Source organism: Culex pipiens, chromosome 1, assembly GCF_016801865.2.
Source record: "Culex pipiens pallens isolate TS chromosome 1, TS_CPP_V2, whole genome shotgun sequence".
NCBI classification, from domain to species: Eukaryota; Metazoa; Arthropoda; class Insecta; order Diptera; family Culicidae; genus Culex; species Culex pipiens.
In genome coordinates, this window is record NC_068937.1 from 1,471,047 (window position 1) to 1,543,135 (window position 72,089).

General features: G+C 34.5%; 1 protein-coding gene and 2 long non-coding RNA genes across 3 annotated transcripts; 2 read left to right on the forward strand and 1 right to left on the reverse strand.

Annotated features, from left to right (window-relative positions):
• The first annotated feature begins 15,122 nt into the window (after positions 1 to 15,122).
• LOC120415088 (cholecystokinin receptor type A-like) lies at positions 15,123 to 45,999 on the forward strand. The gene is made up of 5 exons (XM_039576504.2): positions 15,123 to 16,110; positions 23,954 to 24,151; positions 25,362 to 25,646; positions 28,809 to 29,175; positions 44,328 to 45,999. Exons 1-5 carry the CDS (start codon positions 15,678 to 15,680, stop codon positions 44,854 to 44,856), a joined length of 1,812 nt encoding a protein of 603 aa, XP_039432438.1. The 5' UTR covers positions 15,123 to 15,677; the 3' UTR covers positions 44,857 to 45,999.
• Positions 46,000 to 48,514: 2,515 nt separating this feature from the next.
• LOC120415085 (uncharacterized) lies at positions 48,515 to 51,468 on the reverse strand. The gene is made up of 3 exons (XR_005605167.2): positions 50,004 to 51,468; positions 49,837 to 49,944; positions 48,515 to 49,770 (listed from the first exon to the last, which is right to left on the reverse strand). It is a non-coding gene; the product is annotated as an uncharacterized LOC120415085 (long non-coding RNA).
• Positions 51,469 to 51,727: 259 nt separating this feature from the next.
• On the forward strand, positions 51,728 to 52,536 carry LOC120415079 (uncharacterized). Its single transcript, XR_005605166.2, has 2 exons — positions 51,728 to 52,127; positions 52,192 to 52,536. It is a non-coding gene; the product is annotated as an uncharacterized LOC120415079 (long non-coding RNA).
• Positions 52,537 to 72,089: the final 19,553 nt, after the last annotated feature.

Here is a 72,089-nt window from a genome sequence, read left to right on the forward strand (position 1 = left end):
TACAAGTTAAAAAAGAGGCTCACTTTTGAGTTCAACCAGATGTTAAGTAAGAAAAAGTCGTTAAAATTTTCTTCAAAAAAGAAAAACACTTGGCGAAATGCCACACCAAGAAACCGCCATCAAGAAGTGTGTATTATGAATTGTTAATACTGAGAAATGGGGGCGTACTTTTGTGTAATTGTTATGGGTTTATTTTTCCCTGAGGGTGGACTCTGAAAAAAGAGAAAAGAAAGGTTTTGTCACACGTGGCAGCAGTTAAAGCAGTCCCCCTGTTGATTTACACACCAGCGGTTAAAATTTCACCATTTTGACATCAATTTGAAAGAATTTCTACCTAATTGTTTATTTTTCTAAATATGATTAATAGTAACAGCATGCCATGACATAAGGGATCCTCCACAAATCACGGTGCCCTCAAATTAAAATGTTGAACCATAATCCTCAAAAATCCAGAAAATATGTAGGGTGGGGGGGACAAATATCGAAAAATGTGCTCGCATTTTTATTCCCTTTCTAGTTGTCTTGCGTTCGCCAAGGTAACACCAAAAAAACAGTAAGAGGAGGGCTGTAAAACAAACAATTTGTCAAAGTATATTCCAGGTGGAAGCTTCTTGGGAATAAAACACTCGCACAGGATTTCAATCGAAGCAACCAGTGTCTTTCGTAGTCGCAGTTGCCATAACAACACCGAAGAGAGATTGAAGCTTGGAGCTACACTTCTTTGCTACGATTACTTGGATTGATTCGTAGCTTCTTGTGAAAAAGATTCTAAGAATCCCTCTTTTTTACTTGTGACAGCCGAGAGCTAGCAAGAGATTACGACTGTATGACCTGACCATGCAGCAGCAAAGCTAATATCCGCTGTTTCGCTTCAGAAAATTAATTAAAAGTTGGATCAACAAAAGTAAATCATTGCAGGTGGTGTCCCGTCACATTCTTCGTAATCCGGATGTGTGTGTGTGTGTGTGTTTCGAAGGGAGAAATCCTCGAACGAATTTAGGCCAAAGCAGCACATTCCAGGTAAAATAGCACCTTTCCTTCCAGGAACTGGTCGTGCAATCAACAATCGAACACATTCCAAGGACTATTATCGTAACATTCCATCGCCGTTGGCCACGCCATTCTGGAATGACGCGCCATGGCCAACTACGACGATTCATTAATTCCGTCGCATTACCATTCATGTTTGGCCTGCTTTGACCGCAAATTAGAGATAATTTCGATGCCAATCGCAGCAAGCGTTTAAGGCTAAATTTCCCAGATGAAAGTTAAGCGAAAAGGTACGAGAAAATCATGGCCGCCCTTTTTGTGGAATAGTGACCCCCGGAGACAAGAAAAAAAAGCGAGTCAATTAGCACAAGTTGTTCGTCCAGGAATGATAATCACGTTCGACGAAGGATGGCCAACAAAATGGCACGTTCATTTGCTCATTAGTATTATTTCACTTCACGCTGTCTGCGACATTAGGTTAAATTTTTGTGTGAATATTTCATTCAAAAAAAGAGCAAATTCTAAAATTCTAAAATTCTAAAATTCTAAAATTCTAAAATTCTAAAATTCTAAAATTCTAAAATTCTAAAATTCTAAAATTCTAAAATTCTAAAATTCTAAAATTCTAAAATTCTAAAATTCTAAAATTCTAAAATTCTAAAATTCTAAAATTCTAAAATTCTAAAATTCTAAAATTCTAAAATTCTAAAATTCTAAAATTCTAAAATTCTAAAATTCTAAAATTCTAAAATTCTAAAATTCTAAAATTCTAAAATTCTAAAATTCTAAAATTCTAAAATTCTAAAATTCTAAAATTCTAAAATTCTAAAATTCTAAAATTCTAAAATTCTAAAATTCTAAAATTCTAAAATTCTAAAATTCTAAAATTCTAAAATTCTAAAATTCTAAAATTCTAAAATTCTAAAATTCTAAAATTCTAAAATTCTAAAATTCTAAAATTCTAAAATTCTAAAATTCTAAAATTCTAAAATTCTAAAATTCTAAAATTCTAAAATTCTAAAATTCTAAAATTCTAAAATTCTAAAATTCTAAAATTCTAAAATTCTAAAATTCTAAAATTCTAAAATTCTAAAATTCTAAAATTCTAAAATTCTAAAATTCTAAAATTCTAAAATTCTAAAATTCTAAAATTCTAAAATTCTAAAATTCTAAAATTCTAAAATTCTAAAATTCTAAAATTCTAAAATTCTAAAATTCTAAAATTCTAAAATTCTAAAATTCTAAAATTCTAAAATTCTAAAATTCTAAAATTCTAAAATTCTAAAATTCTAAAATTCTAAAATTCTAAAATTCTAAAATTCTAAAATTCTAAAATTCTAAAATTCTAAAATTCTAAAATTCTAAAATTCTAAAATTCTAAAATTCTAAAATTCTAAAATTCTAAAATTCTAAAATTATAAAATTCTAAAATTCTAAAATTCTAAAATTCTAAAATTCTAAAATTCTAAAATTCTAAAATTCTAAAATTCTAAAATTCTAAAATTCTAAAATTCTAAAATTCTAAAACTCTAAAACTCTAAAATTCTGAAATTCTAAAATTCTAAAATTCTAAAATTCTAAAATTCTAAAATTCTAAAATTCTAAAATTCTAAAATTCTAAAATTCTAAAATTCTAAAATTCTAAAATTCTAAAATTCTAAAATTCTAAAATTCTAAAATTCTAAAATTCTAAAATTCTAAAATTCTAAAATTCTAAAATTCTAAAATTCTAAAATTCTAAAATTCTAAAATTCTAAAATTCCAAAATTCTAAAATTAGAAAAATGGTTGGTTCCATTTAGCCGCTTCTGCGTCGGCAGACAAACTTTCAAGGTCAAGGGGTTCGACACGTGGAGTGTTTGCTTTCTTCAGAAGTCAACCGAATTAGACGTTAAAAGTTGCCATCGAAGAAATCGTGAAAGGAAACAAAATATTGAACCTGTATTTTATTTTATGCTGGAAAAAGGGGAATAAAAACTTTTCCATTTTCTTCGAAGAAGACGAATCGGAGGAGCAAACTTTATTGATACGCTCTGAATAGCTCGTTTCATGAAAGAAAAACGATAAATTGCAATTGAAACTCGATTTTAACTTTTGTGGTAGATAATACAATCACAGTAATGTGAACAACCGTTGAAATTCTTGTGTAAATTGTCAAACGAAAAAAAACGTCCGAAAATTTTGACACATCCCCTCAGTCTTGCCTACTACGATTCCTGCTCAGACGCTCAACCCGAAAAATCCATCACTCAGAAATTTGCGTTCATCGCAGTAACCGTTGTCTTTAAATGAAAAAAGTGGATGTTTGCTTTGATTAATGACCGTTGGTTCCGCGGATTTCGTTTTTTTTTCGTAATCAATGGGTTGGGTTTCAGGTTGGAATCACTGATTTTGCACACGAACTTCAGAGAAATGATGCATTTCCAGGTCATAAATATCGTCCTTTCCAGTTAGAATCGGGTTTCCTAACGCCAAATTGCACTTTTTCCCACTGTCTGTGGTTGAGCTCAGAATACACAGTAAATCCGGTAGCGGTTGAGGATACACACTTCCGGTTTCCGAAAATACGACATCGTTTTACGGCTTCAACGATATTTTGAATTTCACAACTTTTCCCCCCTCCCAATGACCCACTTTGTCATACGAGCGCCCTGCCTAGATTACACCAGATCTAGTAACCCGATAAACGGTCGAGCTTCGACGAATTTCAGTTCAGTGGCCACCGGTTTCGTAGTAAGGCCTGCTGCGGTGTAGTGGGTTGGGAAATTTCGTATGAAAAGCCACCCTAAGTTGAATTTTTGCCTTCCAGGGAAAAAAATTCTGACCGCGTGGGTGGCAGGATTTCCGATATTTTTCCACTTTTCAAGTTGAGTTTTTTTTTTGCGATATTTGGCGCAATCATGGGAGTTTGAAAATGGAATTGATGAAATTAATTAAGTGTTCATAAAACGAATCAAGTGCACCCTCGAGCATTCTGTAAACAATTAGTAGAACCGCGATAAGCGGCGGTAAATTCTACACACTTTCAGTCAATGGAGAGGCAATTTGCGTTTTATGATACTTCGGTGCGGCTAATTGCGTGCCACTTCTTGTTTAATTAGTGGAGATCGTAGTTGGCCGCGGCCTACACCAGATGATGTGGCATCCTAGATTGATTTATTAAATTCATGTTTCCCGATTTGCTCACTACAACCTTTAATTGTGTCTGTCGTAGCAAGCGTGGTCGGAAATGGCATCTAGATTGGAATGTCCGGGATGTCACCATAAAGTTTTGACAAGTCTTGTTGCTGATTGATGACTTTGCGTGGAAATTGTACATTTCCAGGATCAACTTGTGGTATTTTCAAATCATGCAAGAGAGCCTTATCTACGTATTCCGAGCAAGGAGCTTTTAAAATTGAAATATTTATAAGGGTTGGCTTGCATTTGATCTTGTGAAGTGACCACCAAGAGCCGGCAAATCATTGTTTATTAATTTAAATTATCCCAAGACAGAGCAAACATCTTCCACAGTAGACTATGGAAATCAGTTTATGCACGGCAATTGCTTCCAGCAGAGCTCAAATTATGGCATTAAATTATACCGCAACCGCAACGCAAATGTAATCCCTGCACAAAGTGGACTTTACAGAATGTAATTCATTAAAATTTCTCGGAAACGGGGCTGTAAAGGTCAATCCTTAATGATAGTGGCTGTTGCTTGGATACGTCCTAGCTCATGTCATGGCCAACTGAGCTGGACCTTTTTTGCTTCGATTGTGGTTTGCATAAAAAAAATTAAATGGGTTAAAATTGATGGTATCACTAGGAAAAGAGTAAATTGCATGCATTTTATCAGTTTGGGAAGCTGTGAGCTGAATTAATTAAAATACGGACTCGTTGAGTTTGGCGAAAAAAGTGGAAAGAACTCAGTGCGTATGTTGTGGACAGTTGAATACATTTGAATAAATTTTGGTTCTTCACATTGCCGGATGATGGCGAGGGCACATCATGGAAGCGGTAGCAAAAGCATAATATTTGAGGATGTTGCTCTTTTCACCCTTGTTGACAGATTCTGTGTGCAGTGGGATCGTAGCCATCCTTGCAAGAGTCTTACGTACCAACATCGGAGTTTCGAATTGCGTGTCAATCAACGATCAAGCTCCACAGGTCTCCATGGCAACACTCTCTAAGACTGACTGGGATGAGGTCAAAACGGAAGTAGAACGCCTGCTGTGATGCATGGGAACCAAATTAATCATGAGACGGTACAGGGATTATTGAATTTTGTTACACGTGACAGGAAAATTGTTGCCATTTTTTTAAACTTAAATATTTAAAATTTAAAATAGAAGAATTTAAATTTTCGTAGTCAAATAACAATATTCTTCCAAATAACACAACAGAAAGACGCAACAGGAAACAAAAATTTCACATTTCCTTCCTACCAAGTCATGACATGCTTTGACAGGATCACTTTGATGGAGGTTTTTGTCTAACTAGCTTTAATTAAGCGAGTCGATAGACTTTGATGTGGTATAATGAATGGGCCTTAAGATTCGTAAGCCGCTTCTGGTTCCACAACAAACAAATGCAAACTCAATTCATCAGTTTTCAATCCAAGTCGACGCCAACTACGTTTGCGACTCTAAAGCCGACTTGGTTCCAGGTAATCCTACCACGCACTTGTTTGACCAGCCTGCTTGGATAAATATTTTTCCACCCCCAATTGTCAAAATTGTCAAAATTGTCAAAATTGTCAAAATTGTCAAAATTGTCAAAATTGTCAAAATTGTCAAAATTGTCAAAATTGTCAAAATTGTCAAAATTGTCAAAATTGTCAAAATTGTTTAAATTGTCAAAATTGTCAAAATTGTCAAAATTGTCAAAATTGTCAAAATTGTCAAAATTGTCAAAATTGTCAAAATTGTCAAAATTGTTTAAATTGTTTAAATTGTCAAAATTGTTTAAATTGTCAAAATTGTCAAAATTGTCAAAATTGTCAAAATTGTCAAAATTGTCAAAATTGTCAAAATTGTCAAAATTGTCAAAATTGTCAAAATTGTCAAAATTGTCAAAATTGTCAAAATTGTCAAAATTGTCAAAATTGTCAAAATTGTCAATATTGTCAAAATTGTCAAAATTGACAAAATTGTCAAAATTGTCAAAATTGTCAAAATTGTCAAAATTGTCAAAATTGTCAAAATTGTCAAAATTGTCAAAATTGTCAAAATTGTCAAAATTGTCAAAATTGTCAAAATTGTCAAAATTGTCAAAATTGTCAAAATTGTCAAAATTGTCAAAATTGGCAAAATTGTCAAAATTGTCAAAATTGTCAAAATTGTCAAAATTGTCAAAATTGTCAAAATTGTCAAAATTGTCAAAATTGTCAAAATTGTCAAAATTGTCAAAATTGTCAAAATTGTCAAAATTGTCAAAATTGTCAAAATTGTCAAAATTGTCAAAATTGTCAAAATTGTCAAAATTGTCAAAATTGTCAAAATTGTCAAAATTGTCAAAATGTATATAACGCCAGAACATTTCTCGAAAAAAACAGATGCTAGTCGGAGTAGGCGTTCTGCAGATTTTATGTAAATGCACCCCCACAAAGGTTACTTTGACCGTTGCAAAATTCTCGCTAAATTGCGTTCAATAGATTCGCCCAGCAGGACCATGAAACTTCCCCGGAAATGCATAAATCTTACCCTTTTTTCAGCAAACGCTCTCAATTCATTGAAATGCAGTCTGATGTGCCCTTGCAAAAGTTTTTGCAACAGTTTGGAAAAAAATCCCTTCACTCGCGTGTACAATCGCAGTTGGCGGCGCTTTAAAACGATTCCGACTGTTCTCTTGCGTCCACCCAACTTTGAGTGCTCTTTTCGGAAAATCAAGTTTTCAAGAGCTTTTCGCAAACAAGGTGAGCGTGATGCAGATTATTTCTCCTCCTTTTTGAAAAGCTGCTTCCCAGAGAGACGGGAAGCAGGAGGAGTTGAACAAATTTACCGAGCAAACAGTTTGTGATTGACTTTGCGGATGCTCGTGGGAGTTGGTGCATTTCCATTATTAAAATGCATTAATTTTTGGTTGCTCTGGGAAACCGGGAGCAGCCAACTTGGACCTTATAGCACGTTATCCCAAGAAGCTTCGTGGAATCTTGCGGAGGAAACTTTTCCTTTTCGTAGACGTATAGCGCAGCAAGCGTTGCGTTGTACTTCATTCTATTTTATTGCATTTCAAATGACAGGTCATTATGGTGGGGAAAGTTTGCAATTACTTTATTTTCCTCTATTTACGTCTCATTTGAGTTGGCGGTAACAAGCAAGAAATTTATTTTTTCGCGTTTTTCAATACGAAGAAATATCATGGCTTGCTGTAATGACTCTTGAACCTAGACTTATTTCTTAATTTAAATTCACATTAAAATTCAAACCCCCTAACTGACAGCTCAAGGCCTACTGAGTTCAAGAGGGACCACTTGCTGGACGGTTTAAGCTTCTCTAAATTTATCCATAAGAGCATCTCCACTGCTAGGTGCAAACACGAAGCCAAACCAAATTTGCGCCGACAGCAAAAAAAAGCAAAATTTGTAAACTTTGTAAAATCTTCTTTTCCCTCCAGTGGTGGAGATGCCCTTAACAGTGCACTGGTGGTTTCCCGGGAGTAAACAATCCGCTCACAAAACTTGGGCAAAAGCTGAAGAACCTCCTCTTCGAGGAGAAGAGAAGGTGGATCAATATTTATCATCTAGCAGAGGAAATGTATTCCACCTCACGCCACCTCAGCGAACTAAAAAAATGAAGGATTTGTTATCTTTTCTTCTGCGTATTTTTGGCTTTCCTTTGAAATAAATGTACTGCAAAAGTTGGTTTTCCACTACGTCATTTGTGAATGGCACCTTTCTCTCATTCAACAAATATCAATCCTCTTGATGTACTCGAATCAGTAATTACTGTTACTTGAACGATTTCCTGCAAATCTTTCAAAAGGAGCTGAAGTTGAATTGCAATTTAGTGGAAGTAATTTCCCTTTTTTTTGCCGAAGACCGTCCAACTTGATTGCATCTGTTGTCTTTTGTTCGAAATTTCATCACTTTTCGAGCTTCCTTTTTCTACTTCAATTTTCACCATTTTTTGCTCGGGATGAGCTTTGCAAGAGCTGTCATTGTACCGTACCGATGATGCTGAAAAATTCGCCAATTTCATTTGCATCGTAGCAAACCATGGAATTTGGAGCAACCAAATTCTTCCTCTTCACACTCAGTGGGTGGGACTGTTTGTTTACATTCAAGCTTTCGCCCTTTTGAAAAGTTACTACGGAAATATCTGATGGATGATGACATTTCAACTCTTGACAGCTAATTCTGATCGGTCCCAGCAAAGCTCCTGCTAGCAGTGGCCGGAACGTCGACGAGCAAACTTTCTCTGACAAACCTAATTATTCTTTTCCGCCTACTCTGTTGTTTTCTGTTTTTGTTGTGCCGGGTGTCACAACAAGAGTGTCAACAAGCAAGGCGTTTCCGTCCCGTCGTCGTCGCTTGCTGTGGTGGAGCGAAAAGTTGCACAATGTAAAAGAAGTGATGAATTTTATGCGAGTGGGATGCACTGTTTGGTTACAATCATGCTCTGGTCGTTTTACACCGTTGGCGAATCGAAAGTCGACTTACAATTCGACTTGAAATAAAATTGAAAAAAAAATCCACTTAAAATTGGAAATATACTTTAATTTTAGTCTAAATTAAGATTTTCATAATTTGTACAAATTTTTGGTCAGGCTGGTGATGAACAATCGACCAGAAATTGAAAATGTACGCCGATTTTGACCTAAATTAATTATATTCCAACTTGTACGAATTTGTGCTCAGGCTGGAGATGCCCAAACGACTTGAAATTGAATATATATTTTGATTTTGACCTAAATTGTTGATTTTCCATCTTGTATGAATTTGTGCTCAGGCTGGTGATGACCAATCAACTTGAAATTGAAAATGTACTTTGATTTTGACCTTAATTGTTGATTTTGCAACTTGTATGAGTTTGTGCTCAGGCTGGTGATGACCAATCGACTTGAAATTGAAAATGTACTAAGATTTTGACCTAAATTGTTGATTTTCCAACTTGTATAAATTTGTGCTCAAGCTGGTGACGACCAATCGACCTGAAGCTGAAAATGTACTTTAATTTTGACCTAAATTAATGATTTCACAACTTGTATGAATTTGTGCTTAGGCTAGTGATGACCAATCGACTTGAAATTGAAAATGATTTCACAACTTGTACGAATTTGTGCTCAGGCTGGATATGTTCAATCGACTTGAAATTTAAAATGTGCTTTGATTTCGACCTAAAACAAAGATTTTACAACTTGAACGAATTTGTGCTACTGATAGAAAAGAGCAATTGACTTGAAATTGAAGATTCTTTTAGCTTTTTTAAATGTTAAAATTTGTCGATATTCCACCAAGTCTAAAAACGAACTTGCAATCACACCAATCCAGGCATGAAAATATTCACATGTCTGAAAATTTAAATGTTCCCCAGTTCACTGAGCAATCAAACGTTGTGTTATGCAAATCATTCGAAGCTCGGTGTGCAAGTGCATTTCGTTGTCGTACTTTCGACCAACCAAATCACAGCAGGCTTCGACCTGCCAAACTCAATTTTAGAGTGGCTTGCTTGGCTGGTGCGGTCCTAAATCTCGACTGCTGCCAGGTGCTTGGAATGACAATCACGTGCGCTCACTTTCACTATTATACGGCAATGGGGTGGTTAAGGGTGAATAAATTGTTAAGAGGGACCGAAATTCCGGAACTGTGATGCTTATTACGGTTTCCCGGACACGTTCCAACGGGGAGAAATTGAAAAAGTTTTGGTTTCCAGATTTGTTCAAAGTGGGGAGCAAAAGCCCCTCTCAACAATGTAGGTCAACCAATTTTGGGGTCGCTGCTCCCCTACCTTGAAGCTGAGTTACGCTGAATGGAGTTATTAAGTGAGAAGGAAGGTGAAATAAATGGCAGTTGCCGAAACTCGTGATATTTTAGCCGGAGCTTTGGGGATCAAAAGGATCCTTCTTTTTTGCAAAGGTAAAATGTATTCATCACAGTAGCCCGGGCGTGAGTGTCTGTGTCCGTGACAGATGCCCGGATGTCGACTTCATTTGTCATTTCTGTCTCGATTTTGGATCTTCATTTATTTGCAGGAAATTGCGCCACATTTCGCATCCTTTTCATTTCGCGTGGGTGCAATTTTTCACTGCTTTATTTGCGCGCGAGGAAAATGTCATTTTTCTCCGCTGTCAGTGCAAGTGTCACGTTAATCTGACGCGCGTTGGCCGGATATTCTGAAGAAAGCGCGCCCGATCGAGGATGCAAATGCGTCACACAGTAAGCCATGCTTTTGATCAACTGATAACAAATTAGGAGTTCATTTTACTGATTTTATTCAGAGCCAATTCTGTTTGTCGGGGGAATTTCAATGAACGTTTTTGACTAGCTACTTACACAGACAAGAAGACGTTATTTTTATTTTTATTTGAGTAAAATTAAAAAAAATCATACCTACGTTTATCTATGTTTGAGATCTTTCATCAAAAGTCAAACAGAATTCCGGTAGAGATTCTGAATTATGGGTGACCAGCAGGACAAACTCACACCCAACAGTGCCATGAAAGGAAGCTTGGCAATGCAAACAGCTTGCTGCTTCCGGCGAAGCTTTCCCAGAACCAATCCAATCAAAGTAGGCACCTCATTCCAGCACTGACAGCTCGTGGTTTGCCGTACGAATTTAAGTGTGTGTGGCTTTTCGAAATTTCCTGCTGCACAAATAAAAGGGGTTTGTGCGATTGACATATCCCCATTTCACAGTTCGACGCATGTCGAACAAAAGTTTTGTTTGACAGCGCTCGAAATGGACAGCGCACACGTGGAGCGTTTCCAATAAGTTTGAGTGCTGTGGCGAATGCCCTTTTATTGACCAATGGGAAAAAATAACCAAGTCACGAAAGTAGACCCAAAATAGGCACACATACCCTCTGTACAAATGGAAACAGCCAGCGGCAGCAGCCGCCACAGAGAAAATCTGACAGTTGTCGTCGTCACACAATTATTGGAGAGAACGCAAGAAGGTGCCAATCAAGCATGCCATGACTTCTGGCCTTTCACGTGCACGACGTGCTTTTGCGCTGAGAATTCCTGTACGTGAAAGGACCTATTTTAAGAGTTCAATGCGTGATTTTCAGCTTGACCTTTCGAAAAATTCTTGCTACATTTAATAATGATGCTTTATGAAAAAAAAAAACATTCTCTTCATCCTAAACCGTCAAATTTAGTCTGAAAGTAGAAAAAAATAGATTTTTCCCTCTACGCATGCTATGACCTGCGGATCAACATCGCCAACATTTGATCCGGTGCTGTCATTTGATGCCCCCGCAGCAGGTTCCATGGCTTGCTGTGGCTTGTTGATGAACTCTTGTGTGCGCTTCCGCGTTGCTTGCGGGCGTAACGTTTGATGAACTCGCATATCGTCATACTATGCCCTTTTGATCTGCTGATAACAAAAACTTTGTTTTATGTTTTCTGGGAGGCATGATTTTGTAGTTGGATACGCCCTGCTGCAGCCACGTTTCTTTAAAATGACACAACAAAATTTAGTTTTAGAATTTATACAAAATTTTAGGACCAAAAAAATCGTCTTAAAATTCATAAAATTCTAAAAATTAAAAAAAAGTCATGAAATTCTACAATTTTTCATTTTTTAATGAACAAATCTCATGAATTCGTGAAACTACCCCAGAGAGTTTCTGATCTGACCCTGACACTAAACGTCAACCAAGCTTGAGCGGAAGACTTGGCGGAAGAGGTGTCCAACGACCGCCAAGCGCTTGCCTGCTTTGTTGGTACGTGATTGGAAGTTTAAATTTTCTGAAAAGGCCCGGCACGAGCTGCCAAAGCACTGAATAGACCGAAATTGAGCGGCACAAAGGACAGTGTTTACACCGCTAGGGTTGGTCGGATGTAATAGAGTGTCGAGATTGAGATTGTTTTTTCACACGATGGTGACGAAAATGATTGAATTGTGTGTGTGTTTTTGTTTGACAATGACAGAATAAAAAACCAAACCTTAAAATTGAAAATTTCATCTCAGTAGGCGCTGTTTTTTGAATGACAGTCACGTGCTCGTGGAAACCACCAATCGAATTCGAGAGACATCAGTCTCAAATTGCCGTGGGAAATAAATGGTGGAAATTACTTTTCCAGCACGTTCCGAAATTTTTCGACTGTAGTGCCACAGACAATCGGACAGGAGAATTTTAACAATTTTCGTAAAATAAGTGACGTGCTTACACTCAGCGAAGGTGGCGCCATCAATGTTTGGTGTGGTTGGATTTGGAACTACAATTCATGTTAGTTTTGCTCGATCGAGCGAAAAAAAATGGCAGATTTCATTTTTTTGTCACAATTCCGTCCGATTAGAGTTGTTACCCTGGCGCAAGCATTTTTTCTACAAGGTAAAATTTCTCAACACTCTACGGTGCAATTTGGCAGTATTGAATTCTTCGGAATGTTTAAAATTTGATAATGAAAAAGTTTGTTGAGCACAGTTGTTCGCACATAGCAGCAAATTCATTATGTAGTTATAATAAGTGGGAAAAAAATGTAACCATTTAGGTTAGGATATGAGAATAACTTTGAGCACACGGCCTACGCCATAAAATTGGTTAAATTTTCCAATTACCTCTCGAAACGGAAGAGCTCATCCAAAACCCACTTGAAAAACCCTTAAAACTTAGTTCAAAATTTTCCCCACTCAGTACACAAGCCGCAAAATTATCCTCACCACAAAACCATAACTAAATAACAAGTTCATAAAGAGGAGAGGTGAACATGCTGAACCTATTTCGCTCGTTGAACACCATCGTGACTTTTTCCTCTTCAAGGTAAAATAACACCGAACAGCTGTCGAAAATTTGGCAAACTTTTTTTTATTCCTTTGTCCCACCTGCCAATAAACGAACGAACAAACGAGTTTTTGGTCTGGCAATCGAGGCAGGCTGAGAAATTTTCCCATTCCGGATTACCCCCAGACAACATCTGTGATGACGATTCGAAGTAGGCTATGCTCTGTTAGCTAAAATTCTTAAAATTCTTAAAATTCTTAAAATTCATAAAATTCTTAAAATTCATAAAATTCTTAAAATTCTTAAAATTCTTAAAATTCTTAAAATTCTTAAAATTCTTAAAATTCTTAAAATTCTTAAAATTCTTAAAATTCTTAAAATTCTTAAAATTCTTAAAATTCTTAAAATTCTTAAAATTCTTAAAATTCTTAAAATTCTTAAAATTCTTAAAATTCTTAAAATTCTTAAAATTCTTAAAATTCTTAAAATTCTTAAAATTCTTAAATTTCTTAAAATTCTTAAAATTCTTAAAATTCTTAAAATTCTTAAAATTCTTAAAATTCTTAAAATTCTTAAAATTCTTAAAATTCTTAAAATTCTTAAAATTCTTAAAATTCTTAAAATTCTTAAAATTCTTAAAATTCTTAAAATTCTTAAAATTCTTAAAATTCTTAAAATTCTTGAAATTCTTGAAATTCTTAAAATTCTTAAAATTCTTAAAATTCTTAAAATTCTTAAAATTCTTAAAATTCTTAAAATTCTTAAAATTCTTAAAATTCTTAAAATTCTTAAAATTCTTAAAATTCTTAAAATTCTTAAAATTCTTAAAATTCTTAAAATTCTTAAAATTCTTAAAATTCTTGAAATTCTTAAAATTCTTAAAATTCTTAAAATTCTTAAAATTCTTAAAATTCTTAAAATTCTTAAAATTCTTGAAATTCTTAAAATTCTTAAAATTCTTAAAATTCTTGAAATTCTTGAAATTCTTAAAATTCTTAAAATTCTTAAAATTCTTAAAATTCTTAAAATTCTTAAAATTCTTAAATTTCTTAAAATTCTTAAAATTCTTAAAATTCTTAAAATTCTTAAAATTCTTAAAATTCTTAAAATTCTTAAAATTCTTAAAATTCTTAAAATTCTTAAAATTCTTAAAATTCTTAAAATTCTTAAAATTCTTAAAATTCTTAAAATTCTTAAAATTCTTAAAATTCTTAAAATTCTTAAAATTCTTAAAATTCTTAAAATTCTTAAAATTCTTAAAATTATTAAAATTCTTAAAATTCTTAAAATTCTTAAAATTCTTAAAATTCTTAAAATTCTTAAAATTCTTAAAATTCTTAAAATTCTTAAAATTCTTAAAATTCTTAAAATTCTTAAAATTCTTAAAATTCTTAAAATTCTTGAAATTCTTGAAATTCTTAAAATTCTTAAAATTCTTAAAATTCTTAAAATTCTTAAAATTCTTAAAATTTTTAAATTTCTTAAAATTCTTAAAATTCTTAAAATTCTTAAAATTCTTAAAATTCTTAAAATTCTTAAAATTCTTAAAATTCTTAAAATTCTTAAAATTCTTAAAATTCTTAAAATTCTTAAAATTCTTAAAATTCTTAAAATTCTTAAAATTCTTAAAATTCTTAAAATTCTTAAAATTCTTAAAATTCTTAAAATTCTTAAAATTCTTAAAATTCTTAAAATTCTTAAAATTCTTAAAATTCTTAAAATTCTTAAAATTCTTAAAATTCTTAAAATTCTTAAAATTCTTAAAATTCTTAAAATTCTTAAAATTCTTAAAACTCTTAAAATTCTTAAAATGTTAGTTTTTTTTTTAATATTATTGTGACAAGAGCTCACAACCCCAACGTTGTCTGCGGCATGTTATTTCAACGCTGAAAGTTTCCCAAAGTTGCTTCACTTCTCGCAGGCTAAATACCTTATGCTGCCCAACCATGCGTCTCCACCAAAAATGTCAAAACTTCGCCAATGAAATTCCCAGAACTTCCGCCAACTTCCGTTTGTTTACATTTCAACCGCGCGCTGACTTCCGTTGAATCAACAGGACTCCCCAACCGGTCCTGATCGCAGTAGCCTTTGGCGCCATCCGGAGAGGCGCCTGCGCCACGTGTCCGAACCAGCTGATAAGACGAAGGGCGCCAGGTGGCGCCGCACGGTGGCCAGCGGCGGAACCTACACCATTCAGAAACGCAAACCCTTGCTTGTGCACTGAACGGTTGGACCCAAATCAGTCAAACTGTGACTGTCGTCCGGAGATGACGCCATAGAGAGCGAAGCAGGGACGCGTTCGCGTGTGAAAACTTCTTTGGTTTTTCCAAGTCGGGACTCGATTGCTCAGTAGACTCTTTCGTATTTTTTTTGTTGGGGTAGTTCGGTTGTACATAGTAGGCGCTGAAGTGGAAAGATAGGGGAGGAGGAGAAGGCGGGGGTTCACTGTAGAAGTAACGGAAGTGGGAATTTATGTTCAACGCTTGCTACGGTGTCCTGGCTTCGTACATGCAAGAAAGCGCAAGGGTTACTTCGACTAGCACGTGGCCCACTCGATTGGATGTAAGCGCGTGAAAGAATTTCATTCGGTGAAGTGTCGCTCGTGTGAGTGTGTGTTTGTGTATGTTGAAGAGGGGGGATTAAAATGTCGGGAAAAGTAACCGGAAACGAAGGATAAGAAAAAAGTGTGATAATAGTCGTTACCACTGGGAAAAGCAATCTCAAGTGGAGCATTTTCGTAGCACAAAAAAAGATAAAAATAAGAAAAAGGTGCCAAATTGTGATAAATGTGTGTTTGATATTAAAAGTTTAAAAAAAATGGACGGTGCCACCGGAAATGAGTCTGTCATCGACCAGCAACTGCTGATCATGGTCAACGGAAGCAACAGCATGGTTTACCTCACCGGAAGTTGCGAAAACTGCACGGTGAATCTGACGTTCGCGGCGTCGCCTACTACGGTGCTAACCGCGACGAGCCCGTCAACGCTGACCTACCTGCTGGACGCGGGCCGGGTCCAGATTCCGCTGTACAGTGTGCTCTTCCTGCTGGCCGTGATCGGCAACTCGCTGGTCATCCTGACCCTGGTGCAGAACAAACGGATGCGCACCATCACCAACCTATTTCTGCTCAATCTGGCTGTGTCGGACCTGTTCCTGGGCGTGTTCTGCATGCCGTTCACCCTCGTTGGGACGCTGCTGCGGGACTTTGTCTTCGGGGAGGTCATGTGCAAGCTGCTGCCGTATCTGCAAGGTGAGCGGATAAGAAGTGGGGAGATTTTATTTTTCGAGAATCAAAGTAGGCTGGTGCCGCGGCGAACGGCGATGGATAGGGTCTTGAATGACGATGGTTGCTTAGATGTGATTTTTTTGATGAGATTTATGGAGGATGGAAAAAAAATAAAAAAAAATCAAAAATCATTTTAAGATGCAAAATAAAATTTGCAATCGATAATGACTGACATTTTTTTATAAAATGAAAATGTTTTGAAGTTACATGAATTTTTAAGGTATTGTTTTACCGAAAAAAAATTGTTTTGCACTTTTAGAAAATTTTCTGAAGGAAAAGCACTTCTGTAAAAAATATTTACTAAAAACTGGAAAAATGTCCTACAACTTGCCATTGCAAATTTCAAGTTGTTGTCCCCTCCCTTCAAATATTCCTCTTAAATCAGAGGTCAAAAATAGTTGTTGCTGAAAATATTAATTTTCACGGGAATAATTATATAACGTTAAGAAGTGTTATTTTTATGGTTATAAGGGGTTACATACATGTAAAAAATTCATATTACAGAAAAAATTACCTCAACAGATGCTTTCAATCACTTTTTAAAGTTTCATGACTATATTTCATGATTACAAGACTGCTCGCCAAAACCAGAAAGTTTCATGATTACAATAAGTAACAGAGTTGATATCTCGATATATAAAGAACCAAATTGGGTGAAATTTGGGGTGAACACTCCCAAGACATGTTCTGTGTGCATGACGAACCTGATTTTGATTTTATGAAAAACATACAAAACCTGAAAACAGATTTCCAAAATGTTGAAGTGTGTGCTTAACTTATTTTTACATTTTTACCAATTTACATGTATGTAACCCCTTAATCAAATAGGGCATTTTTGGACCTTAAGCAGAATTTTAATTTTGGGACCACCACACTATCACTCGACTAGGGTGGCTCCTTAGACCATTCACTTTCCTAAAACAGCCAAACTCCAAGCGAAACTACCTTGATGATACCGTGGAGACTGTCCTGTTGAGAAAGTTAAGCATCTACAATTCCTGTCCTCCAAATCCCCTTGTCCTTGTCCCCGATGTTCGAATCTGGTTCAGGTGGAATTGGTTTTACTCCAGTGTGCAAACGTTAAAATCATCGTCCTTAATTGAAGCGAATTTGATTGTTGAGGCCACTGATCGGATTGAAAATCTGTTTCTGGTCAGTTCGGAGTATTCGGAAAAGAATCATTTTTTGTTTGTTTGTTGAAAAAATGAATTTTGTAAAAAAAATAATTAAGAAATTTGTAAAAAAAAAATTATTGCTCTGAAATCTCCTGTACCTTTTCAGCCTATAGTACTAATTTTCGCCAGTTGGCGGAAGTAACTTAAAGATAATTAGTAAAATACGTTTTATATAAAATAAGACATTCAAAACTTCTCTAAAATTTTACATTGACTGGCATTATTTTATTCCTAGAGATTTTTTTAAATCTCTGTAAATACTCTTAGCTTTCAGAAAAATGTAATTACAAAAGCCGACTCGGTCCTAACCAGGTCCCAGTACCGAAATGGACCAAATAAAAATAATTTTATAAAAAAAATAGTTTGAAAACATGAAAGCAAATAGCTTATAGGACCTTTTTTAATAAAACTCTAGTTTTGTTGTCGCTTCTCGTTTTTGTAGCATTTTTGAAGAAATTTTTCAAGCTTTTCTAGTTATGGCATGTTAAAAAATGTTTAAAAGAAATATATTTATAAAATACTTATTTAATTTGAATCACATTGACATTGAAATTTGGGTCATTCCATCTGAAGCGGAACAGCATTTGAAAATTACCCTCTCCGATCCTGCTCAAATTTGGCAGAGCTGTTGATACTATCAAAACATGCAAGAATCCCGAATTTCATCCAAATCGGACCACCCCCTCCATTTTTGTACCTCCCCAAAAAATCGACTTTTTGGCGATTTTTGGCCAAACCTCCTAGTTTCAAACGGCGATAGCTCAGGAACCACAAATCTCAGAAGGTCGGTCTTAGACTCAATTTTGAAGGAAATTGGACGTAGAATCCATTTCCGTGATCAAAATGTTGATTAATTTATTTTTTCTACCTGTATTGCGCAATTGAAAACTTTAAACGGCCGTATCTCAAAACACCCCAACTTATTTTTTTTATTTGACCTCACCATCGTGTTCTCCGGACAATTTTACATAAGAATCACCTATCGACAGAAATGAATATGTTTCGTTCCAGAGATATCGAATTTTAAAGTTTTGTGTTTTCGAGATTACCTGCATCAGCTTCATTCGCCGCATCTGCTAGAAGCACACAGGCGGGCTGATCAATAACTGCTACCTGACCATTTATTGAAATAATATTTCATCATAAATAATCTTCATCAAATTGAGCAAAAATTAACTGTATAATACTGTAGGAAACTGAAGTTTAATCGCATATGTTTATCTGCTCAAAAAAAATAATGAAGTGAATTTCTGTGTTAACCCACTGGACAGAGCAATGACGACACACAGTAAAGGGCAGAATTGGATTCCGACGGAGCGAGAGGAAAATGCAATTCTCGGATTAGTTTTCAAAAAGCCGTAAGAGCCATTGTTAAACAAAGTCCTTTTTGCATCGGTAATCGACCTACTTACGAAAAACCAATATCAAAATGCTCGAGATTGTTCATCTACACGTCCTTCAAGTGCCCCAAACTTAAAATAAATGAAATTTTGTTTCATTTTCTAGAAAAAAGAAAATTAGTGTCAGAGGTCACAATGGCTCTTACGGCTTTTTAAAAACTCACCCGAGAGTTAATCTTGTTAGTAACACTGAAAAATAAGTGCACGATACATTATTGAGTAAAAATATGAATTAAAATGAATAAAATTTGTTGATACGTTGTAATCTAGTGAAGGACGATCACAAAGAGTAGGAAAAGGATTTCTGGAATGTATAAAACTGAAAAATGTAAGAAAATCACAAAGTTTGATCTGCTGCAAAGCGGCTAATTCTCCAAATTTAGTTGCGATGATTTCGACACCGTCCGAACAACAGTGTTTTTTTCTTCTTTCATGGCTGCTGTCCTCACGTATAGGGATTTTTTTTAATTAAAAGTACCTTGACCAAAATCATATTTTAATGAAATGGAGCTGGCTCACTATATAAAAATTGATTTAATATGATCAATCTAAACCATAAATCAGAATTATGGTAAAGTGTCAATAATAAACTATAATAATAATAATAATAAAGCAGGTTTTGGGATTTTTGCTAAATGGCACTATTTTGCTCCACTTCATTAATATTTTTGAGCAGATAAACATTTGCGATTAAACTTCAGTTTCCTACAGTATTATACAGTTAATTTTTGCTCAATTTGATGAAGATTATTTATGATGAAATATTATTTCAATAAATGGCCAGGTAGCAGTTATTGATCAGCCCGCCTGTGTGCTTCTAGCAGATGCGGCGAATGAAGCTGATGCAGGTAATCTCGAAAACACAAAACTTTAAAATTCGATATCTCTGGAACGAAACATATTCATTTCTGTCGATAGGTGATTCTTATGTAAAATTGGCCGGAGAACACGATGGTGAGGTCAAATAAAAAAAATAAGTTGGGGTGTTTTGAGATACGGCCGTTTAATGTTTTCAATTGCGCAATACAGGTAGAAAAAATAAATTAATCAACATTATGATCACGGAAATGGATTCTACGTCCGATTTCCTTCAAAATTGAGTCCAAGAACGACCTTCTGAGATTTGTGGTTCCTGAGCTATCGCCGTTTGAAACTAGGAGGTTTGGCCAAAAATCGCCAAAAAGTCAATTTTTTGAGGAGGTACAAAAATGGAGGGGGTGGTCCGATTTGGATGAAATTCGGGATTCTTGCATGTTTTGATAGTATCAACAGCTCAGCCAAATTTGAGCAGGATCGGAGAGGGTAATTTTCAAATTTGCACTTTTTCGTGCACAGTTGAGATGGAATGACCCATTTGTAGTTTTTTTCAATTCCTAAAAAAATCATTTTTAATTTCTTTTAAGTTATTGAAAAACTGTCGTCCTTGTTTAGATTGAAGTACACACTACGAAAAAATCGTGTAATATTCCGTCTAATATGATGCACATATCTGGAGCGTCAAAAAAGACCTAAAATTACATCAGATTGTCAATTACACGAAACATCAATCGTGCCGTGACCGTGTAATTTTACACGTATCGGATGTTTGTGTGTTTGTTCCGAATAATATATTTTTTATAAGAATGCTCAGAAATGAATCAAAATTAATTGTTCTCATTAGTTTTATTGTCATTGATAAGCCTGCACTTCAACACATTCACATTTCAAAATCACTTTTTAAAGAAAAACACTGATTCTTTCTGACTACTCCTTCCACTTCACCAAATCCAATTGGATTCCGTCACCACAGCGAAAACGAAGCAGTTTTTTTGGGTAGGCTGCTGAGAACGTTCCAATTTTGGTTCCGCCACGACAGCTCTTCCGGATAAAAATCAACATCCGTCACCTGAAAGAAAAATAAACACACCAACTGCAATTTCATCAGGATTTGACCGCAAACAATAAAACTTACCTTTGTCAGCGATTTTATTATGCCGTCTTGGCCTTTTAGTAGCAGATTCAAGCATTTTTTGAGCCCCTGAGTGAAAAAAAACTTCTCGATGCCAAACATGGACGACCTCGTGCTTGACGTTTTGACGTTTCACCTTCAGACGTGTAAGAAATAAGACGCGTGATATTACATTAAGTTTGATGTAAAGATACATCTTAAAACACGCTCCAGTTATGTGCATCAAATATAATGTAAAATTAGGTCAAAATTGATTTATTACCACATCAAAAGTTGTGCTTCAGATTTCCAATAGAAATTTTGACATTTCGCATCAAATAGAATGTAAATTCACGTCATTATCTCATTTACATTATTATTTTTTACATTAGATTGAGAATTCCGTTAAATGTAATATTAATATTTTTTTAGTGTGTATAGATTGGAACCAACTATTATTATTATTGAGCTTATTCTATAAGTTTTAGCTTGAAAGCATATGAAATATTATTCCGACATAAATTCTATGACTGTTTCAAAAATTTCCCGGGATTTCAAAAATATTTTTCCCGTTTCCCCGGAAAGTTGGATGCCCTATTTTTTCTGAACAGTTCTTCAACTTTTCCAAAGAAACCAAATCAAGATCCAACGATACTAAAATAAAATATTTTTCCCCCCTTTTTAGCGATATTTAATTTCCGAAACATTAAATAATTTGTCAAACAATATTGGTGCAGCCTTATCAAAAATTTACAAAATGATTTGCGGTATTGATAACGAAGTGACGACACACCATCGATAGGGACGAATATATCTCCTGTTCATTTATCACTCTCGTGTCAATTTCCCACGATTTATTGATATTTTTATTTGCCGTTACTTGTGTTAACCAAAAAAAACGGCAAAAAATGCATCGCAACACTTTTCGAGCCGTGAATAAAACAAACTTTCCATTAGGGATGAAAAAGTTCATTTCCACATTGCATGAATTAACAAAAAAAAATGACAAATTTTACAACCGAGTGCACCCCCACGACCGAACGTGATCGAAACAATAAATTCCCATTGTTTGCTCGGCACTTCAGTGCATCTCCGGTTCGGAGCGTGTGTCAACAAACGCCAAAATGACACGTGGTCGTCGTCGTCGTCGCAGCAATCGTAGTTGGCCACTTACGGTGCACCGCTGCTGCAGCTGTCACTCGAGTTGGTGAGGAGGCGGAGGAGGTCAATCAGTGTGGCATAAATAAATAAGTGCCTACTGCGATTGCACTTTTTTCTCTCTCTTTCGTCGATTCGATTTTCTTGTTAAATCGCGCGATGTTATCACCCTAGTGTAGGATAATTCAATCGCTTGCGGTTGCTTGGATCGGTCTAAATCGAAATCGAACTTTTTTTTTTCGCCTTCAGCAACTCGATTTGATTAAGTGGATCGACAAAATCGAATTCCGTTTAAATTTCATCAAACTGGGAAAAAATTCCAACGACGTTCGCACTGCGGAAACGATAAGCGGTAGCAAATGACATTATTGCCTGTTTTGTTTTGTTTTTCTTCCCTTTCTCGATGCTGCCAATTGTGATCGTCAAACTCGATTGGCTTCGCCGTCGGGTCGAAAGCGGTGCCGAATAGGGTGGACAGTGCTAATGACGGGGAGCTTTTTGGCCTGTGGGGAAAAGTTTTCCGATTTGTTTTTCTTTCTCCTTTTTTCCTGCTCAAGAATTCTGCAATTTGCGAGCACAACTTCGTTTGCAGTGAAGATGATTAATTTCTTTTGTTTTTTTTTTTTTTTTTGATGCCGACATTTCTGAATGTTTCCAGTTCTAATGAACAAATTCAAGCAAGCCATGACATAAAAGTCGAAATTCCGACAAAACGTCAATCTTCGGTTCATGACTTCCTTCGATTTATGGCAGTTCAATTGAACATTTTGACAGCTCGCCTTTTTAATGATCAGCAAGTTTCCCCAAAGGCAATCTATTACGTGAACATTATGATTCAGCTGTCAAATCCAATGTCACACGTGATGCAAGCATAACATTACCCCATACGAGGGACTTATTCTAAAGCCACGTGTCTGTGAAAGTCGCAGAAAGGTTCATTTTTCATCGCGTCCTTCTTTTTCATGTCTTATTTTTGAAGCAGCAGCTTTTTCCCCTCCGTTTTTTAGGGGGAGAAAATCTCGGCGGATTTACTGCTTCGTCGTAGAACTCGAAATTCCAAGTATCAGCAAACCAGTTGGAGACGTTTGTCATGGCATGTTGAGTTTTTGGTTGTTTTGCCATTTGTCAGCAGCCCGGGTTTGGAAGGGTTAAGCGTGGTGAAGCGGATTTGTCATTCTGCTGCGGATTTTGATGGAAAGCTGGGATTTGGATAATTTTTCAGCCTGACAAACAACAGGTAAACAGCAAATCCACCAGTCTTTTGTTCTATCAAAATTATGACGACAAAAAAATAACATTTACACAAATTTTTAATTTTGGTGATCGCCAAAAAAGACGTAAAAGTATTGGAAAAAATATATTTCTAAGAGTTTATTGATATTTATCAAATTTCAAACTGTAGCATAATTGTAATGATGTTGGCATTGTGTAATTGTATTTGTGATGTAATTATCTCAAAATGTTAAAAATTAGGCTAACAGTATTTGTTATTGAAATGGCATGAATTTTGTTATTACCGTCTGCCCGGGCTTTCACAAACTTCAAAAAAACATTTCCTCTTAAAATTTGTGGTTAAGATTTTAGACTAAAAACAATGGAGATATTTGTTCGAAAAAAAAGATCTCCCTCAACTTCCTGTTTGAAATTATTTCCCCAAACTTTCACGATACAAGAGGATTAAGCACTTTGAGTGGGTTTAATTTTTCGAACCCCAACCGTCATCTTTTTCATTTGTTTTGTTGGTGGTGTTATCACGTCATATTAGACCAAGCGCTACATTCTTGTTTAACAAAAGCAAGCCATGCCAAAACTTTTCGAAAGCAATCTCAAGGACCATCAACCGGAAACTAAGGACAAATTAACCTTTCTTAGAGTAGGGCTCCACTTGTCTCTTTAGATGAACGAGCAACCCAACCCTTTGTTTGACGTTTGACGTCTCCTCGAAGAATCCTTATTCTCAAGTAGTAGGCGTGTGTGTTGGGCTGACGAAGATAAATTCTTCCAAAAGTATGCAATTTCTCGCCAAATGTCAAACGGCTCTTGTTTCCTTCTTCATTTGCACTTGTGACGCGTGTTTGCTCGCCTGCTTTGATTGGAGCAATTCTGTGGAATTTACTCATTCGAATTTGTTTGATTTTTTTTCGCAGCATCTTCAGTGGCAGTGTCAGCTTGGACGTTAGTTATAATCTCGGTGGAGCGGTACTACGCCATCTGCCATCCGTTGCGGTCCCGGCGGTGGCAAACCCTGAGCCACGCCTACCGGCTGATCGGGCTCATCTGGTGCGGCAGCTTGTTCTTCATGCTGCCGATCGCCGCCCTCAGCAAGCTCATCCCCACCAATCAGGGTGAGTGTTCAAGCAGTCATGAATTTCGATTCATGAATTCGTGAATCATTCACGTTTTCATGAATCTGATCATGATTTCACTTTTGACAATTTTGACAATTTCGACAATTTTGACAATTTTGACAATTTTGACAATTTTGACAATTTTGACAATTTTGACAATTTTGACAATTTTGACAATTTTGACAATTTTGACAATTTTGACAATTTTGACAATTTCGACAAGTTTGACAATTTTGACAATTTTGACAAGTTTGACAATTTTGATAATTTTGACAATTTTGACAATTTTGACAATTTTGACAATTTTGACAATTTTGACAATTTTGACAATTTTGACAATTTTGACAATTTTGACAATTTTGACAATTTTGTCAATTTTGACAATTTTGACAATTTTGACAATTTTGACAATTTTGACAATTTTGACAATTTGACAATTTTGACAATTTTGACAATTTTGACAATTTTGACAATTTTGACAATTTTGACAATTTTGACAATTTTGACAATTTTGACAATTTTGACAATTTGACAATTTGACAATTTTGACAATTTTGACAATTTTGACAATTTTGACAATTTTGACAATTTTGACAATTTTGACAATTTTGACAATTTTGACAATTTTGACAATTTTGACAATTTTGACAATTTTGACAATTTTGACAATTTTGACAATTTTGACAATTTTGACAATTTTGACAATTTTGACAATTTTGACAATTTTGACAATTTTGACAATTTTGACAATTTTGACAATTTTGACAATTTTGACAATTTTGACAATTTTGACAATTTTGACAATTTTGACAATTTTGACAATTTTGACAATTTTGACAATTTTGACAATTTTGACAATTTTGACAATTTTGACAATTTTGACAATTTTGACAATTTTGACAATTTTGACAATTTTGACAATTTTGACAATTTTGACAATTTTGACAATTTTGACAATTTTGACAATTTTGACAATTTTGACAATTTTGACAATTTTGACAATTTTGACAATTTTGACAATTTTGACAATTTTGACAATTTTGACAATTTTGATAATTTTGACAATTTTGACAATTTTGACAATTTTGACAATTTTGACAATTTTGTCAATTTTGACAATTTGGACAATTTTGACAATTTTGACAATTTTGACAATTTTGACAATTTTGACAATTTTATATTTTTGTGTATTTCCCTCCCAACACAGGCCACCACAAATGCCGCGAGCTGTGGTTCGACCGCGGCTACGAGCGGGCCTACAACTTGTTCCTGGACGTGATCCTGCTGGTGCTGCCGTTGGCCATCCTGGCCGTCACGTACTCACTCATCACGAGGACCCTGTGCCGGGGGATGCACGACTTCAAGCGGTACTCGAAATCGCTGACCTCGTCGTCGAACGGCGAAGGTGGCGGCATCGAAGGAGGCGCTGCTGGTTCGGGAGCGATGGCGGCATTCGGACGCTCCTTCAGGCGGAACAACAATAACAATCGAGGTAGGCGGGGGGCGTTATTTTATTTTATTTTTTTTTTGTGGGGTTTGCAGTTTGAAAATGTTGAAAGAAAAATTTCCCGCTCAAGTGGGAATGCTTGAGAAAATAAAAATGGCGACGTCTTGAGTCACGCAGAAGTATCCGATTGCTGTGATTAAAGTATTTTCAGTTTTTTTTCCACTTTGGAACTGGAAGAAAAGGTAAAACAGGGGTACCTACTTCAAAGATACTAAGAGTGCTTTTGTTGACAAGTTGGTACTCTGCGACTTTCATTTTACCCTTTCACGAGTCTCTATGAGAGGTATCTTATCAAGGAGATCAGTTGTGTTTAAATGTTGCTTTGCTTTGTTCAAATATGTACGAGATTTAATATAGTGTTGCCAAAACAATGCATTTCTATTTTTGATGTTTGTTTTTATAAAATTCGAACGCAGTTCTAGATTTCAGAAAAAAAATAAACAATAAAATATAAAAAAAACAACCGCTAAAAATTAATAAAGTGGGTCAATTATGAATTTAAATGCAGTATACACGGAGAAAAATTTGTTCCCAAATTTGAACACTTTGTTCTTGATCCCGCATTTCATGTAATTTTTATGATTTGTGTAGTTATACATTTTTTTTAATTTTAAAATTATACTAATAGTTTCTGAACGGCTTCAATAGTTCTAATATCTTATTTTAAGGTCAACATATTTTCTAAAAAAAAAATCCATTTTTTCATAACCTCATAAAACATAATAAAATGTGCTTATCGATAGGGTGGTTCAAAAGTTGCGCTTATCGACGATTTTTTTAAAGCAACATTTTTCAAAAATTCGTATATCCGGAACTGCTAACTTGAATTTTAGCCGCTTCCAGTTTTCAAATATTGTGAATCTGACAAAAAAAAATACCATAAAAAATTGTTTGAAATTTAAATTATAGTTGAATAAACCGCATAGGAATGTATTTTAAATACATTTCAGCTGATTACATTTGAATTTTCATTGAAAGTTTGCGTTTATTTTTTCTTTTTCTTTTGATGGAATAATTGTTTTGCCTTCTGATTTTCCAAAGAGATTTTTTAAAGAAGGGGAAACCGTGCCCAAAAATTATGATTTTTTTTAAATAATTTATTAACACGGTTTCATTGTGTTATTTTGGATCGTTAAGCTCAAATATAACCCTAAAAATGCGCTAAAGTGATCTGGAAATTCATTCCCAATGGCGGCCAATATGGCGGCTACGGAACACTAAGAATAGAGCAATTTACCTTGAAATCAGCCTTCTTCGGATTTGTTTGTATTTTTTGTTTAATTTTCTGTCGATTTTGTTGGGACCTTCCCTAATTCTGATCAGTTTAATGTTATCGACATAGCTAACTGTTCGAGTTAAATAGGTACACTCTAAAAAAAAAACTTTTTACACCAAAATTGCACCAAAACACTATTATTGAAAATTTTCAATTTAAATTTAAATTCAATTTAAATATTAGCAACACACGGTCGAATTAAATAATGTTATTTTTAACTGTTTAAAATTTTGATTTAAATTGATTTTTGAAAAAGTTTTATTTCTTAGGTTTTTTTTTAATTTTTAATGGATCTCAAGGAAGTCAATGTCTAAAAATATGTTTTTTGATATTTTGATCAAATTTTCAATGTAAAAAAAATGAAATATGTGATATGATATGATGATATTTATAAAGAGAGATCAGAAAATATCACGTACTTTAGGTGGATTCATCTTGAAAACGATGCACCCTATCACAAAATTTTACAGAGTTGTTTTGATTCCTAACCCAATTTACAACTATAAACCGTGCTTTCAAATTTTACAAATATTTTTTTTTCATGCTGAAGCAGGTATTAGACTATGACAAACAAACAAAAAAAAACTCGCGCTTTTTGACAGTTTGCCTGCATGTGTTTGCAGAAACGTCAGCCTGCATACATTTTGAATTGATTGCGAGTTTGCCGCAAACTGTCAAACACAAGAAAAACGCGAGTTTGTTTGGCATAGTGGAATACCTGCTTGAGTCACAGCGTAATATTTGTCTTTTTCTGGTCCTCCAAACATATCCAAAAATTAATATTTTCAAAAATAGTGTTTTTGCGCAAATCGATTTTTTGTTGTGTTTTGTTGTGTTGGAATAAAAAAATTTTTTTTTTTTGGAGTGTACATTTTTTCGCAGATATTGATCAGAAATTTGGTTTTCACGATTTTAGAATATTTAGGTACCATTTTTACGGACAGCTGTAAAATTTGTATGGAACCTTTTATGGATAACATTGATTTGATAAGAAACCCATTGTAAACTCGATGAACAGAAAAACTAAAACATGAAAATAATTTTATTTTCATGATTCGATTATTATTTGTAAAAAAAATCGGATAATCAAACTTCAGAAAATTTAAATTTTGTAAAATGAATTGAATCAAGAATTTGTTTTACAAAATTTGATATAACTTTTTTTTTGCAAATCAAAAACTGCTTAGATATCGTAGCTGATTTGAAATTTTATTACAGCAAAGCTTATTACAAAAATGAATTAAAACGTGACTCTTTCAGGAATTCAAAATAAAAAGACCTAAAAATATTTATGCTTATTATTTTTTAATCGTCACAAAAAGCTTCCTCAAACACGTTTAATTTTTAAGTACAACCTTCCACGAACGAAGACCTCACGTGTCAACTTTTGCCACGACGTCATTTTTTAACCCCTTGTTTTTATCTGTCAACAAAAATAAACGCGCAGAACGCATTGTTGCATCTTGTTGGTTACACAACAGGTGAACAGTATTTTTAATTGAGAAATTTCGGCCACTCTGGCAAAAAAATGGCACAAAAAGGTCCTCCAGTTCTTTACACAAATTGTTTTTCCCCACCCAATATCCGATGGTAGTTTTAATAACCGCCTACTTGGATTGCACCGAGGAAAAAAAAAACAAATGAAATTGACATAAAGTTTGTGAAATGGCACCGCCTACTGCACGCAATTCCCAAAGCAACTTTTGTCAAGATATTTATTGGCGGGTAAAAATTTTAATTAAATTTCGGCCCAAGACTGTTAATTTCCTTGTGCTTCCCATTCAACAAGTCAAAAAAAGACACTTGAATCGAAACCAAATAATTGATTTTTTTTTTTCTCTACCCTCCTCCCCGCCCCCTCAAAACCCTAGCAACCGACCAGTACATGGAGGTGTACATCCGGCCAAACGGCAGCACCAAAACCCGGTGCCCGTCGGCCTCACTCCGGTGCCACCGGGGCCACCCACCCTCGACGACGCCCCTGTGCACGGACACCGCGGCCTCGGCACTGGACACGGAGGGAAATTCGACCAGCTCGCCAACGTCGCTATCCCAGGAGGCCTGGAATCAACAGCAGGCGGCACCAACCACAACAACAACGACGACGACCTCATGGCCTGCTGCGTCGGCGGCATCCTTTCGAAATTATTGCCCCTCGGCGGGCGCCGCGGTCACAGCAGGCGGCGGCGGCGGTGGTGGGAAGGAATCGCTACGGATGAAAAATCCTGCCCTTAGAAAGTGAGTTGGTGGTTTGTTTTTTTTTTTTCTTCTTTGTTTATTGTTGTGTTAAAAAGGAGACGAGGGTGAGAAACGGAGCGAATAAACAAGGATGCAGCCAAGCTGCTTTTACCGAGATAATGAGATTAATTAACAGTTCTCGGGAGGCTCCCTTTGTTTTGCAAGGAGCTAAATAGTATAATGTTACGGTAGAGAGGCTTCCTTTTTTCACTTTTCCGTATTTTTTTCTGTTTTTTTTTCGATTCAGAAAGATGCATAAATATACAGCAAAAATAAATTTATTAAATTTCAAAAAAAAATGTTAGGAGTCAAATAACAAAATTACATATTTTTTTTTAAATAATATTTGGAATTACTATTATCTCATTTCACAAAATACATAAAATTTTGAAAAAATCGAAAAATGTCTGCACATTGACATTTCTTACAAGTTTATTTTAATTAAAAAAAAAACTTTATTCATTCTCAAAATCAAAAATGCCACTTATCATTATCATTATTATGACATTTTCTCAAACAAGTATCCAAACAATTTTTCAAGCTGGTCATACAAGAAAATTTCTGATCGATTTGGTGTCTTTGGCAAACTTGTAGGTTGTGATTAGAACTTTTAAAAATACTAAAGTTACACGAAGAAAAAAATCCCGATTTTAAATTTTTCCATATTTTTTTTAAATAGTTAGATTCTCAAAATATGCATATCTTTTTGTTTTTTTATTGCAAGATCCAGTAACAAAGTTATTTGAACATAAGGAAAAAAGATTTTTTGATAATATCGAACAAATGGACATTGAATGTTTTAAGAACAATTTTTAAGATTTTTATTAAAAAAGGTTCTTTAAATATAAAAATTCCCTTCCTTATAGAAACCTGGGTGATGAATAGAGAGAATGCGTAACGTGATTTTCGAATGATCCCACTTTGTTTACATCTACAAAGTAGGAGGCTGTTCAAGCTCAAGCATGACTTTTTTCTTACTGGTAAATGAGCTGTTTTATAATCAGTGTCAGTGGCTTTATTTTATCTTGTTTTTGACTTTTTTTGTTGGAAAATTGTGAATGTTTTCAAGTTTCAATCGATTAGGAGAGGTTTTTCTTTTTTTACGGGTGACGAAGAACTGCGGCGAGAGTGTCATTCTGCGATGTCGCAGATAAATTCCCTGGCTGATTTTGGAATCCTGCAGCTTTTCCTGGTCCAGCGAAAAAACATCGCTAATTCTAGCGAAGCTGATCCAAAAAACAGAGAAGATTTACACTAAACCAGTAGGTTTTCAAACGGAATCAAACAATTAGGACAGCTTCTGGATTGAACGCATCGACTCCATAAACAATTTCAATTCATAATTATAAAAATGACTATCCCGACTTCAACTTTCTCAAGATTTCTTGACTCCAGGTCCTCAAAAGCCACAAATTTTTATTCTGGCAAAAAACTACTTTTAATGATCGATGACAATACTTTTTACTTTTGGCGAACAGTAAATTGGTTCCACTTTGACAGTTCCAAATTGAGGCCGTTTTGCGAACCACTATTCAGCACCCAGATAGAAACTATTACAATAAAACTCTAAAAACTCTCATTAAAAAGTTCGCTGTTTAAAAAAATATTTATTTGAGAAACAAAATATTTCATCATCATATTTTTTTTTGTTCAAGGTATGCTGTTTTTTTAAAATAATTTTATACTAAAAAATTGGATTAATATATAAAATAAGTTTTCATAAAACTTATAAAGGAGCATACTTTTCTCACGTAACGTAAAGTTTAAAATTTCGACAAATAACCCCCCCCCCCCCTTCTCCCACATCTCGTAACAAAAAATCAAAAAAAAAATGATAAAAAGTTTAAAAAAAATAATTTACGAGCCATGGTTTTATTTCGAAATGAATCAAAAACCAGCCCAAACATGTTGAATATAAATATCAACACAGACAAATGCTTTTAAGATTGTTTTAAGTTGATTTGACTTCTATTTTCATTAAAATTTTTAAATTTTTGATTTTTTTTTTGCGCACACTAAAACAAAAAAAAACTAACTTAATCCACCTATGTGGTTGGTACCTTCCTCACTCTTTTCCAACAATGGGTGATATGTAATATGATGGGTTTGGACACAAAATTGATCCAAAAAAACACACATATCACTCAAGGGCTCATAAGTGGCATTATAAGTGGTCAGAACTCGAGACAGGGTTGCCAGATCTTTAATGTTTTGGACTCGTTGGAAAGGTCTTTCAATTACCTAACCAACGATGGGTCGGATGATGGATCCGGACATTGTTTACATACATTTTAATGAGATACGGCTACAAAAAAAGTACATAAATATCACTTAAGTGGTTATAACTCGAGACAGGGTTGCCAGATCTTCAATGTTGTACATTCGTTGGAAAGGTCTTTCAATTACCTAACCAACGGTGGGTCGGATGATGGATCCGGACATTGTTTACATACATTTAAATGAGATCCGGCTACAAAAAAGTACATAAATATCACTTAAGTGGTTATAACTCGAGACAGGGTTGCCAGATCTTCAATGTTGTAGATTCGTTGGAAAGGTCTTTCAATTACCTAACCAACGATGGGTCGGATGATGGATCCGGACATTGTTTACATACATTTTAATGAGATACGGCTACAAAAAAAGTACATAAATATCACTTAAGTGGTTATAACTCGAGACAGGGTTGCCAGATCTTCAATGTTGTACATTCGTTGGAAAGGTCTTTCAATTACCTAACCAACGATGGGTCGGATGATGGATCCGGACATTGTTTACATACATTTAAGTGAGAAAAGTACATAAATATCACTTAAATGGTTATAACTCGAGACAGGGTTGCCAGGTCTTCAATGTTGTAGATTCGTTGGAAAGGTCTTTCAATTATCTAACCAACGATGTGTCGGATGATGGATCCGGACATTGTTTACATACATTTAAATGAGATCCGGCTACAAAAAAGTACATAAATATCACTTAAGTGGTTATAACTCGAGACAGGGTTGCCAGATCTTCAATGTTGTAGATTCGTTGGAAAGGTCTTTCAATTACCTAACCAACGGTGGGTCGGATGATGGATCCAGACATAGTTTACATACATTTAAGTGAGATCCGGCTTCAAAAAAGTACATAAATATCACTTAAGTGGTCAGAACTCGAGACAGGGTTGCCAGATCTTCAATGTTGTAGATTCGTTGGAAAGGTCTTTCAATTACCTAACCAACGATGGGTCGGATGATGGATCCGGACATTGTTTACATACATTTTAATGAGATACGGCTACAAAAAAAGTACATAAATATCACTTAAGTGGTTATAACTCGAGACAGGGTTGCCAGATCTTCAATGTTGTACATTCGTTGGAAAGGTCTTTCAATTACCTAACCAACGATGGGTCGGATGATGGATCCGGACATTGTTTACATACATTTAAGTGAGAAAAGTACATAAATATCACTTAAATGGTTATAACTCGAGACAGGGTTGCCAGGTCTTCAATGTTGTAGATTCGTTGGAAAGGTCTTTCAATTATCTAACCAACGGTGTGTCGGATGATGGATCCGGACATTGTTTACATACATTTAAATGAGATCCGGCTACAAAAAAGTACATAAATATCACTTAAGTGGTTATAACTCGAGACAGGGTTGCCAGATCTTCAATGTTGTAGATTCGTTGGAAGGTCTTTTGATTACCTAACCGATGGGTCCGATGATGGATCCGGACATAGTTTACATACATTTAAGTGAGATCCGGCTTCAAAAAAGTACATAAATATCACTTAAGTGGTCAGAACTCGAGACAGGGTTGCCAGATCTTCAATGTTGTACATTCGTTGGAAAAGCCTTTCAATTACCTAACCAACGATGGGTCGGATGATGGATCCGGACATCGTTTACATACATTTAAGTGAGATCCGGCTTCAAAAAAGTACATAAATATCACTTAAGTGGTTATAACTCGAGACAGGGTTGCCAGATCTTCAATGTTGTAGATTCGTTGGAAAGGTCTTTCAATTACCTAACCAACGATGGGTCGGATGATGGATCCGGACATTGTTTACATACATTTTAATGAGATACGGCTACAAAAAAAGTACATAAATATCACTTAAGTGGTTATAACTCGAGACAGGGTTGCCAGATCTTCAATGTTGTACATTCGTTGGAAAGGTCTTTCAATTACCTAACCAACGATGGGTCGGATGATGGATCCGGACATTGTTTACATACATTTAAGTGAGAAAAGTACATAAATATCACTTAAATGGTTATAACTCGAGACAGGGTTGCCAGGTCTTCAATGTTGTAGATTCGTTGGAAAGGTCTTTCAATTATCTAACCAACGATGTGTCGGATGATGGATCCGGACATTGTTTACATACATTTAAATGAGATCCGGCTACAAAAAAGTACATAAATATCACTTAAGTGGTTATAACTCGAGACAGGGTTGCCAGATCTTCAATGTTGTACATTCGTTGGAAAGGTCTTTCAATTACCTAACCAACGGTGGGTCGGATGATGGATCCAGACATAGTTTACATACATTTAAGTGAGATCCGGCTTCAAAAAAGTACATAAATATCACTTAAGTGGTCAGAACTCGAGACAGGGTTGCCAGATCTTCAATGTTGTAGATTCGTTGGAAAGGTCTTTCAATTATCTAACCAACGATGTGTCGGATGATGGATCCGGACATTGTTTACATACATTTAAATGAGATCCGGCTACAAAAAAGTACATAAATATCACTTAAGTGGTTATAACTCGAGACAGGGTTGCCAGATCTTCAATGTTGTAGATTCGTTGGAAAGGTCTTTCAATTACCTAACCAACGATGGGTCGGATGATGGATCCAGACATAGTTTACATACATTTAAGTGAGATCCGGCTTCAAAAAAGTACATAAATATCACTTAAGTGGTCAGAACTCGAGACAGGGTTGCCAGATCTTCAATGTTGTAGATTCGTTGGAAAGGTCTTTCAATTATCTAACCAACGATGTGTCGGATGATGGATCCGGACATTGTTTACATACATTTAAGTGAGATCCGGCTACAAAAAAGTACATAAATATCACTTAAGTGGTTATAACTCGAGACAGGGTTGCCAGATCTTCAATGTTGTAGATTCGTTGGAAAGGTCTTTCAATTACCTAACCAACGATGGATCGGATGATGATGTTTGGTTCAGTTTACTGCCATTTATTCATCTTCCGAAAATATGCGAAAACACATTTTTATACATAACTTTTGAACTACTTATCGAAACTTCAAACAATTCAATAGCACCGTATGGGACCCTAAACCAAGTCGAATGCGACTGGTTTGGTCAAAATCGGTTCAGCCAGTGCTGAGAAAACTGCGTGACATTATTGGTCACATACACACACACATACTCACACACATACACACACACATACACACAGACATTTGTTCAGTTTTCGATTCTGAGTCGATATGTATACATCAAGCTGGGTTTTCGAGCTTTTAATAAAAAGTTCAATTTTAGAGCATGATTATAGCCTTACCTCAGTGAGGAAGGCAACACTCCACTTTTATGAGATTTTTTGATTTTTAAGTTTAAAAGTCAAATTTGAAGGTGAGCCCACGATTTTTTTTTTCGTTCAAAATTTTTGTGCAAATAGCCTAAGATGTTACAAAACGACTCACGAAAAATTCAGGATGGAGCAACTTACCTAAAAAAAATACAAAAATCATTTGCTGAAACTGTTTTTTTTCCAAAGTGCTCTAAACATCAAAATTCGCAAAAACCGATAGTGGGAATCAATTCTCCAGACAATTTTACATAAAAGTCTACCCGGGCAGACGGTAATAACAAAATTCATGCCATTTCAATAACAAATATTGTTAAAATAACAGAAAGTGTTATGGAATCTTCTTGAAAAATCCATTTTTGCATAAGGATTTAATAACAGTTTATGTTATCACAACAAAATTTGTTTTTGGTCTGATATTGGTTGAACGCCAAAACAACTCGAGAATAACATTTTTTGTTATGGAAGAATAACTCCAACTGTTATTGGGATTATCGGATTAGTTGTTAAAATAACAAAAAATAATAACAAAGATTAGTTCGTAGAATCACTGAAAATGTTATTAGTCTGTTATTACAATAACAATCCAATAACAAAAAAATCATAACGACGAATAACGAATTTTGTTATAAATAACATAAAATGTTATTTGCCTAGTATTTTCAAATATCAAAAAATGTTATTCCCAAGTTATTTCCGTCTGCTCGGGTACATATTGACCATTGTCCTAAGTCCAATCCTTGTGAAGTTACAACGGGTTTAAAAATAAAAATGTAAAAAACCCGATTTAATCCCACCTGGGGTGAGATAGAGCCTTTCTTACTAAAGAATATAACAATGATAGAACTTCTTTCAATTCATAACATCGACTTTGTTTATTTATAACGTCAGCACAAAAGAATATGACGAAAGCAAAGTATTATAAATGATATGTTTTCCAAAAGAAATAAAAAACGCAATTTTCACCAAAAGAATATGTTTAACCGTACATATAAAGAATGTGACATTTTCAGAAAACGTTATTTGAGTTGTCTCCTACAAAACCCTTCAAACAGGATCAAGTTTCATTGAAAAGACTGAGAAATTGCAAAGTCCATAAAAAATCAATTTTGACCTAATTTCACCCCTACTGCAGGTTTATTTTTTTGATGATATGGCAATAAATAGCCACTCCAGCCACAATAAATTTAATTATCGCAGCGATCAAAAATTATTTACTTCTAACTCAGACCGGACCCTGATATACCATTACACCGGTCATTGTATGCTAGCGATGCATAAAACGAACAGCGACCCAGAAACGTAGCAACATCTAGAAAGAGGAAAGAATCATCAAAACGGAACAAGTTATAGAGCAATGCAATGTTTCTCTTGGGCCCTGCTGAGGGCGCCAAATTGCACCCTGTTCAATCAACTTATGAAATCACGAAAAAATGGAATCTACTTTTAAGCGATTATAGGAGCAAACGGGAAACAAATGGATTGTAGCAGGATGAATATCCTATGTCATGTTGAACGAAACATCGGTAGACAAGCTACTACAAACGAGTATAAGTCGAGCAAAACATATATGCGCCAGCATTCTCGCGCCAGTATTCGAAGCTCAACTTGACAACTTGTCGACTTGGCGACGAAGCGTCAAAAATCGATGCAGTGTGATTTTTTGGCGATTTTTCCGATTAAAATTCATGCTGAATCGACATATTTACGAAGATGGAAATGACGTCCTGGCTTAAAGTAAAACCTATACCTTTCTTTAGTAAGAAAGGCAAAAAGTAAATCGTTCTAAAAATTGATCCGGATTGCCGATAGATGTCAAATTTGTTTCAGATGCTCACTCATGGTCTGTACTATGAATGTAGAAAGAAATTTCGAATAAAATTAGAAACGAAAAATGTTGGCAAAGGTCACCAGGTGGGCTTTTACCTTTTTTAAGGGATTTTTTTGTTTATGGTAGGTTAATCAAACGGCTCTAACTCGAGAACCAAATTATGAATCGGGATGAAAATTTGGGAGGTTGTAGAGCTCGAAAAATGCATTTTTTGAGATAAATAAAAGAAATGAAAATGACAAATTTTGACCATATTTTCATTTGAAAACTGTGTATTTTCTGGAAAAGTCTGGCCACATCCGAAAACAGATGGATATTTCGAAATTTGCGCGGCAACTCGCCCAGGTTCAGCACACTAGCTTTCATCTGCATTTAGAAGAATCGAAATCGGATTTATGGGAGCTGAGAACGGCGCGACACAAAATTTTGCAAAATTTTACCACATACGAACATCACTCGACCTCCACGAAATTTATTTTCTCAAAATTCGAGGGTTTGAGATAGACGAGTTCTGTCAAGGTGAATCGATAGAGCGTCAAAAATTGATGCAGTGTGATTTTTTGGCGATTTTTCCGATTAAAATTCATGCTGAATCGACATATTTACGAAGATGGAAATGACGTCCTGGCTTAAAGTAAAACCTATACCTTTCTTTAGTAAGAAAGGCAAAAAAGGTTTTTTTGATGGTTTTTGGCAATTTCTATATGACAGACTTGATTGCAGTGTAGTATAGTAACCTGGATAGTAAATTAGCCTATTTCTGTAAGCCCATACATCCAATTGAAATGTGGTCAAAGACAAACTTATGGGAAATTGGACGAGCTTTCCGGAAAAAATATTTTCAAGACTGAAAAAAAAATAAATAAATCAAAATAATAATAAATAATAATAAAAATAATTAAATAATTCAATATTACGCCCTTTTGAAATGTTTGCCTTGGTTTCAAAAAATTTAAAATATTTTTTCGAAGAGATCGGAAAATTTCACGAATGTTTCATATTTTAACATTGTAAATCGGACCATTAGTTGCTGAGATGTCGACATTAAAAATAGTGGGATGTTAGGGTGAGACGAAAACATAAATTTTCCTGTTTTTAAACACTTGCATGGCAATATCTCAGCAACTAAGGGTCGTATCAACAAAGTTTAAAAAAGCAAAATATAGAGAATTTTCTCAGTTTTTCAAAAAAAAAATTAAAAGTGGGCAAACATGTGCACTAATTTTAAAAATGAAAAATTGCGACTATTTTCAAAAAAGTCACCTAAAAATGGATTTAACTTGAAAACGGTGCACAAAATTTCACTAAAGTATTTTTTGATTGCAAATTTGATTTTACATCGAAAAATGAAGTTGAAATTTTTTTTCGAGCAATATTTAGATTTTTTGAAAAATTAGTATTGATTCAAAAATTCATAACTCGGTCAAAGATTTTTTGCACAACCTGGAAATTTCTGAAAAGTTGGCAATTGATGTCCTCTAAAACATATCAAAATTAAAAAAAAATAAAAATAGTGTTTTTTTTTGCAAATCAAGTTTTAGTGACAAAAAGTTAAATAAAAAAATCACCACATTTTTTTTACCGTGTATCAATTTTCAGTGTAGTCCATATCCATACCTACAACTTTGCCGAAGACACCAAAACGATCAAAAAATTCCTTCAAAAGATACAGATTTTTGAATTTTCATAAATCATTTTTGTATGGACAGCTGCCAAATTTGTATGGAAAATTATATGGAGAATTTAATGATGCAAAATGTTTTCTTTGGTCATACCGAAGGCACCAAAAAAGTTTCAGTCGGATTAAAAAATACAAAAAAAGAATGACCGAAATCTGAGAGAACTGCTCTTATGCATGGTCCCTTATGCAAAATTGTATGACAAACAATTTTATCGAAGACCGCAAAATGATCCGAGCTGACGCTGACGAGTTATCAGCGATTTAAAGAAGACGTTTTTGTATGAAAAGATTTTTTTTTCCATCAATTTTGACGATGTTTAAAGACCCTTGACCTTAAATGATTTTGCTCAAATTTGGGTCAGCTATTAATTTTTCACCAAAGGATTCGAGTCAGGGGATATCCATGAGGTCTTTTTTATTATTGGCAGCCTAAAAAGTTTTCAGCAAAAATGTTATTTTTTTATGAGAATTATTCATGGCAATTATTTTTTATGGGACATTTTAAACTGAAATAAAGTTATATTTAATCAATAAAAAAAACTAAACATGAGTTTAACCAACATTAAAAGAAATGAAATTATTTTAAGAATAAGAAATATAATATAATAAAAAAAATATTTTTCAGAAATTTGCTGTTCATGTAAAAAGTTTTTATTTTTTTGTATAAAAAAATCACGATATAGATAGAGGTAGGACAATAAGTCACGTGGTTTATGGAAAAAAAAATAGAACATAATTAACTTGAAAAAAGGATGTAATAAATGTAAACAAAAAAGTAAGAAAACAAACAAAAAAAACTTATTAGAAAATTCCTAGTTGAAATAAAAACTCTAGCCTTGTAAATTTGTTATGCGAACTATAAAAATATCGTGAAGATAAAATTACCCAATCCCCCAACCACAAATGTTTTCCGAAACACGAATTACCTCGAAAATCAAAATAAGCCCAACTAATTTACACTGGCTGTGGCTTTCGACCGCTAGCTTTATGTATTTTATCGCCCAACGTTTATCCACATCCGGCAGATGATTTCCCCGGCAATCGCGTTAATCCCAGTAGACCGTGTGTGCAATCGAACTGGCGCGGGTATAAAAATACAGCCTGCTGCGACCGCAAAGCTGCGGTTGGGATTTCGCCACATTTGCCTCGGTTAACACCAGTTCCCGGAGTTTTGCGGAAATTTTTTGATGAGTAACCGCACGATTTTTGACATTTGAATGGCAATTTTATAATTGATTTGATGATCAACCGGCGTGAATAATTGTGTGCTCAATCAAATTTAAATTTCAACGCAAATTTTAACAAGCAAGTAACACATCAAAGCAACCCCCGCTCAAGCTGTCAAGCGCAACCATGCGTTTCCATTTTAACAACAATAAAAAAAAGCATGAAAGTTCCAACAGTGCACTCTAATGGAGACGCATAGCTTGCTTTGATTGCTCGGAAAGTGCTTTCAATTTGGGACCCGCAAACGAAAAAGCACAATAAAAAGTTCATCAGCTTCGCACTTTTTTTTTCCCCCATGGCCTGCCACGATGAGCTCTGAACCCCAACTCGGGCTACTTTGTGTTGTTCAGTTGGACCAAGGTTGGGCGGATGAAGCTCCGTAATGAAGTTCGTTTCACGTTGTTCGTTAGTGCACAATATCTTTGCATATTTTAGAACGAAGCTTTCAAGCGTTCGTCGTCGGACAACGTACGTGTTTGGATTTTCTGTTTTCGGTCGTCCCAAAACTACCATAAATTTGAATTTTCTTCCGCGCGTCGTCTGGTGGCGCAAGAAAAAAAAAGTTGTTGTGCACGGAAAGAAGACAATTTCGCCCAAAATTGGCTCCGCGAGGTGCTAATGTTGTTAATTACTGCCAAGGGAGTGCACTCCTACAGGTGTGTGAGATGGCAAAATTTGGTGCCGGCTTTTTTACAACCGAAAACGAAACTGAGAAACAAACGAAAAGTTATCGTCTGCGAAAATGTCAAGATGAGGCTGGGTGTTATAACCGTAGCAAGCCATGAAAAAGAGGGAGCAAAGTTCTGTATCAATTCAATTTAAAGGGGTAACAGACATTTTTTGAAACCTCACCAAAATTGCGATACATTTCATCATCTTGAAGGGGGATTTTCTGACCAAGTGTGGACAACGTTCGAATTTTGTTAGGGTGGTAAATTTTTCCTTGAAAATAAGACACTTTCAAACGAAGATATCTCCAGTTGAAAGTAAGACCCCGCTGAGATTTTTTCAATTTAACTTGTCAAAAAAACTTAATGTTTGTTTTTGAGAGCTCCGAAGTCAAAAACTTAACCCTGAGTTGCTACGGTAGAAAACTGATTTGTCTCTTAATTTAGTCGTAGAAGGCGTGGATTGCGATATAAAATGTTGTTGTATTCGACAAAGTTGCTTGAATTGGCAAGCCTAACAACTTTCCAGAAGTCAAAAACATTTCCAAAAATATTAATGAAAAGTTATATTTTCAAAAATACCCAAATCGTGAATCACCCTGATTTTCAACCAAACCAAAAGCTGCCCTATTCCATTTGCAACAATTCTTCTGAAGACACCCCTAGGCTCCAAAACTTCACATTTTTTTCTGAAAATCCATTTTCCACAAAATATTTTTAGAGATGGTCAAGCTTGGTCATGACTTCTACAGGTAAACAAAGCCACGTTATAAACAAAATATGAATTTAAGGAGACTATGACTTCAACAAATTTATTGTATGTGAAGTACTTTTCAATTAAAATTTTATTTACATCTTAAAATAAGGTAAAAAATAACCACTAAACTCAAATTATTTTACATTTTCCGAAAAATTGGCAGCACTGCCAAATTATTTTTGACTTTTATCAATCTCCAAAAATCGATGTTTTCAAAAATGATTTATTTGAACAATCATATTTTTTGTGAAAATGGTCCAATTTAAAAAATAAGTATTTTTCAATGTGTTTTTTTTTTTTCTAGAAAACTATTCCGAAGACACTAAATCGATCAGAAAATCCTTTCTCAAGGTACAGTTTTTTATTAAACTTAACCCTCTACAACCCAACCCCGCCTTTAGACGGGCTTCGATTTAAAAAATCGCCAAAAATCAATTTTTAACCAAGTTTTGATCTTTAAAAAGCATTAAAAAGGAGAACTCTTAAAATTTTAGAAAATTAATGGGTTGGAAGTTTTACTTGTTTCATGTGCCTTTGCCAATGTTTTTACTAACATTTGCTATATTTTATGTAAAAATAAGTATGCAGTAATTTTTCTACTGTCAGATACTATGCCACAACTCATTTTTTACAATTCAAATGATAATGTTGCCTTTTTAAGCAGAAAATGTGAAAAACAAGCGAAAAATTGCAAAAGTGGCTGTAAAACATGACAAAAATTAGATAGACAAAATGTTATGATTTGAGGTGGTAGAACAGGCCAAAAACTACCAAAAACAACTGTAAATTAAATAACCCGGGCAGACGGTAATAACAAAATTCATGCCATTTCAATAACAAATACTGTTAAAATAACAGAAAATGTTATGTAATCTCCTTGAAAAAAAATTGGACAGTGTAAGGTTAAATTAAAGAGCAATTCTAGCTTAAAACAGAAAATAATCAGGTACGTTTTTACTCGACTCTCTCCGATACATCAATGAAACTTTGTTGACATGTTATCCTGAGAATAACGTTTGAGAAGGACGTAAGTTATTTAAATATTTATGTATTTCATAATTCAAATATTTCTGTACCTCGAAGCCGATGCATCAGATCAAAAAGTGGTCCAAGATAAACTGGTAGGAAATTTGAAGTTTTAAAATACACTGAACCCAAGTAACATTTTTAAACCAACTAGCCTCCACCAAGTTTTATTAGGGTTTTATGGTTGCATCTTGATTGCTTAGAAGCTTTATTTTGGCAATCACCGCAACCAAAAAGCATAAGCTAATTATTAGGTTCTAACAAGGTTTTATGCCTCGGACTTAAAACCTGGCGAAAATAAAATCCAACTGTCTTCCAATAAGGTTTTATGAAAGTTTTAAGTGAGTCTTGAAAATCAGATAGCAATGAGCAGTTCACTACAAAATCGATCGTTTTTTTTTTTTTTATAAGGCTGAAACATTATTTTACATTGAAAAATGATGTTGGAAAATTTGTGCGACCAATATTTCGATTTATTGAAAAAATCTGTATTTATTTAAAAAATCATAACTCGGTCAAAGATTTTTTGCACAACCTGGAAATTTCAGAAAAGTTGGCATTTCATGTTCCCTAATACATTTTAAAAAATAAAAAAAATAAAAATGGTGTTTTTTGCAAATCAAGTTTTAGTGACAGAAAGTTAAATTCAAATTCACCTTTATTTTACCGTGTTTTATTTTTTCAGTGTAATCCTTATCCATACCTACAACTTTGCCGAAGACACCAAATCGATCAAAAAATTCCTTTGTTTGGGCAGCTGCCAAATTTGTATGGAAAATTATATGGACAAACAAATTGCAAAACGTCATCATTATATTATTTGGCAAGACGAAAACTAATTTTGTTCTAGAATAAAACCTATTTAGCATAAGACGATTGAAGACTTATGAAACGTCATTTTTCCATAACTCCTGACAAGGTTTTGACAAAGATTTTATCAAGGCTTTGAGAAGCTTGTTAGAATTCAGTTGTGAAGCCTTGAACTCCTATGTGCGAAGGTTCTTTTGGGTTTTAAGAGGGTTTTAACGGCTAAATTGTTTTGAAGTTGGTTTTGGCTGATACGTTTTACAGCGATTGTAACAGCTATTATAAAACCTAAAATGTTACTTGGGAATTCAGGACTGCAAGTCTCTCCTAAAACCGTACAAAAATCATTTTTTCAAACTGTTATTTTTGAAAAGTGGTCAAAATTGTCAAAAACCAATAACGGGAATCGATTTTCCAGACAATTTTTAGCATTAGCATTAGCATTAGCAATAAAGGTCGCACAATTCCGGATGGCTGCACAACGCTTATCTTGCTGTTTAACTGTAATTAAACGTATGATAGCACTAGACTCTCATCCGGTTACAATATTCCAACACGGGAGATACCATGTTTTCCTCTTTAGATGAGCGTGTAATAATATCTAGTAAGATAAGGGGCTCCTGGCCGGTACCTTGCTAACCTCGGGAATCGATTTTCCAGACAATTGGGTACTAAAGCCCTATGTCAATTATTATGTACAAAGGTAAAAAACTCGATTAAAAATCATTTCTGATCACTTTTTTCATTTAATTCAAGAAAAATATTGACAAGACAACATTTTTTTATGGATCAACTATGGTCCCCTTGGAACGAGCTGTCAAGTAGGACCTTTTCTATCAAGAAGTGTCGTGAAGTTAATTTTTAAAAATGAATTAAAAATCCATTTTAAATCCTTTGCGAGCGTTCAAAGGGTCATAGTACTAAGAAAAATAGGCTTTATCGTTGTGAACAATAATATTACAAATTTAAGCTTAATTTTAGGACCCACTTCAACATAAAAGTTTTCAAATTGATCATTATTCTAAGTCCAATTCTTGTTGAGAAACAACAGTTGAAATAATAATTTAAAAACAAGAGTTTTGTCCAATTTTTGGTGATTTTTTACCATTTCTATAAAACAGACTTGATTTTCCAGTTTCGAAAATATTTTTAACCGGAAAGCTTTTCCTCGTGATTTATTTTGAAAGTATTAGTAAAGTTCTAAAAAAAAACTCCAACGTTCTTGCGTGTAATTAATCCAAGTAATCGTAAAGTTTCCTGCTGCTACTCCACGGGCAAACAAAGTAGAATCGTGTAACGAAGCCAGCGCAGTTGGCTTTGAGTTTTAACAGCGGGAAACTTGCCTCTCGCTAGGTAAATCCTTCTTCGACAAAGCTTTCTTTAATTTCTTCAAGGATGGAAGTAATTTTACCCTCCGATTACGACCTTTTGATAAACTTTCACCTGCCGCTTTTCCCACGGGCTACTTTGATGCATGAAGTGAGTTGACATGATGGTAACGAGTTGGGATTGAATTTAAAACACCGTCCTGATTGCATCTCCTGGGTTGCTTCGATTGCTAATTTGTTCCTCTTTCCTCTCTCACAAACGCGCCAGGTCCAACATGGAGAAGAGTCTGATGAACAAGAAGCGCATCATCAAGATGCTGTTCGTGGTCGTGCTGGAATTCTTCCTGTGCTGGACACCGCTCTACGTCATCAACACGATGGCCCTGTTCTGGCCAAGCACCGTGTACCACAACCTGGGCTACACGGCCATCAGTTTCTTCCAGCTGCTGGCGTACTCCTCGTCCTGCTGCAACCCCATCACGTACTGCTTCATGAGCGGTGGCTTCCGGAAGGCCTTCCTGAACCTGTTTCGGTGCTTCCGGCCGGGCTCGGGGGGTGGCCGCAACCGCCGTAACAGCGCCATGTGCGGCATGATGTACGTCAGCGGTGGAGGCGGAAGTTCCACCCGGCATCACAATCGCCGGGCCGTCACCAATGGCAGCAGCAGCAGTCACAACAAAAACAACCAAACCGTCACCATGGATACCGTGCTTAGCAACGACGGCGTGGTGAGTCTGCAGCAGCGAAACCGACAGCAGCAGCGTCAATCGCAGTTGGCGGTGGACCACAGCAACTGATGACACAGCCGGAAGGCGCTTTCTCAATGTGATAAATTGCATTTGTTTTAGAAGTTAAGTTTTGATAATGTTGTGCTATTTTCATTACCCACAATTTACTGTAAAATAAATAAACAAAAATCAACTGTTTCAGCTGCTAAAGCTAACGCAAGTCCGGCATTCAAAACAACGACTCTGACCACAGAAAATTTCCCGGAAGCTTTAAAACCCCGATGCGGAAAGCTTTGCACAAAGTTTAGCATTGCTGCATCGCAATGACCGGCTAAAGGCTACTAAAATGCAGAGTTGGGATTCCCCGCGCCCGGAAGTTGTGTTGCAATTGCAAATATGCGCGCGCTCAGCGGTGGTTACTTTGATGCGCTTGTTGTGGTGTGGTTGAGTGGAATGGCGTGCTGCGATTTATTGGAAACTATTTTGATATTCAATTTACATTTTACTCTGATAATTGTTTCCCTGGGTCTTTTCCCCTATAAAATTCATGTTAAAAATTGGAGGATCGGAAAGTGATGAATTTATATTTTGTTATTTTACTTTATTTACTTCTCATGTCAAAGCTTATTTTATAATAAATACTGCTAACAATTTAAATTTTCATTGAAAAAAAAAAACATTTTAAATCGATTGTAAATTATTTATTCTACATTGTATAACGTAACTACAAACTCTCTTTTAATTCGAAAATGGCTTTTTCATCTGTTTACAAATATTCAATTTTGGGACCACAGATCCGAAAAAGACGTGAAACTTCAGAAAAAAAAATCAATAAATTCATTGATATCTGCAAATTTTATAGCAGTAACTTGTCTACAAGAATTTACATTTTTTTTTATTTGTCAAAATTATTTTGCTCAGCTGTTGTGATTTTCAATTGAACTTTTCAATGTTTTTCAGATTTTCGGAGAAAATTTTGGAAGGCAGGAAGTAGAAAAACTTGAAATGAATTTTTTTTTCAAATTTTTCAAATTTTCAAAAGTTCAAACGTGGATAAAAATGCTTTGCATACATTAACATGAAGGTAGAACTACTAAAAAATCTACCAACATTTCCTGATTTAATAAAACCAGCTGCACGCACGTACAAAATCACTCAGTTTTCAGCAAAACCGAACCTACTCAGAAATGAGTAAAGTCTGTCAAATTTGAGTGAATTTCACTCAGTTTTCCAGGAATTCTGAACTGAAATTCACTCAAATCTGACAGATGCCTCCTTCTCGAGCAGACGGAAATAACTTGGGAAGGTCAGTTTTTGATATTGTGAGAAGATCGAAATATGTTATTGGGATGATCGGATTAGTTGTTAAAATAACAAAAATCAATAACAAAGATTTGTTCGAAGAATAACTTAAACTGTTATTATGTTGTTATTGCAATAACAAACCAATAACACAGAAGGAATCATGAAGGAATAACAAGATTTGTTATTTTGTGCGGAGAGGTGGAGCAGCATAATAACAAAAAATGTTATTGAACTGGTACGTCTCCATAACAAAAAAGTTATTGTTTTGGTTTATTTGTAATTTGCAAATAAACCTGCAGTTGCCATAACTCCTCTGTACTAGTCAGGGCTGCAGAGTCGGGTACCTCCAAGCGACTTTGAATCCATACTTTGAAGACAACTCCGACTCTGGATGCAGGATATGACGTCAACGACGACTTCAGCTCTTCAAAAATACCGGACTTCACAGATTTCGACTCCAAGTAAAAGTTGCTGAAAATTTGCTGAATCCTCGAACTTCAACGTCAGCTCCGACTTCCTGGCTCTGTGAAAATAATAACAGTTTTTGTTATTCACACTTCAAAAATTCTCAATAAATAAATCAATTCCGTTAGGGAATAAAACAAAATTTTAAAAAAAATAACTCTCAAAAGTTAATCTTATCGCATTAATTTTAGCTTGAAAGCCCATTTCATGGTGAAATAAATGACCCCGATGAAATTGGTCAAAATTATTTCATAGTTCTAGCCAATTTTAGTAAAATCTCTTAGGGGGTATATCAAATAATTTAAAAAATCAACTTTCAAAATTTGAACTTTTTAGAATAATTTTAGCTTGAGGACCCCATTTCATTGCCAAAATAATGACTCCGAAGAAATTGGTCAAAATTATCCCATAGTTCTAACCATTTTAAACAAAGTCCTTTAGGGGGTATATCAAATAATTAAAAAAAATCAACTTGCAAAATTTCAACTTTTCAGAATAATGTTAGCTTAAGGACCCCATTTCATGGCCAAAACAATGACCCCGACGAAATTGGTCAAAATTATCCCTTTTTTCTAGCCAATTTTAGCAAAGTCCCTTAGTGGGTATATCAAATAATTAAAAAAATCAACTTCCAAAATTTCAACTTTTTAGAATAATTTTAGCTTAAGGACCCCATTTCATTGCCAAAATAATGACTCCGAAGAAATTGGTCAAAATTATCCCATAGTTCTAACCATTTTAAACAAAGTCCTTTAGGGGGTATATCAAATAATTAAAAAAAATCAACTTGCAAAATTTCAACTTTTCAGAATAATGTTAGCTTAAGGACCCCATTTCATGGCCAAAACAATGACCCCGACGAAATTGGTCAAAATTATCCCTTTTTTCTAGCCAATTTTAGCAAAGTCCCTTAGTGGGTATATCAAATAATTAAAAAAATCAACTTCCAAAATTTCAACTTTTTAGAATAATTTTAGCTTAAGGACCCCATTTCATTGCCAAAATAATGACTCCGAAGAAATTGGTCAAAATTATCCCATAGTTCTAACCATTTTAAACAAAGTCCTTTAGGGGGTATATCAAATAATTAAAAAAAATCAACTTGCAAAATTTCAACTTTTCAGAATAATGTTAGCTTAAGGACCCCATTTCATGGCCAAAATAATGATCCCGACGGAATTGGTCAAAATTATCCCATAGTTTTAACCATTTTTAACAAAGTCCCTTAGGGGGTATATCAAATAATAAAAAAATCAACTTCCAAAATTTCAACTTTTTAGAATAATGTTAACTTAAGGGCCCCATTTCATGGCCAAAATAATGACCCCGACGAAATTAGACAAAATTATCCCAAAGATCTAAACATATTTAACAAAAGAAAAAATAATAACAGATTTTGTTATGGACACTTAGAAACTTTTCCGTTTGTGCAATTTTTGGTAATTTTATTTCTAAGTCAGTATACCGAACGAATAACACATTTTGTTATTAGGAGAGTTTTTGAAATGTATAACATTTCCTCTTATTAGCGTGTTATTAAACATTTTCAATATACTATCACTTCTGCGGAGCGGCCGTGGTTGACTGGTTACGGTGTTCGCTTTGTAAGCGAATGGTTCTGGGTTCGATGCCCATCTGCTCCCAACGAGAAAGTTAAGAACACATGAATTTGAAATGATAAATATGAACGAAAAATCAAAGTCGCTCGAGGCGGGGTTCGATCCCCCGTCCTTTGGATTGGTAAGCAAAAATGCTAACCACTAGGCCATGACGACTTGGTGAGCGTGGACTGGAATTAGGAATACTGTTACAGAGAGCGAGTTGTGGCGCTTTAACCACGGCAAATAGTGTCCAGGGCATTCGTGGAAATACAATGTCCCATCCCAGAGGGTCCCGGAGTACCAAACCTTCTTAGCATGGTGCTCCCAACGAATACAACCAAATCTCGGAGCGTACACAGAAAAAAATAATCCGGTAAATTTACATCATTTATGATGTACCAAAAGTGCACGTCATTAATGATGCTAATTTAAATGAGTTTCATTTTAAATTTACATGTCATCCAACGTAAATGACCCGAAGCAAAAGAGACTTCAAAACATGTAAATTTCCGATGAAATCTACGTAAATTTAAGAAAGCTGTAAATTTTTTTACCCCGTTGAATCTAGAATCTGATGTAATTTTCAAAAGCATTGCGATTTGTTTTGGCACGAACATTTTGAAACACATGCTTACGGTTTTATATTGATTTGATTCACGCTCAACACAAAACAAAAGCGTGCAATTCAAAGTGCAGAAAACAATACAAATCAAAGCTTTCGAAAAATTTATCAAAATCTAAATCCAACGAGGTTTGAAAAAATGATAAAACGTATTTTTACCCACTCCAACTTACACCTTGAATATGAGCGTATTTAAATTAAAGGCTTTTTGTTAAATAATTCACAGTAAAGTAAAGTTTGTTAAGAAAAAAATTCTTTTACTTACAATTTATATTGAATGGTCATCAACTGACCATAGTAAGAATGGTCAGAAACGATGTTTGTGAACTTTTCTATGGCGTCTGAAGCACAACTTGTCGTCGCAATGTGTCGATCCGTGCCGTCGCCGTTGAACGCTTTTCCACGATGAATAACAGTTTGTGGCGCTTGAACGATGTTCCAGACATCCCACGTCCGTGAACGGTCTCTGCGAATCTGAAAAATAAACCAAAGTAAACAAAAGTGCCACCATCAGTTCTACGATTTCGCTTGCCGCTCGTGTTGTGCTGAAAAAGTCACGGGTTGTACCGGAAAGCAGCTCGGCGGCTAATGATAGTTGCACGGTTCGAAACCAATCACCAACTAGGGCAAATCCTCTTCGTTGGCCAGAGGGTGCTTGTTGCTTAATTCAGCTGGAGTTTTGGGATTCCTGAGCCGATAGAGTGAACCAAACACCGATTACAGCTGCTGCCGAGGTGGAAGACTTCGAGATGCAAATCTCAGCAATTTCGGTCGCGTCGAAGGTCCTTACAATGGAACGTTTCTTACTTCAGTTTCTGATTCGTCGGCTTGATATTGAGTACTTCTTGTCCCGCGCCGGCTGCCTCCTCACGACTACAATTGTATACCGCTTCGCAAAGCACTGGACGCAATCAACCTTGGCGCGTACAGACAGCTGGCCGGAAAGTATAGTCTCTAGTAGAACTTTTTGCCTGTGCGGCTCAGCAATCGCTGAAAAGGTTTAAAAATTTGATAAGTATACTATTTTTGTATACAATTATAGCAGTTACTACTTACGCTATACATGTTGTACGCGACTATTACCAGCAGGTGCATCACGATCGTCATCAGGAAGGCCGTCAGTTCTGGCATTGCACATTGGCTTGCGATTGCGACTGTTGCATCCTGAAAACCAAACCTAAAATAAGCTCAACTCCAAAAAACAAGAAAGAACCAATACGAACCTCTGCTTAACGCTCGCCACGCCCTGCTTCACCTGGTTCATTCCATCGCGCATTTTGTTCAGCAAGTTCTGCATGTCGTCCAGCTTGCTGCTCATCGTTCGCAGCTGGTTGTACGTGGCCGTTTTAGCTTCCCAAATCTGACGGAGCTCGCGAGCGTTGTACTCATCGAACCAGTTCTCCAGACCTAACTTCGTCTGCTCCTCCGTGACCTGACCCGGAATATGCAACCAAGTAGTCAGGAAATGGGACAGTCGTGATCGCCGGCAAGCACTCCGGTCGCGGCCGACAGAGCAAAGTGACCGTTCTTCGGCAGCACCACAATCTCCGCCCGGAAGCGCATCTCGTATTCCTGATCGCTGTTGGCCATTCCGTAGTAGAACAGCACCGGCAGGATGTTGTAGTACATACTCGATTGGGTATTACGGGAACCAGGACAATCAAAGTATTACAGTTGCAAAATCGGCGCAACACAAAAAAAATTTACGCGATCGCAGCAGACGAAAAAACTGGTGAAACTTTGCAGGAACCAAACCAAAACAAACTGTACAATATACATGCTTAACTTAATTTGGTTGAGTTGAAGTTATGCACGGTCACGAAATTTTAATTATTATAACTCATTTTTGTGGTGAATTTTTGGAGTGTTCAGCTGCGCTAACACTATCCGAGTGAATTTCCCTGTAAAAAATTTGACAGTTCTCAATATGAGTAATCAGCCAACGAAATCGGGTGTCTTCTAAAACGACCGACCAGTAAACCTACTAAGTTGGCATGCGGCATGCGAAATTTCTTAAACACAAAAGGAAAAATAAGTTCTCAGACTTTCAAATGAGACCTTCATAAACATTTTTTTTTATTTTACACAGATAACTCTTTTTTTAATATATATATCGGGAAATCAAAAGTGCAACATGGAGTTAAACTTTCTGTCAAGCTTCTGTAAAGTTTACCATGACAGTTGCGAAAGTTTAACTTCCATGTTACCGGCTCACATCTCTCTTTTTAATTTCTCGATAGGGAGGGTAATTTCTGATATATTCCAGACAATCTCTAAACGCTTATTTAATGATTGGAAGTTCAAGCAAAAAGAACAAAGATTCAACAAGGCAAAAGCAAATAAAAATACAAAAAAATAAGAGTACAAAAGAATGAAACAGCAGGAGTCTAAGAACAAAAGTTGCTCAAAATTACCTACCTCACAAACAAGGTAGAAAAGGAAAACATATTGGTGGTACAGGATTTCTCGCTAACTTTTTCAAATTGTCCTATGTACATAGGTAACCCATGGCTCATTGTTTGTTTTGAAAATAGTAATCTAGTTTTCAGTGACATGAGAATATCATTTTAAATTCATAACAAGAGTATTTTTTTTGAATAGGTCCTATAAACATATATGAAACACAATCAAGAAATTAAAAGTGAGAGTGTGTGCATGGAGTTCAACTTTTCAAAGTGCCATGGTAATCTTCACAGCAACTTCACAGAAAGTTTAACTCCATGTTGCACACATTCTCACTTCTAATTTCTCGATAGCTTTGAGGACCTTTAAAAAAAAACTCTAGAGAAATTAAAAGTGAGAGTGTGTGCAACATGGAGTTAAACTTTCTGTGCAGCTGCTGTGAAGGTTCCCATGGCACTTCGAAAAGTTTAATTCCATGTTGCACGCACACACTCTCACGTCGTCGCTCTCACTTTGAATTTCTCGCTAGATAATTTCTCACTATTAGGTTCAACGTAAGTTATGAATGTCCCAAACCCCGTGGTGAAAACTAAAAATGACATGGTTACCATGACTGAACATTCCAAGTGGTGAAATTGAGCTACTGCCCACTGAGAAATTTAACAACCCGATCGGCCTTACATCAGCCCTATTTTGTTCAACCATCAGAATGATCGGGGCGTTACATTTCTCAGAGGTTGTGGCCCTGACCTGTCAAAGGCCTTGACTTGGCAGCTGTCAACGAGAAAAAGTGTTGACTGTTTTTATAAAAAGTTAGGACTGTCCCGAAAAGTGTGATGATTCTTGCAATCAAATATTCTGGCCAAGAAACAAAAACCACCCAAACCGAATGCCCATGTGAAGTTTTCCTCAAAACAAAATAGCTATCGTGATCGGGAAAGTTGGTAAGATTTTATTTAGTGTGTGTTTTTGAATAAAAATTTAATGTTTCGTAAAAAACATCACCAGGGCCCGGAATGTATATGCGAGAGCACTTTGACATGCCGCTCTTGAACCGGAAGCACCCTTCCGGAAGATCTTGCTCCAATTCCGGCGGAAATGGTTGTTTTCCGGGAGATCTTGACTGGCACGGCGTGATAGAAATATGTCGAGAAGGCGTTCGACAGGTTCCATAACCCAGACTTTTATAAGAACATTTGCTGGTTGCAAACTGGCCTGGATGTTCCGTCCAAGCAGCATGACGACATGAACTTTCAAGTAAGGATTCCGCTAGAGAGATGCTGAAAGTGTGGGTATGTGTCATATAAAAATAACTTGAGCATAACATTGTAAGAAAAACGATCGTTCACAATACGTACCCGTTTTTGTCGCCACAAATCAGCTAAAAGTCATCCGTTCCCTCAGTTTCCGGAAAAGATTCCTCCAGTCGCAAACGCTTCCGGCAAAATTCCGCGGTCGGCGTCACTGGACCAGACACTGTGTTTTGTGAATTAATCGGTACCATTTCTTCAACCACTGCGGATTTTGTTTTTGTTTTCAACTCGGCCCGTGAAAATTTGTTGCATTCTTTATTGAAACTAACCTGAATTACACTTGAACACAATCAATGATCACAAAATGCTTGAATTTACAGCAAAAGTTTACGTTTAGTTCTTAAACACTTCCGCATCTTCACCCGCAATCATCAACAATATTGAACTGTCACTATCATGAACAAACAAGATTTGAAATTAAATTTAAATGACTTAAACATTTACATGAAGCAAATTTTACATTGAATAATCATTTACATGCATTTCATGAATTCAAATTTTACAATTGGCAACAAAATCGAAACCGTTTACACGACAAACATGCGTTACATTTAATCTCATTTTACATGAAGGCTCTTTAAATGCAATACAACATTTTACAACGAATTTCAAATTTACATTGAGCATGTTTACGTGGAAAACATAGATTCAGTGTCGTGTAATTTCACACTTTTTTTTCTGTGTATGGTGGTGTGTCCCCACGCTTCTTCCTCCCCTGTCGATTCAGATTGTGTTGTTGTTCGAACACTCAGTGCTCAAACTCAACCCAATTACGAGTCATCTCTGCGATACGGCTTTACGCAGTAGGCCTGGCCGCTTTAACGCTTGTGATGTTTCAATGCATTCTAATGCAATGGCGCACTGCAAATGTTAATAAATGACAAGAAGAGTGCTAGGCGTCATCTAACCTAAGGCACTCTCCAGGATCCCTTCGAAAGATTGGCTGCGCTAGGGTCTGATTAGATTAGATTAGATTAGATTTTCAATATACTATCACTTCAATACCAAATTTTATTATTTTATCAGAAATTGTTATTATTTATTCTTCTTGAAGTTGAACTTCAGGATAAAATAATAACACTTTTTGTTATTTTAACAGGATTTGTTATTGAAATATTATTAATTATGTTATTACCGTCTGCCCGGGTTTACCCATTTTGAGTAGGTTCAGTTTTGACGAAAACTGAGCGATTTTGAACGTGCGGGTGCGTGAATTAAACTTAGGGAGCGTTCTTTTAATACGTAACGCGAAATTTCATATTTTAAGATTCAATTTTACTGCTTCACATTATAAAAAAAAGTTCCCTAAGGTGGATACTGAAAAATAATCAAAAAGTTCGTTTGTCAGGGCTCGTTCTATCACTACGTAACACAAAAAAATGGATTTTTGAACCATAATAAAACCTATAGAAAAAAAATCTGTCAAACGATCTAGACATTTACAGTGGTGCCAGGGGCTGGTTTGAAGGCTCTAAAAAACTTTAATAATAAGCTAGATTCCCAAGAAAAAATATTAACAAACCCGGGCAGACGGTAATAACAAAATTCATGCCATTGCAATAACAAATACTGTTAAAATAACATAAAATATTATGAAATCTTCTTGAAAAATCCATTTTTGCATAAGAGTTAAATAACAATTAATGTTATCATAACAAAATTTGTTATTGGTCTGATATTGGTTGAGAGCCAAAAAAAAACTTTGAAATAACATTTTTTGTAATGGAAAAATACCGCCAACTGTTATTGGGATGATCGGATTAGTTGTTAAAATAACAAAAAATAATAACAAAGATTTGTTCGAAGAATAACTCAAAATGTTATTAGTCTATTATTACAATAACAATCCAATAACATAAAAATCATAACGACGAATAACAAATCTTGTTATAAATAACAGAAAATGTTAAGGGCCTAGTATTTTCAAATATCAAAAAATGTTATTTCCAAGTTATTTCCGTCTGCTCGGGAAATCAGATTTCAAAAATCGCATTGAAATTGTCAGCAAAAATGGATAAAACCATTGCGAATTTTATTTCAATCTTTGGCTTCAAGAATCAAAACCCTGAAGAACCCAACCGGATTACAAATACAAAAATGTTCGTTACAAAACATTTTTTTTATGTTTACAATCGATTTTTTCAAATAATCAAAAAAAATAAGGCTGTAAAAACTGTACAATTGATTGTAAATTTATTTTGAATGTTGAGACCACAGATTGGAAAAAGAAAAAAAACTTTTGGAAATTTCATAAATTTATCGATATGCATCTTCAAAAATATGCAAAAATCAGATGATATTGTTAAAAAAATACCACAAAGATGAATCATCAATTTTAAAAAGTTACAATCGAGTTTTCAATATTAAGACGATAAATTTTGTATAGAGAATATAAAAATAACAAAGAAAATATATTTCAAGCCAGATTTTAACATTTTCAGGCGAAAAGTATCACAAAATGCTTTTTACATCACATTACAAACGGGGTCACTTTTGAGTTTAAGGCCCTCTTTACACAGAGCTCACACTTACTACCAAACGATTGGTTTGATAGTAAATGTGAGTCCCGAGTAAAAATTGACAGTTTGTCACTTTTTAGTTTGACTTTTAACAACCAAGGGGTAAAAACTAAAATAGTGTCAAACGAAAAGGTGACGAATTGACATTTTTCAATCAAAATTTCAATTTTAGTCACTAGTAGTCTTTGCTCCCTCATTTTTTAGGGAAATTTTGACAAACGTTTCTAATAAAATTTTCAATGGGCTAAGATACACAATAATAACATATTTCAAATATCATCCTGAATTAATAGCAAAATTTATTTCAATTATCTTCGTTGAATTTGTGGACAATTTTATGAACCTTTAAAAAACTTGTTTTTTCCATTTAGTAGACCATGCTTGCTGCAACGTTAAATTTATTTCATTCCACCAAAAGTTGCGAAAAAGACTGAGTTTCTCAGCACAAAAAAAAAACTTTGTGCTTAATTTGTTGCCCAAAAAACAACTATCAATCGCAGCAGTCCGCGAGCGCGCGCACTCATCCCACCAAAACCAAAACAAACAAAACAAGAAGTTCCCCGACCGAAAAACCCTCGCCAGCGCCAACTGCGATGAAACTGTTCTGGTGCTGAGTGCCAAGGTGGGTGGACTAGACAAGGTAGGGCGGATCTATCAGCTGTCAAAACCAAAATTAAATTTGAGGCGTTTTTCGAAAAAAGCTTGAAATTTGATTAAATTTAGAATTTTCGATTATTTTTTTATTTTGACAGCTGAAATCCACCCTACCTTGCCTTGGAGTGCAGCGTCACCCCCGCAAGTCATTAGCCGGCACCACCGCCACCACAAATTACTGCAAATTAGTGAGTGGGGGGGCCAAACATTTATCTCATTTTTCGCCGCGGAGGGGATGTTCGTGACGGGTGCAACGATTAATTCTTTCTGCTGCACTCTGAAAGTAAACTAGTCAGAATCAGTCGGACGCGGGGGTGCCAAATGAAAGTACAAAGTGAGTCCGACAGCAGGGGAGGAAAAAAAGGATTAGGAGTTATTTTAAGCTGATTATGGCAATCTGAAAGATAAATGAAAACCACTAACTAAAAAGTGATGATTAGTTGGGGATGGAGTGCTACGAATGGTTTTCAGAGAAAAGAGATTATTTCATAAAATGAATATACAAAAGAAATTAGAGCTTCTACCACACTGTTAGTCTGTTCGAGGAAAAAAAACTAAATCGACAAAAAGGTAGTGAAAAAAAACTCTATGAATGTATATATTTTATATTTCCAGTTGAAACAAACACACAAAAGAGCACAAAGCAAGCCATGTGTGGTGCGAAAAAGAGAAAGAAAAGAGATACAATAAATAAAATACACCGAAACAAATTTATCATCCGTTAAACACTGTGCATTGTTTGCTTTGATTTCGTAGAATGAGAAAAGCGCCCTGGGATCGATCGAGATTTTTACTTGGCATGCTGTGTTTGAACCTCCGTTTGAACTTTGCAATGTGACAGCTCCGAAAGCTCCCTTAATTTGGCACCAGCTTGCAGTGGTAACGCCCATTTTAGGTTATGTTCTCCCGAAAAGGGAATAATAGCGCCTTAGAGATGGATCTTATTGTTATTGTCCCTCGCAGTGCGAACAAATGAGTACATTTTACTCCCCAGATGGGTACACAAACGACGTTTCGAAGTGGTCTATGACCTGCTTGGATTGGGAACAAGAGGACTTGCGTAAGACTCGAAGGATTAAATTGTTTCGTTTTGGCTTTGGTCGTACCGAGCTGAAATCGCTTCTGTTGGTCCATTAAATGTTATTGCCCCAGACCCGTTTCGGTTGTTCGGATCCCGGAGAGCTGAGCCATCGCCCGGAATGATGCTTGGACGCGTCGGTAAGTGTTACAGATTGCGTCATTAGGAGTACAAATTTATCAGACACGTCGGACGCCGGCTCAAATTGAAAATTATCTCTTCGTCCGCCACGTTTTACTAAATTTTATCGATTTTCCCAACCCCCCAAAAATCAGACAGGAATCCTCCTTTGTCCATTCCCACCATAGAACCAGCAAATTAGATTACTTCCTCAAAGTGATTCCCGCACCTCAATGCCCGCTACAATACGAAATCTATCCAAATAGACGCTGTGTGATACAATCGCAGCAGGCCACTCTCACTCTATCTGATAAGCGGATCAGATGCCAAATCTCGTATCGAGTCCAAGATGGCGCGCTTTGGCGGAAAAGTCAGAGTGGGTCTTAGCAGGCCATGGTGAGAAGAGGCGATTGGTTGTCACTAGAGGGTGACGAGCGGGAATTCCCGGGAAATCGACCAATTTTGGACCTCTCGATTCCCGGGAAATTTGGTCGAGACTCCCGGGAAATTTTATACTTAAAAATATCGACCCAAAATTAAAAATTTAATCAGAAAAACATTTGAAAAATTCAAAATTGTTCAGAATATTGGATGTTCGATGTTCAATTCTCAAATTTGAATAAACCAATGCTTCTCTAATCTTCTTATTCTAAAAGTGTAAATTTAAACGTTTAAAAAATTCCAATAACTATAATTGAGAGTAACCAAAAAATGTGGACCCCAAAATTTACCTTGAAAGCAGTAACACACCAGGAATGAAATATTCATTATTTTGAAGAAGGAAAACCTTTTCAAGATAAGTTTGATTTCCATATCCTCTATCAAGCATAGAAAAACTCATAATCTTGTTTTTTTAAATTCTCGCTGTATCGAGGTAATTTCCTTTTTTGATGTCAATAAGTAATTTTGTGTTTTGCATATTAAATTATATTTATGTTGGGAATAAAAATCAGGCATAATTTGTAAAGTTAGTGTCCGCTAATTGTGAACATTTACAGTTGATCTTAAGAAGGAAAAAATCAACTTAAAGTTTTTACTTTGTGTCGTTATTTATCATATTGCAAAAATGCCATATTGCATAAATGGAAAATTATATATTAGTTATATTTTTACTTTCAAAAAATCTAATAATAAGTTTGTCCAACTTTTGAAAAATCACTCAGTGCGAATGAAGATTCGTAAACATTTTAAACTGCAATTTCGAGTCCCAAAAAGGCTCAAGAAACGATTTTGTATTTGTAGATTGAGGTAAAAAATTTAAATGATGAAAAAGTTCCTTAAAACAATGGTTACTTAAATTTACATTTCATTGAATTAGTATGAATTAATTGTATCTGAATTCATTAAAAGAAACGTTTTTTAACTTTTCTTTTTAAGTTATTGACACTATTGGCTAGTTAAAAAAAATCCCGGGTCCCGGGAATTCCCGGGAAATAGCAAAACTCAACTCTCGATTCCCGGGAAATTGAAAATCTCGAGAGTTGTCACCCTCTAGTTGTCACGGTAAGTCTTAATGCTCTTAAAATTCATAAAAAAATTAAAATTCCTGAAATTCTGAAAATTCTCAAAAATCTTACAATTCTTAAAATTTATATTTTTTTTTAAATTTTTAAAATTCTTAAAAATCTTAAAATTTTTAAAACTCTCAAAATTTTTAAAATTCTTAAAATTCTAAGTTCCTAAAATTCTTAAATTCTTAAAATTCTTAAAATTCTTAAAATTCTTAAAATTCTTAAAATTCTTAAAATTCTTAAAATTCTTAAAATTCCAAAAATTCCTAAAATTCCTAAAATTCTCAAAATTCTTAAAATTCTTAAAATTTTTAAAATTCTTAAAATTCTTAAAATTCTTAAAATTCTTAAAATTCTTAAAATTCTTAAAATTCTTAAAATTCTTAAAATTCTTAAAATTCATAAAATTCATAAAATTCTTAAAATTCTTAAAATTCTTAAAATTTTTAAAATTCTTAAAATTCTTAAAATTCTTAAAATTCTTAAAATTCTTAAAATTCTTAAAATTCTTAAAATTCTTAAAATTCTTAAAATTCTTAAAATTCTTAAAATTCTTAAAATTCTTAAAATTCTTAAAATTCTTAAAATTCTTAAAATTCTTATAATTCTTAAAATTCTTAAAATTCTTAAAATTCTTAAAATTCTTAAAATTCTTAAAATTCTTAAAATTCTTAAAATTCTTAAAATTCTTAAAATTCTTAAAATTCTTAAAATTCTTAAAATTCTTAAAATTCTTTAAAAAATCAGAAGTTTTAAACATTGATAAAATATGTTAAAAATGTTAAAAATGTTAAAAATGTTAAAAATGTTAAAAATGTTAAAAATGTTAAAAATGTTAAAAATGTTAAAAATGTTAAAAATGTTAAAAATGTTAAAAATGTTAAAAATGTTAAAAATGTTAAAAATGTTAAAAATGTTAAATATGTTAAAAATGTTAAAAATGTTAAAAATGTTAAAAATGTTAAAAATGTCAAAAATGTTAAAAATGTTAAAAATGTTAAATATGTTAAAAATGTTAAAAATGTTAAAAATGTTAAAAATGTTAAAAATGTTAAATATGTTAAAAATGTTAAAAATGTTAAAAATGTTAAAAATGTTAAAAATGTTAAAAATGTTAAAAATGTTAAAAATGTTAAAAATGTTAAAAATGTTAAAAATGTTAAAATTTTTAAAAATTTTTAAAATGTTAAAATTTTTAAAAATGTTTAAAATGTTAAAAATGTTAAAAATGTAAAAATGTTGAAAATGTTGAAAATGTTGAAAATGTTGAAAATGTTGAAAATGTTAAAAATGTTGAAAATGTTGAAAATGTTGAAAATGTTGAAAATGTTGAAAATGTTGAAAATGTTCAAAATGTTCAAAATGTTAAAAATGTTAAAAATGTTAGAAATGTCAAAAATGTTAAAAATGTTAAAAATATTAAAAATGTTAAAAATGTTCAAAATAATAAAAATGTTAAAAATGTTAAGAATGTTCAAAATAATAAAAATGTTTCTTCTACTTCTAATCGCACGGAGTATCAAACTAATAATCCAATGGATTCAGCCAACACAAGTTGGAGCAATTTGCTCGCTAGATTAGATTTAACACATTTTATAAGCGTTCAACGAGTGAGTGCTCGAAATGTTTGCGCAAAAGTTTGCAATCCGTTTTATTTATATTTATTTTTTCAACGACTACTTTGATGTCATGTACGTTCGGAGTATTTAGGGATTAGCATGGCATGCTGTTGTGCTCGCGCGAGATGAGAGGATAAAAAATGACAAATTCCGGGAAAAATGTTTGCTTTGAAAGCAATACTTTTACGAAATGAATATGATCGCCAGTTTGTTAGAAATTTATTCATGGTGGATTTCGCAGATTCCTCACATATTTTTGTCGAGTGGAATTTATTTGCAGGATAAAAATAACTGTGACAGGTTTGTCAATTTTGTTTTGCCTTTTTATGTTATGTTGGAAGAAAATAAAAAACCAAACTACAGTTAACTTATAAGTGCAGATCATAAACCAAATCAAATCTGGCTTAAAGCTTAAGTTAACATCTCGTCGGAATTAAACCTGTTCACTGGAAGCCGGAAGATTATCCTTGGTAGGCCGTACCATCGTCGTAAAGCAAACCCGTAGCAACGCACGCGAAGGGTGCTCGAAATCGAATTATCGCAATGGTTGCTGAGATCGATTACGATAGGGGCCAGATTTTCCATTCTGCGTAGCGTAATTGAATTGAATCGTCTTGTCGGACGAGTTAATCTGGTTTCGATTGGATTCCACCGGATTGGAAACGGATAACTGGGGAAAACCGACGATGACGATGATGGCCACTTGCTTGCGTTGGAATTTTCTATGAATTTATAGTGTGTAACCCTCAATCGCTCGGTGGAAAAGCTTCTCTATTATGTTTTCGTTTTTCCAATTGACCATAAAATCCAGTTGGTATGAGCTACATTGAGCCATAAATTGGAATATTAAAATGAAATGAATCCATTTAATGCAGAGAAATGCAACCCCCGAAAAAACGAATCCATTTCTGCAAACAATGTTTTTCCCCCCAAAGACGGTTCGTAATCTCGTCCCGAAAACTTTCCGGTGCAGCTTTCGACCGGATTTTCAATTCCTTTGTGATAACATCTTGCAACCCCACCTCCAACGACATAACCAAACATTGTACTACGCACTGACCTAACCTCACACACTTTGGCAGCCGGCAAAATAACAAGCCAAACTGTAAAAGTTCGAACGAAAAAGGCAAAGTTGAGATGACTTTTGGCTTCCCCTTTTGCAGGTCGAGGGGGACCCTTTTTTGGGTCTAACGAAACGTCAAATTTGCCTTTGCGGAAGCAGGGGTTGGACACTGCCTAATGACTGCAAAGGATTTTTTTTTTATTCTCTAAAAAGATATTAAGAATTTTAAGAATTTTGATAAGTTTTGTTTTTTTTTTTAATTTGAACTTTTTTTTATTTTCAAGTGTATCGCCTCCAATCATGAAATCCCACAAATCTCCAACCCCATTTCCAAACATGGTCATAAAAGTAAAAAGAACTTTCGACTAGCAGCTTTCCCCTCCCCGGAAGCCGAAACGTGCAATTTATTCACAGATTTACGACCTCAAATGCCAACAAGACTTTTTTTCCCCCTAAACCTCAAACCAAAAACAAAACAAACATCGCACAGCTGGTGTCTAACCGAGATTTGTGTTTACTTTCAAAAGTCGCAAAAGTTGGGCCCTTTAAGAAGAGGAAAGAAAAAAAAAAAGATGAACGATGATTGATACGAGTTGGGCCCTATTCTTTCTCGCCTAGTAGGCCGTTTTTGCTCACCCGGAACGAGACGATTGTTCTGCAATTTGCCTAGACGGGGGATCGCAGCAAGCTGGTGTCCCAAGAACGCCCATAATGCTTGTTTCAACGACTTTCGAAACAGCTCAATTACAGCGCGCGGTTACTTTGATGGGCCCTTCGGGAAAGTTGTCATGCCGCGTTGATGCACGCTAAATTGCACGGATGCATTTCATGAAACTTGGAAAGGCAGCTCTGCGAAGGAAGAAAGCTTGCAAAGAAAAACAAACAAACCGCCACAATGGCGATCAACTCGGCAGCCATATTTATTATCATTATAAAATTGCGCCACAAGGCTTGGGGCGGGAAATATGAGGAAAACCAGCATCGTAGCAGGCGAAGTGGCAACGGAGCAAAGCGGCTTATCTTGTTTTGCTGACAGAAGGCAAGTTCAAGGCGTGCGGTCGCAGCAGGTCATGGTTATTTCCTCCCCCGTAAGAAGAAGTCTGGCTGGGAGAAGGCTTCCACGAAGACTTTTAAATTGAGGTTGTTAAATTGTTCGAAATTGGGAAGTCGAAAGCATTTAAGAGATAAGATGAAATTTTGAGAAGTGACTAAACATTTTGACAGCTGAACAAATATCCTTTTCCGATTAACTTAAAACAAAAATGAAGTAAAAAATGAAAGACAAACAAATCGTCTCAATTTAAGTTTCATGAAAAGGGATTCCAAAGTTGCCAAAAAAAAACGATACCAATTTCCAGCTCCAACTTTCCGGAAGTTGGAATCACTCCTCAAGGCATCTTCTGATACGTCATTCGTCTGCTCCCCAATTTCAGTATCCTTCCAAGAAAAAAGAAACAAAATAAGCAACTACCTTTGTCTCCCGAGAAAAGATCAAGTTCCCCTTCTTTTTTTTCGTTTCTTGGGTAATACAAATAAGCAATCACCCTGAAGTGAACGGAGAGTTAATCCCTTTTTCGGGTGTAACGAAGCAAGCCTTGACTTTTTGTCGGTTGCGTATTTCTTTATTATTGTATTCTGAGGCCAATGGGCAGGTTCGACTAAGTTACGGCGAATACATTTTTGAAATGGTCAAATTTATATTTTTCGAAAAAAAATGCAAAAAAATCAAAATTGTCAAAATTGTCAAAATTGTCAAAATTGTCAAAATTTTCAAAATTTTCTAAATTGTCAAAATTGTCAAAATTGTCAAAATTGTCAAAATTGTCAAAATTGTCAAAATTGTCAAAATTGTCAAAATTGTCAAAATTGTCAAAATTGTCAAAATTGTCAAAATTGTCCAAATTTTCAAAATTGTCGAAATTTTCAAAATTGTCGAAATTTTCAAAATTGTCGAAATTTTCAAAATTGTCGAAATTTTCAAAATTGTCAAAATTTTCAAAATTGTCAATGTTGTCAAAATTGTTAAAATTGGCAAAATTGTCAAAATTGTCAAAATTGTCAAAATTGTCAAAATTGTCAAAATTGTCAAAATTGTCAAAATTGTCAAAATTGTCAAAATTGTCAAAATTGTCAAAATTGTCAAAATTGTCAAAATTGTCAAAATTGTCAAAATTGACAAAACTGTCAAAATTGACAAAATTGTCCAAATTGTCAAAATTGTCAAAATTCACAAAACTGTCAAAATTGTCAAAATTGTCAAAATTGTCAAAAATGTCAAAATTGTCAAAATTGTCAAAATTGTCAAAATTGTCAAAATTGTCAAAATTGTCAAAATTGTCAAAATTGTCAAAATTGTCAAAATTGTCAAAATTGTCAAAATTGTCAAAATTGTCAAAATTCTCAAAATTCTCAAAATGGTCAAAATTGTCAAAATTGTCAAAATTGTCAAAATTGTCAAAATTGTCAAAATTGTCAAAATATTCAAAATTGTCAAAATTGTCAAAATTGTCAAAATTGTCAAAATTGTCAAAATTGTCAAAATTGTCAAAATTGTCAAAATTGTCAAAATTGTCAAAATTGTCAAAATTGTAAAAATTGTTAAAATTGTCAAAATTGTCAAAACTTTTAAAATTGTCAAAATTGTCAAAATTGTCAAAATTGTCAAAATTGTCAAAATTGTCAAAATTGTCAAAATTCTCAAAATTGTCAAAATTGTCAAAATTCTCAAAATTCTCAAAATTGTCAAAATTGTCAAAATTGTCAAAATTGTCAAAATTGTCAAAATTGTCAAAATTGTTAAAATTGTCTAAATTGTTAAAATTGTTAAAATTGTCTAAATTGTAAAAATTGTAAAAATGGTCAAAATTGTCAAAATTGTCAAAATTGTCAAAATTGTCAAAATTGTCAAAATTGTCAAAATTGTCAAAATTGTCAAAATTGTCAAAATTGCCAAAATTGTCAAAATTGTCAAAATTGTCAAAATTGTCAAAATTGTCAAAATTGTCAAAATTGTCAAAATATTCAAAATTGTCAAAATTGTCAAAATTGTCAAAATTGTCAAAATTGTCAAAATTGTTAAAATTGTCAAAATTGTCAAAATTGTCAAAACTTTTAAAATTGTCAAAATTGTCAAAATTCTCAAAATTCTCAAAATTCTCAAAATTCTCAAAATTCTCAAAATTCTCAAAATTGTAAAAATTGTAAAAATGGTAAAAATTGTCAAAATTGTCAAAATTGTCAAAATTGTCAAAATTGTCAAAATTGTCAAAATTGTCAAAATTCTCAAAATTCTCAAAATTCTCAAAATTCTCAAAATTCTCAAAATTCTCAAAATTCTCAAAATTCTCAAAATTGTCAAAATTGTCAAAATTGTCAAAATTGTTAAAATTGTTAAAATTGTCTAAATTGTAAAAATTGTAAAAATTGTAAAAATTGTAAAAATTGTAAAAAATGTAAAAATTGTAAAAATTGTAAAAATTGTAAAAATTGTAAAAGTTGTAAAAATTGTAAAAATTTTAAAAATTGTAAAAATTGTAAAAATTGTAAAAATTGTAAAAATTGTAAAAATTGTAAAAAATGTAAAAATTGTAAAAATTGTAAAAATTATAAAAATTGTAAAAAATGTAAAAATTGTAAAAATTGTAAAAATTGTAAAAATTGTAAAAATTGTAAAAATTGTAAAAATTGTAAAAATTGTAAAAATTGTAAAAATTGTAAAAATTGTAAAAATTGTAAATATTGTCAAAATTGTCAAAATTGTCAAAATTGTAAAAATTGTAAAAATTGTAAAAATTGTAAAAATTGTAAAAATTGTAAAAATGGTAAAAATTGTAAAAATTGTAAAAATTGTCAAAATTGTCAAAATTGTCAAAATGTCAAAACTGTCAAAGATGTCAAAATTGTCAAAATTGTCAAAATTGTCAAAATTGTCAAAATTGTCAAAATTGTCAAAATTGTCAAAATTGGCAAAATTGTCAAAATTGTCAAAATTGTCAAAATTGTCAAAATTGTCAAAATTGTCAAAATTGTCAAAATTGTCAAAATTGTCAAAATTGTCAAAATTGTCAAAATTGTCAAAATTGTCAAAATTGTCAAAATTGTCAAAATTGTCAAAATTGTCAAAATTGTCAAAATTGTCAAAATTGTCAAAATTGTCAAAATTGTCAAAATTGTCAAAATTGGCAAAATTAGCAAAATTGGCAAAATTGGCAAAATTGTCAAAATTGTCAAAATTGTCAAAATTGTCAAAATTGTCAAAATTGTCAAAATTGGCAAAATTGGCAAAATTGGCAAAATTGTCAAAATTGTCAAAATTGTCAAAATTTTCAAAATTGGCAAAATTGACAAAAATTTTAAAAAATAGTAAAAAAAACCGTTATGCCCTTTTGCATTCTTGATTCAGATCAGTAGCCAGAAACAGAAGAAAAAAACACAACGCCAGCTTTGATCGATCCGTTCTCGGTCCAAAAAGGGATTTCGGTTTCTATTTCTTATAGCGTGGGGGTAGCTGGAGTGGGCAAGCCCGTTTTTTTAGCATATCTGAAATTGTTTTTGTCCAAATGGACGCTTTGTGGGGGCGATAAATCGGCCCGGGGAGTTGTGTTCACTGTGCGGAGTTTTGTTTTCCCAATTTTATTTTCGATTTGCGTTCCAGTAAATGGAATTTAAAATCAAGAGGTTGCCATTTTCTTTTCTTTCTTGTTTAAATTTCCAGCGAGATCATTAATTTATGTGTTTAGGTGAAGATTCTCCCAAGAAAACTTAACAAGCTGATAATTTAAGCATAAATCCTCAAACAACAGTTCGTAAGTGCCACCACTCGGTAAAGCTGCTATTTCAGCATAAAGTTGAGCCATAAAGCAACCACGTCTACTAATTATAAGCAAAATTTTATTTGCATCCATCACAAGCATACAAGCGGCCAACGCAGCCTACTTTGATGGTTCACCGCACAAGCAAATGTCAAGCACCAATAACAAGGGAGGCCATGATTACCTAGGGGGTGGCCTTTCCTCCCGAGGGGTTTGCCACTCGCCACGTTCTCGCTGATAATCGTTGGCACTTTATGAGCGCCTCCTTGGATCATTATTTCGACAGACGACGACGACGTCGGAACTCGACAAAGTTGTTCTTCCTCACCGAGATCAAGGACTACTTTGACAAGGGTAGCTCAACCGCACAGTTGCCGTAATCTTTCCTTCCGAATAATTACCAAGTCCAAAAGGGGCCACAAACAAACATGGCTGGCTGGAATATTCCGGCAATTTAGCGAGAGTCACATGTTCGACCATAACTTATCGTCTTAATCGCCCGCAAAAATAATTTCCCAGCAACCCCTCTCGCACAGGTGCCTTATCGGATAAAATAATTTCCCGCTTCCGGGAAGTGTTTCACCACCCCCGTGGCGGTCTGCCCACGCTGTGGTTGTTGATTCCATTTGACCCCAGTAGGCCATGAGGTTAGTCACTAATTTGGCCAAACTATTCCAACCACGTTATCCGGAGACGGTCCTACTCTTCAGGGGAGGGAAAAGTTGGTCCAAGTAGGCGGTGGTGTACTTTTTGGCATCATTAAAAGTTTTTAGGAGTTGGAAGTGACTGTCAGAGGGGCAAGTTTCTTGAGTTTTGTGTGAGATGATGATGTTCTTTTGTTTGGGAGGGTTAAATTTTGACTGACATAGAGAAATCTTGGCAACCTTAATCATTTTGGGCGGACAGTGCGTCTGATTTGGACAGTTAGGAGAGTTGTAAGGAAGTTGTTTTGATGATTTTCAAAACAAAATACTAAAATAATAGAACAAATGACAAAATTGACAAAATTGTCCAAATTGTCAAAATTGTCAAAATTGTCAAAATTGTCAAAATTGTCAAAATTGTCAAAATTGTAAAAATTGTCAAAATTGTCAAAATTGTCAAAATTGTCAAAATTGTCAAAATTGTCAAAATTGTCTAAATTGTCTAAATTGTCAAAATTGTCAAAACTTTCAAAATTTTCAAAATTGTCAAAATTGTCAAACTTGTCAAAATTGTTAAAATTGTCAAAATTGTCAAAATTGTCAAAATTGTCAAAATTGTCAAAATTGTCAAAATTGTCAAAATTGTCAAAATTGTCAAAATTGTCAAAATTGTCAAAATTGTCAAAATTGTCAAAATTGTCAAAATTGTCAAATTGTCAAAATTGTCAAAATTGTCAAAATTGTCAAAATTGACAAAATTGTCAAAATTGTCAAAATTGTCAAAATTGTCAAAATTGTCAAAATTGTCAAAATTGTCAAAATTGTCAAAATTGTCAAAATTATCAAAATTGACAAAATTGTCAAAATTGTCAAAATTGTCAAAATTGTCAAAATTGTCAAAATTGTCAAAATTGTCAAAATTGTCAAAATTGTCAAAATTGTCAAAATTGTCAAAATTGTCAAAATTGTCAAAATTGTCAAAATTGTCAAAATTGTCAAAATTGTCAAAATTGTCAAATTGTCAAAATTGTCAAAATTGTCAAAATTGTCAAAATTGACAAAATTGTCAAAATTGTCAAAATTGTCAAAATTGTCAAAATTGTCAAAATTGTCAAAATTGTCAAAATTGTCAAAATTGTCAAAATTGTCAAAATTATCAAAATTGACAAAATTGTCAAAATTGTCAAAATTGTCAAAATTGTCAAAATTGTCAAAATTGTCAAAATTGTCAAAATTGTCAAAATTGTCAAAATTGTCAAAATTGTCAAAATTGTCAAAATTGTCAAAATTGTCAAAATTGTCAAAATTGTCAAAATTGTCAAAATTGGCAAAATTGGCAAAATTGGCAAAATTGGCAAAATTGTCAAAATTGTCTAAATTGTCTAAATTGTCTAAATTGTCTAAATTGTCAAAACTTTCAAAATTGTCAAAAAAAATCAAATTATTCGCTCTACAGCATTGCCTTGGCGTTCCCGATTTCGGGATTCCTACTCGAAACTAGGTGTCCGAAGGCTTGATTGTTGAGGCAATTGCAAACCTCTTTTTACACCTAAGCTTCCATCCACCCCGGGATTCGAACTGACGACCTTTGGATTGTGAGTCCAACTGCCTACCAGCGACTCCACCGGGACAGGACCCAGGGAGACGACTCCTACTCCTGGACTGAGCTATCGACCTAACCTCTAGGTTAGACCGGGGCCAACATTTACTTCCCCATCCTACGGAAGGCGTGATCAGACAAATCTCGTCTCAAAATTTGCCACCGGAACCTTCTGGGATCGAACCCAGGCCGACTGGGTGAGAGGCAATCACGCTTACCCCTACACCACGGTCCCGGCTGTCAATTGTCAAAACTTTCAAAATTGGCAAAATTGTCAAATTGTCAAAATTGTCAAAATTGTCTAAATTGTCTAAATTGTCAAAATTGTCAAAACTTTCAAAATTTTCAAAATTGTCAAAATTGTCAAACTTGTCAAAATTGTTAAAATTGTCAAAATTGTCAAAATTGTCAAAATTGTCAAAATTGTCAAAATTGTCAAAATTGTCAAAATTGACAAAATTGTCAAAATTGTCAAAATTGTCAAAATTGACAAATAATTTCAAAATTGTCAAAATTCTCAAAATTCTCAAAATTTTTAAAAAATGTCAAAATTGACAAAAAATTTCAAAATTGTCAAAATTCTCAAAATTCTCAAAATTGACAAAACTGGCAAAATTGAAGTGACGTTTGAGTCAAATATCCCAAAGAAGCTATATTTGGAGTCGCAGTCATTAAAACTTGAAACAGGCCTGATAAAAACGAAGAAAAAAAACCATCCAACACTCTCTGTTTATTGACATCGCCCACCGCCTACTGCGTCGTGTCCCCCCTTCTCATCAGCCCCACGTGGTTCTGCGACAGTGTCAACATCACCATTTCCACCGCCCACTACGTTAATGACGTCGCCTGCTACGATGATTATGATGTACCCTGCCGACAAAGACGACAACGACGGCGACGCTAAAGCGAATCCTCTTGGGATCAACACTTGCTCCAAGATAGTGATACCGACAAGGTCTCCTCAAAACATCCGCGAGGGCGTGTAGTTTCACATTCAACAACCAGGTCACAGCACACACGTGTGTGTGTGTGTGTGTGTGTGTGTGTGTGTGTGTGTGTGTGTAATCCGATGATTATGCTGGCGGACAAAACAGGAAGATGCGCGATGCTGCGTCTTCATCATAGTAGGCGAAACATAATCAACCGTCAAAAGTGATGAATATAGTGAATAGCCAAGTAGGTACTTATTGGAATGTTACGCGGTTTTGCGCTAATTGGACGCAAACAACAGAAGTAATTAATTCCTGGCAACGCTGGGCTCCTCATCTGGCCAGTGTTGCCAGATTGCCAGCCCATTGAAGCTGTTGAAAAAGTCATAACCGAAAGCTGTTACAACCCCGTAATCGGTTTACCGGCCCAAGTTTCCATTAATTTTATCGCTCGACATCTTTTCCGGTGCCGAAATTATTGCCACCCGCGTTTTGTGCAGATGATAAATTTGCACTTCAATTGTGCCTACCACCATCGTCGTAAAGGGCTCCTCCAAGAAGATAAACCATTCCGGAGGCGCAGAGCTTCCACAATTTCCTGTTTCATTTGTAGCCCTGCCATCATTTAAGGCTCTGGGAAAATCTCTGCCTTTTCGCAAATTGATTGTTTGCTTCACAAAAAAAAATTACAGATTTTGCGCGAAAATAAATAAACAAAAATGTTTATGTTAAGTTCCATTTTTAAAACATATTTTTTCTTAAATTTTAACTCCTTCGAGAAATACATTTTTTTAGCACCAAAATCTCAATACAGTATTCAGTAAAATTAACTGAAAAATGTGATATGAATTTTTCAAGAGTTGAAAACTGCTCAACATGAAATCTACCCGAAGTTCAGCCTAAAACATATCGAAAATTTTACGTATTTCAACATTTAAAAAAAAATAACTTAGCAAGAATTTATGAAAAAAATCTGTAAAATGTGATCCGTTCACTGAATCCTCTCTGCGGTAAACACAACGCGGTAGGGCTGGCTGAATGCATGTTATACATTTTCTTTTGTTCTCAGATGTACTGCAATTGCTTTGCGCAGTAATTTAGCCACTAAGGCTTCCCAGCGTAAGATAAGAAATTATTAGGTAGGGTTAAATCAAATTAGATTAGATCTAATTATAATAGATTAGATTAGATAAAATGAGATTTGATAATATATAATTAGATTAGATTCAATTGATTCATAAAATGTCATTACATTTGTAAACAAACAATTTTGGGAAAATTAAAGGATTTGCACTGAAAAACTATTTATAAAGTTCCATAAAAAATATCAAACCACTATACCGTAGTACAAAAGTTGCATTAAATCAAAATTTGTAGCTTAACACAGCCGATTGGTAAGATTTGATTTTATTAGACCGCATGAGATCAGATTAGATTTTAAATTAGATTTTAGACTAGATTTTAAATTAGATTTTAGACTAGATTTTAGAATAGATTTTAGATAAAAACTCAAACAGCAGTTGCCCCGACCCCTCTTCGATTTGCGTGTAACTTTGCTCTAAGGGGTTATTTTGGTTCCTGATTACGAATCCGAGGTCCATTTTTCGATATTTCGTGAAGGTGGGCGGTGTCAAAGGGACTTTTGTGTAAAATTAGATGCCCGATTTGATGGCGTACTCAAAGTTCCGAAAAAAACGAATTTTTCATAAAAAAAAAGTTAAAAAATAGTTTTAAAATCACTGCCTTTTCCCGTTACTCAACTGTCAAAAATCGTGAGACATGCCATTTTATGGGAAATTTCATGTACTTTTCGAATCTACATTGACCCAGAAGGGTCATTTTTTCATTTAGAACAAAAAATTTCATTTTAAAATTTCGTGTTTTTTCTAACTTGCAGGGTTATTTTTTAGAGTGTAACAATGTTTTACAAAGTTGTAGAGCAGACAAAAACAAAAATTTTGATATGTAGACATAAGGGGTTTGCATGTACAACTTTTGTATGTATTTTACACAAAAGTCCCTTTGACACCAAATTTCTACAAATCACTGAAACACGTGTCTAAGTAAAAAAACAGAAAAATGAAAGGGGTCGTACCGCCCCACCGTCACAAGATATCGAAAAATGGACCTCGGATTCGTGATCAAGGACCAAAATTACCCCTAAGGGCAAAGTTTCACGAAAATCGAAGAGGGGTCGGGGCAACTTTTTCCGATTTCGTGTGAGTTGGTGAAGAATTACCCATTATAGATTAGGTTTTAGATTAAGTTTTAGATTAGATTTTAGATTAGATTTTAGCTTAGATTTTAGGTTAGATTTTAAATTAGATTTTATATTTGATTTTGGATTAGATTTTACACTAAATTTTAGATATATTTTAGATTACATTTTAGATTACGTTTAAGATTAAAATTTAGATTAGATTTGAGGTTAGATTTTAGATTAGATTTTAGATTAGATTTAAGATTAGATTTTAGATTAAATTTTAGATAGAATAACCTAACTTGAGCCCACAATTTTACCGAGAACAATAAACCAATCTGTCAGCTTCTTCTCAAGGTGTACAGATTTTCAAAAATGAGCATGTCTAGTAATCTTGTTTGGATAGCTCGCAAATTTGTATGGAGTCTTTTTTGTAGACTGGTATGAACAATTATAGATTCAAGAATAATTACAAAAATTTAAATCTTAATTCTTTTGCGAAAAGTTCGAGAACTGCTCCTGCTGGCAGAACAGCAGAACGTCCGAGTAGGCTGCTCTGCGGGAAGATGGTCAAGGTAGGCTTTGAGCGGCCGGACGCAGTAAGCCTTTTGTAAGGACCCGGGACCCTGAACGGATTATTGATATTACCCCTGGATGTATACTTTGCGTTCGTGCGTGAGTATAAATCGCGGCATCCGCAGCGGCCCCCATCAAAAAGGGGAGAGAAGCTGATTTATATGAAGAATTCATTCCATTGCTCGTTTCGTGTTGCTCTTATTCTTCGAGGGGTGTTCGCCGACAGTCAACACAGAACAAAACGCGGCGCCGCTTCTTTCACTTGTCGT

Bases quoted from the DNA above. Each gene is read 5' to 3' on its own strand.
- LOC120415088 (XM_039576504.2), top strand. From the start codon at position 15,678: ATGGACGGTGCCACCGGAAATGAGTCTGTCATCGACCAGCAACTGCTG. The intron at 16,111-23,953 runs GTGAGCGGATAA...TTTTTTTCGCAG, and splicing joins GCTGCTGCCGTATCTGCAAG to CATCTTCAGTGGCAGTGTCA. The intron at 29,176-44,327 runs GTGAGTTGGTGG...CAAACGCGCCAG, and splicing joins AAAAATCCTGCCCTTAGAAA to GTCCAACATGGAGAAGAGTC.